We start from the raw sequence: 69,775 nt of genomic DNA, 5'->3' as shown, positions 1-69,775 counted from the left end.
TGATCCCGGTACTTGGAACCATTCTTTTACCTCCTCCGTACCTATCACCTCAGCAGCTACTCCTTGGGGTCCCACAATGATGGCATCATACTGGAGGACTGTCGTATGGTTATTCATTGCTTCAAACCAGCACGTCTCATAGTCATCGTGGTCTTGATCTCCGTCATACAGCATCGTACAATGTAGAGGAAGACTTGGCTCTCGTGCCTTCTCAAACTGATGGATTATCAGCGGCTTCCATGTTTCCCATGCATGTATCAGAAACGCATCTGGTGAGGTTAGCCTGATCCAAAACACTCGTGCTTCTTTCCTTTGGCCTGTATTTTGTGGAGAGTCTATCGCTGCCATTTGGGACATCATGGGGCTTGTGTGAGGGCTGACCTTATTCGGGACATCAAAGTATATGCCATTAGGTGAACACATTATTGTGGCATTTAACTGGCACAGTATATCACGCCCTAGTAAATTGATTGGGGTGTCTGCTGAATACAGCATAGGTGCACATACTACTTTGTCTCCTATTTTCATTGGAACCGGTTCAGTCAGGGGTATTATTTGTGTTTTCCCAGAGAAACCAACTGTTCGTATTTTCGATGCCGAAAGGGGAAGTCCGGCTCCATCTCTGCCTATGCATGAGTATGTGGCACCTGTATCTACCATAAATTTATGCTGCCGATTTTGTATTATAACGTCTATGGTAGGTTCACTTTGTGGCTGTTGCGTGAGTACAGGTGTCATTACTTCCCCCTCTTGTTCCTCTGGGCTCCCCTATTGCCACTGGGCTGCAGGTCCCATCCACAGGCCCTGATTTGATGCTCCAGGCCATGGGTTGGTAGGACAGTCTCTCTGTACGTGTCCTGTCACTCCACATCCCCAGCACTGTAGCTGTTGTCGACCTACCGGTGTTGGTGGACCATTTTGGGAGTATTGTGTCTGCTGTTGGTCGTGCAACGTCTGGTCAGGTCCTCGTTGATATCGTGTTGGCGGAGGTCCTCTCCATCTTCCACGCTGGGGTGGTCCTATATTCTGCATTGGCCTCCCTCTTCCGGGCGGCTGATAGTTGCCTTGTCCCCCCTGATTGAGGTGCACATGAATTGGAGGGGCCTGCTGCATGGGTGCGTGGACAGGCTGTTGTCCTGTAGGATAACCTGCTGGGTTAGTGGGGATCATTTGCTGTCCTTGGGCAGGGGCCGCTGCTGCAGTATACACCGGAGCTTGTGTCACCTGCACTTCCGTTTGTTTTTCCGTGGTCCCCTCAGGCTTGAATTCAGGAGCAGCCACCGTCACTGGCGCCTGGTTTTTCGCCTTTTCACGGTCCTTCTTTTGTTTTGTCAGTTCTCCTATCTGTAGCTGGGTTAGCTTACCAGCCAGCATTCTGTTCTGCTCCTCAGTAGCCCGCTTCTCATTTCTGTAGACATCCACGTAGTGTACGAGGTGTTCAGTGAACACAGGCCAGTCCAACTTCATCAGCCCAACAACTCCATTCAGCTTATGTTGTATCTCCTTTGGCATGGCATTCTTTACATACAACTTAAACAGAGCTTTTGATGATTCATTTACATTCCATTCACTGCCTGTCTCTGTCTTCCATTTCCGTTGGAACTGATGCAGGAACTGTAGAGGGCTGTCCTCATCCTTCAAGCTTTCCCTTTCTAATTTTGAAGGATCCATTTTAGAAGGATATTTGTCTCTCAAGGTTTTCCATACCTGTCCCCGAATAGCGTTAAAAGGGGTGTGGTCATAATTGTGTCTCTTTGTCAGTCCTACCACCCCTGCTTCTTCAAAGATCTCTCCAGACACATGTTGACCCGTGATCTTCATCAGTAGTGCTTTGATGTCTCCAGCAGCCAGTTTTATCCCGCCCGTGTTGTCTTCAAATGCTGCTATCCATCTATCAGCTCCTTCTGTTAGTGCGGGAAGACGGTTTATTAATCCTGTGATGTCCATAAATCCCCATGGCACATACCTCTCTGTGTTACCTGGTCCTTTTACCAGCAGTGGACCCATGGCATGTCCGTGGCTCCCGTCATCATCTCTTGTTCCATCCTTTGATTGGCATTCTGCTGCAGGTGCTTTCCTGTCTGCCCTACTTTGTAGACCGAGTGTTGTTCTTGTGGGCCTTTTGTATGCATAGGGTTTTTTCGTTGTGGTCTGATTGCGCGAATAGGGTATTTTTCCGCTCCTCAGGTCCATTTCCCCTGTACCAGTGGCTTCTTCCGTTAACTCTACATCCACTGTAAACTGGTGTTCAGTTATTTCGCATTCCTCTCTGTTATTATAATCATCAAAACAGTCTATGCGACGTGCTTCGTTGAGCTCACGTTCCCTGTCGAGCTCTTCCCGCAGAAATGATTCGCTTAACTCGCGTGTTCTGTTCATCTGATTCACTACTGTTCGCTCCATCTTGTCTATCAATTCCTGTAATTTTTCCGCCTCTTGTGTCGACTCCCCTGCACATCTCATGTCTTGTGACCCCCAGGCTCTGTAGGGTGACTGTTCCCTTTGTACCTGGCGCGTGTCTTGTTCCACCCTTTCTTGTCCTGATCTGCATCTTTCCGCCTCCTTCCTCAGGCTTGTAGCCTCTCTGACCTTCTGCTGTTCCATACGGCTCCATTCTATTAACAGGTCCCGATTGCATCTGTCTAAATATTCTTGTGGCCTGTCTCCTGTTTCCGGGAGTTGCCTATAGGCTAACTCTTCTGGCAAACTACTCCTTCTAGTGGTCCTATGGTGTATCCCTTGGGGTGTTAGGTATGTTCCTGCCTCTCTATCCCTAGCTCTTCTTGAGGGTGCTCCTCCTCTTGAGCTATCTCTTCCGATTGGCAGCTGTATCTCAGATGTAGCATGACACATGCCACGCGGTATTGGCTCTGGATCTGGTTCTTTACTGGAGTGTATGCCTGCCTTCAGGCTGCTTGCTCCCAACACCTCACTGGACCCGGAATCACTAGAGTCTGAGTTCAGTGATCTGTTGTCTTGCTCCTCTGTTTCTTCATCATACCTTAGTTCCCTTTTTTTCCTGGGGACCTTTCTTTTTTCACCTGAATGTTTTCCTGATTTCATTGTTACCACTAATGTCCCTGTTACTTTACCATCTACTCCGCCAGCCCTTAGTGGGTACTGTCCTGCATGTTCTTTTCCATACGGAGGAGGAGGGGCTGATGCTTCCTGCATTAACATCTGTCTATGTGTACCCTCCATTTTGAAGTACTGCAGAATATCCTTCTGTTCTGCGTTCTTCAGTCTCTCCTTCTGATGTTTTTGGTCGTTTCTTTTATCTTTACGCCTTAGCTCCTCTTCCACATTGTCACAATTTTTTAGATCAAAGGTTCCCTGTACGGGCCACTTATTATGGCCTGCTGTGATCCTGTTCCATCTGCTCATACACTTTTGAATTTTCCTTTTCTGTGTAGGATGACGCAGCATGATAAGCTCAGCGGGTGTCAATTCGTCAGATTGTTTACTCAGCTTGACCCCCATGACCTTGCACTTTGGTTTGTTTACTTTATCTTAAACGCACTCCCTTCTTGTGCCAACTATCCTCCAGCTCCAGCCAATTCCGACTTCACTTTGCTCACCGATTCACCTCTGGGCATTTGTATGTATCCCTACACCACCTTCTATGATGATCTGCCCACTCTACTCTCTCTACTCTGAGTCCGGGGTATTTTGGTCGGTTATCATACAAAATGTCCTGTCCTAATATTATCTTTTGCCATTCAACAAATCCTCTATACTCTGGAAATGGGGAACCTTCTCTGTGTGTTGCGTCCACTGATATACAATCAATCCCACTTACACATGTTATAGCTCCCACGTTTTCTGTGTGTGACTCACTGTTTAGCAGTTGGGTAGGATCTACTCCTTCTTCCCACCACTCTCCGTTTCTCCACCTTTCCCTGTGGTGTTCGTTGGTGCCTACACACACAACTTCAGTGTCCCACAGAGCATTTAAATACTGTAAAGCGGGGTGAGGGGGTGTCTTCGTGAGACGATTACTCTTCCTCAGGTGTTGACATAAATCTTCATATGTTAAAACAAAAGCCCACCACGGAGACAGGCTCGCAGCCCTTATTTTAAACCTATACGCGGAGTAACTTTTGCTAAATGGATCAATTTCTAGATTGGTTACTCATACACTCTTCTAAATATTAAACTACTTGCACACCGTATGCAAGATTGCTATCTAAACTGACCTTCTAAAATCAGGACACAGCGACATTATTCACAATTCCAAACATAGCAACTTATTCAAACTTCATTTCCACTTCTATTTACATTAAAAATAATATGCATGCATAAATGTAGCGTATACTGTTTATAGTTCTATCCACTTTTTCTTTCTCCACTACTCCTTCCTTATCCTCTATTTACACATATATACACAAGGCCTTTTAAAACAAAATGCTCTGGCTTCCTGCCAGTTACTACCCCTGGCTCTCTGCCAGTTATTTCCCTGGGCTCTCTGCCCGGTACTTCTTCTGGCTTCCTGCCAGTTACTTCCCTGGGCTCCCTGCCCGGTACTCTTCTACATCTGAGTCGCCCCGGAGAGGGCACGGCGACTTTCTTCAGATTTCTTTTTTCCCTGCTTGTGTCGCCCCAGAGAGGGCACGGCGACAGACGTCTTCAAGCGGTACTTCTACGTTAAATAACTTATTCTTTTATCTAGCTTTGGTCGTCCCTGAAAGGGCACAGCGACATTGCTTTTTCCCTGCTTGGAGTCGCCCCTGAGAGGGCACGGCGACAGACGTCTTCCAGCGGTACTTTTACTCTTATCTCATACCATCCCTGTGGTATAGATTTTTGCCTTAAATAACTTCACAACAATAAATGCTTTTCTACTTAAATTCCATTCACACTCATATTCATACTCCTTCTTACTGATTCTTTTGAGAGTTTCTCTGCATATTTCACGAACGCATAGATCATACCAGCCCCACAGACCAATGACAAACAAAGCCACATACAGATCAAACAATTAAATATCACTCTTTGACATTTATCCATCATCCCATCGTGTCAGAATCAGTCATTCTTAATCTTGGATCTGACGACAGTTTTCAACTCTTATTTGTTAGTCAATACTTATCTTATTAATTCTAAATCTAGGTCTTTTTGGGAGAGGTGACAATACCTTGTGACCGTGGGATCAGACAAAGGCCAGGGACGCCACCCAATAAATTTGGAAAAAGAAAAAAAGGAATTGTTTCTCACCTTTCTGGTGGATTTTGGGCCCTTGGGTTGGTCCCACCTCCTCTGACGACCCCACTGGTCGTCAGAGGAGACAGGCAGTGAATGGAATGTAAATGAATCATCAAAAGCTCTGTTTAAGTTGTATGTAAAGAATGCCATGCCAAAGGAGATACAACATAAGCTGAATGGAGTTGTTGGGCTGATGAAGTTGGACTGGCCTGTGTTCACTGAACACCTCGTACACTACGTGGATGTCTACAGAAATGAGAAGCGGGCTACTGAGGAGCAGAACAGAATGCTGGCTGGTAAGCTAACCCAGCTACAGATAGGAGAACTGACAAAACAAAAGAAGGACCGTGAAAAGGCGAAAAACCAGGCGCCAGTGACGGTGATAATCATCAAAACAGTCTATGCGACGTGCTTCGTTGAGCTCACGTTCCCTGTCGAGCTCTTCCCGCAGAAATGATTCGCTTAACTCGCGTGTTCTGTTCATCTGATTCACTACTGTTCGCTCCATCTTGTCTATCAATTCCTGTAATTTTTCCGCCTCTTGTGTCGACTCCCCTGCACATCTCATGTCTGGTGACCCCCAGGCTCTGTAGGGTGACTGTTCCCTTTGTACCTGGCGCGTGTCTTGTTCCACCCTTTCTTGTCCTGATCTGCATCTTTCCGCCTCCTTCCTCAGGCTTGTAGCCTCTCTGACCTTCTGCTGTTCCATACGGCTCCATTCTATTAACAGGTCCCGATTGCATCTGTCTAAATATTCTTGTGGCCTGTCTCCTGTTTCCGGGAGTTGCCTATAGGCTAACTCTTCTGGCAAACTACTCCTTCTAGTGGTCCTATGGTGTATCCCTTGGGGTGTTAGGTATGTTCCTGCCTCTCTATCCCTAGCTCTTCTTGAGGGTGCTCCTCCTCTTGAGCTATCTCTTCCGATTGGCAGCTGTATCTCAGATGTAGCATGACACATGCCACGCGGTATTGGCTCTGGATCTGGTTCTTTACTGGAGTGTATGCCTGCCTTCAGGCTGCTTGCTCCCAACACCTCACTGGACCCGGAATCACTAGAGTCTGAGTTCAGTGATCTGTTGTCTTGCTCCTCTGTTTCTTCATCATACCTTAGTTCCCTTTTTTTCCTGGGGACCTTTCTTTTTTCACCTGAATGTTTTCCTGATTTCATTGTTACCACTAATGTCCCTGTTACTTTACCATCTACTCCGCCAGCCCTTAGTGGGTACTGTCCTGCATGTTCTTTTCCATACGGAGGAGGAGGGGCTGATGCTTCCTGCATTAACATCTGTCTATGTGTACCCTCCATTTTGAAGTACTGCAGAATATCCTTCTGTTCTGCGTTCTTCAGTCTCTCCTTCTGATGTTTTTGGTCGTTTCTTTTATCTTTACGCCTTAGCTCCTCTTCCACATTGTCACAATTTTTTAGATCAAAGGTTCCCTGTACGGGCCACTTATTATGGCCTGCTGTGATCCTGTTCCATCTGCTCATACACTTTTGAATTTTCCTTTTCTGTGTAGGATGACGCAGCATGATAAGCTCAGCGGGTGTCAATTCGTCAGATTGTTTACTCAGCTTGACCCCCATGACCTTGCACTTTGGTTTGTTTACTTTATCTTAAACGCACTCCCTTCTTGTGCCAACTATCCTCCAGCTCCAGCCAATTCCGACTTCACTTTGCTCACCGATTCACCTCTGGGCATTTGTATGTATCCCTACACCACCTTCTATGATGATCTGCCCACTCTACTCTCTCTACTCTGAGTCCGGGGTATTTTGGTCGGTTATCATACAAAATGTCCTGTCCTAATATTATCTTTTGCCATTCAACAAATCCTCTATACTCTGGAAATGGGGAACCTTCTCTGTGTGTTGCGTCCACTGATATACAATCAATCCCACTTACACATGTTATAGCTCCCACGTTTTCTGTGTGTGACTCACTGTTTAGCAGTTGGGTAGGATCTACTCCTTCTTCCCACCACTCTCCGTTTCTCCACCTTTCCCTGTGGTGTTCGTTGGTGCCTACACACACAACTTCAGTGTCCCACAGAGCATTTAAATACTGTAAAGCGGGGTGAGGGGGTGTCTTCGTGAGACGATTACTCTTCCTCAGGTGTTGACATAAATCTTCATATGTTAAAACAAAAGCCCACCACGGAGACAGGCTCGCAGCCCTTATTTTAAACCTATACGCGGAGTAACTTTTGCTAAATGGATCAATTTCTAGATTGGTTACTCATACACTCTTCTAAATATTAAACTACTTGCACACCGTATGCAAGATTGCTATCTAAACTGACCTTCTAAAATCAGGACACAGCGACATTATTCACAATTCCAAACATAGCAACTTATTCAAACTTCATTTCCACTTCTATTTACATTAAAAATAATATGCATGCATAAATGTAGCGTATACTGTTTATAGTTCTATCCACTTTTTCTTTCTCCACTACTCCTTCCTTATCCTCTATTTACACATATATACACAAGGCCTTTTAAAACAAAATGCTCTGGCTTCCTGCCAGTTACTACCCCTGGCTCTCTGCCAGTTATTTCCCTGGGCTCTCTGCCCGGTACTTCTTCTGGCTTCCTGCCAGTTACTTCCCTGGGCTCCCTGCCCGGTACTCTTCTACATCTGAGTCGCCCCGGAGAGGGCACGGCGACTTTCTTCAGATTTCTTTTTTCCCTGCTTGTGTCGCCCCAGAGAGGGCACGGCGACAGACGTCTTCAAGCGGTACTTCTACGTTAAATAACTTATTCTTTTATCTAGCTTTGGTCGTCCCTGAAAGGGCACAGCGACATTGCTTTTTCCCTGCTTGGAGTCGCCCCTGAGAGGGCACGGCGACAGACGTCTTCCAGCGGTACTTTTACTCTTATCTCATACCATCCCTGTGGTATAGATTTTTGCCTTAAATAACTTCACAACAATAAATGCTTTTCTACTTAAATTCCATTCACACTCATATTCATACTCCTTCTTACTGATTCTTTTGAGAGTTTCTCTGCATATTTCACGAACGCATAGATCATACCAGCCCCACAGACCAATGACAAACAAAGCCACATACAGATCAAACAATTAAATATCACTCTTTGACATTTATCCATCATCCCATCGTGTCAGAATCAGTCATTCTTAATCTTGGATCTGACGACAGTTTTCAACTCTTATTTGTTAGTCAATACTTATCTTATTAATTCTAAATCTAGGTCTTTTTGGGAGAGGTGACAATACCTTGTGACCGTGGGATCAGACAAAGGCCAGGGACGCCACCCAATAAATTTGGAAAAAGAAAAAAAGGAATTGTTTCTCACCTTTCTGGTGGATTTTGGGCCCTTGGGTTGGTCCCACCTCCTCTGACGACCCCACTGGTCCCTCGGCCACACCGTCCCTCCTGGCTGTTAGCTCGCCAAATGACGTGGCAATAGTACGTCAATAGTTCACTTCTAATCGGTCTTCAAGGTTCTGGCTAGTAAAAAACTTGACTTCAGCTATAGTCTAAGAGAAGTTGAGGAAACCAGTCTTCAGATCCAAGTAAAATGTTTATTTGCAGCAAGGTACAAATGAAACAAGTGAGAGGAAAACCCCGGGGTTGCTCTGGCTTGTGTCTCTTTGTCTTCTTCTTATATACTATTCTGGACCTGGGTTTTCCACGCCCCAGGCCCTTCCCCTTTATCCTAAATTTATAGGTACTTGCCACTATTATGCTTACTCGTCTGATCTTAATCATGTAAAACAGTCTTGCAAACCCTAAAAACAGTAGTGGCACCGCCTTGCCCTGATTCGCCTTTCTTGGGACTCTTCCTATTGGTTGGTCTGGGGCTGAGTTTGTTAGTTATCTTCCCATTACAGTGTTATGTGTCTTCCCATTGCAGTGTTATGTGTGTCCACTGTGTTACACAGCCTTGAGCTAGTCTCAGTGTTATGTGCGCCCACTGCGCTACACAGCCTTGAGCTAGTCTCAGTGTTATGTGCCTCACTGTGCTGCACAACCTTGAGCTATCCGTCAGCACCCATTCATTACACACAACAGGTGCAGCGGCATCTATGAGACATTCAGGCCGGGTACTCCCAACACATGTAGTTACAACCAACACATGTAGTTACAGCTTCACAGTGCTACCCCAACAGGTGCATGCACTGTGCTCAGAGCCATCATTCTCAACAGCCGGAGTCGCTATTTTTGCTAAAGGAGATAAGATCCAAAATGTTAAGGAAATAGTGAAGGATGATGAGGGAAGGGTGATCGGTATTGAATTTATTTACAGGAATGTGCTTTACAAACTTTTGAATATTTATGCACCGAATGAGGACAACAAGCGTGGAATTTTCTTTGATCAACTAAAACCGCATTTGGGAGGGAACATTTGTGTAGTGGGGGATTTTAACTGTGCACTTACGAGGTTGGATATATCAAGCAACAATACATACAAAAGTGATATAAGTAGGAAATCGCTAAATGAGCTTTTTGACTATTTCAACCTGGTAGATCTGTGGAGGGTGCGCAATATGGGAGAAAGGGGCTTTTCCAGACGACAGACGGTTCTGGGGAAACTTAAACAGTCCAGGATTGACTTATGTCTATTAGCATCTGGGCTGGAAAAAAAGATTTCAAAATGCTGGTATGAGTTCACAGGGTTTAGCGATCATGCAAGGTTATGGGTGGAGCTGGGGGAGAAAGAGCACAAAGGTGGAGGGTTATGGTGTTTAAATAACAGTGTTTTGCTGGATGGAAAATATAGGGAGAAAGTTGAAAATCTACTGAAAGAAAGAAAAAGAGAACTGCAGGGTGAGGGTTGTATAAATATGGGGGAGTGGTGGGAGGAGGTGAAATTGCACATCAAAAAAGTGACAATAAACTATTGTAAAAATAAAATGGAGAAGGACTGAGTATAGTTTAAGAGACCAGATTAATAAAGAGCTGGAAAGGTCGATTGCAGAGGAAAACTTCAACAATCTAAAATATCTCATGCTGAGAAAACAATTAGATGAGCTTGAGAAGAAACGGAGCAGAGGGGCAGCTATCAGATCAAGGATGAAGGATATTTTAGAAGGGGAAAAGAATACAAGTTTCTTTTTAGGGCTTGAAAAAAGACAGCAAAAGAAAGCTCATCTGCAAAACCTGAAAAATGAAGAGGGTAAGACAATGGAGAAGACAGGGGAAATGCTGGAGGTGGCTCATAAACATTTTAAAAAACTTTTTTCAAAGATGGAGGTAAACTCTACAGACCACAGTGTTTTTGAAGGGATAGAAAAAAAATTAGGGGAAGAGGACAGAGCAGACTGTGATAAAAACATAACAGAGGAAGAATTGGAAAGAGCAATAAATGGTTTGAATAAGAACAAAAGTCCAGGGCTGGATGGGTTATCGGGGGAATTTTACATCACCTTTAAACAGGTGATAAAGCCAATTCTCCTGAGAATCTTTCAATGCATGGAGCGGGAGGGGAAAGCATCTGGGGACTTCTTCACGGGGCTAATCCGAGTGGTGTATAAGAATAAGGGTGACAAAGGTGATTTGGGGAATTATAGGCCAATTAGTCTGCTAAATACAGATTATAAAATACTGGCTAAAATCCTGGCAAACAGATTGAAGGAGGTGATAGGCACAGTGGTGAATCCCTGTCAGTGTTATGGTGTGGTAGGGAGAGACATTAGTGACATCATCTTATCGATCCAGGACATCTTTGACAAAATGAATCAGAAGGGAGGGCTGTACATAGGGGTTGATTTAGAGAAGGCGTTTGATAGGGTGGATCATGATTTTTTGTTTAAAACACTGGGAAAGATGGGTTTCGGGGAAGGTTTCACTAAATGGATTAGGTTAATATATAGGAATTCCATCAGTAGGGTGAAAATAAACGGGAGGTTAACTGAGAGCTTCGCTCTGGAGAGGTCAATCAGGCAAGGATGCCCGCTTTCAGCTATGTTATACTCCATAGCGGCAGAACCCTTGTCTGCCCTCATTAGGAGGGACCCAGGGATTTTGGGGATTGAAATGGAAGATAAAACGGACACGAAAATCTACCAGTACGCAGATACTGTAAGTATTACGGTTAGGGATGAGAGGAGTGTAGACAGGGTGCTGCAGCATGTAGAGTGCTATGAGAGGGCATCTGGGGCCAAAATCAATGGGGAAAAAACCGAGCTAATGGGCTTTGGTGATGGTTTCGATTGTGTAAATAAATGGAATTTTGTAAAGAGAAATGAAATGGTGAAGGTTTTGGGTGTATACGTAGGTAAGAATCGAGATGCAGCAACAAAACAAATGTGGGGTGAAATAGAGGGAAAAATCAAAATGCGATTGGATTTCTGGTCCGGGAGGAAATTGAATCTAAGGGGTAAAGTGATAGTAACTAACGCCCTCCTCCTGTCCAAGTGTCAGTATGCGCTAAGAGTCTGTGAAATGCCGGACAGGGTAATAGGAAAGCTGAATGACATGATGAGTGCTTTCATCTGGAATAAAAAACAGCATTTGATAGCCAGGAAGGTGCTCATCAATGGGCAGAAGGAGGGCGGTTTGAAATTGGTGGACCTGAAAAGTAAAAAGCTTAGTGCACGGATTCGACTGTTAGGGAAATTTATGGGAAACGCAAAGATTTACGCGTGGCAGAAGTGCCTCGACTCTTGCCTACAGGGGTGGGATAATAGAGGAGTGTTTAATCTATGTAGGGAAACGGAGCAAAGGGAAAGAGCACAGGTTAATGCATTTACAGGGGAAATACTTGAAGCGTGGAATATTTTACTGGGGGATTTAAAGTTTAGATGTGAGACTGCGGAGCAGGTGTTACACCAACCAGTTTTCAGAAATCCGGCAATAAGGTGTCAGGGGAAGGTATTTTCAGGGAGGTACTTGGAGGAACTAGGTTTAAATCAGGTGAAGCACTTTATCCAAAGAGGTGGTGGATTTCTGCAGGAGGAAGTAATCCAGGAGGTCAGGGGAAGATTAGGGAAAGTGAGACCAATAGAGATCAAAAGACTATGCCAGAGAATTTTAGAGGGGTTACCTCGTAGCTGGGTGGCGCTGGTGAAGGGGAGGAGGGCAGAGAAGGCTCTGGAGTTGGTCAGTTTCTCCCTCATCCAAGGAGGGAAAGAGCATGACATACGATCAGTTAACTCCAAGATACTATATAGAGTGTTTTTGGGAAAGGAAAAGAAGAAAGCGGCAGCTGAGGAAGTATGGCTAAGGCAGTTCCATGGGCTTCAGAGGGAGCACATTTGGTCAGATCTAAATGTGAAGTTCATTTCATCAGAGTGCTTTGATACAAATTTCAGGCTCAGACACAATAGAATATTTGTCAATTTGGTGCTAAACCAGATAAATAGACTCAACAGCAAGGTTTGTGATATATGTGAGGTGGAAGTGGAGACATTTAGGCACTTTATTTTTGAATGTAAGGAGTTAAAAGTGTTTTTTGAGAAAATGGACCAATGCTTTCAAAAATGTAGAGTCACAATCACAGAAAAGGAAAAATGGGAGAGGTTTTTTCTATTTGGGTATAAGGAAAGGAAAGCAGGGGTGAACAAATGGCTTATCAATTACATTCTAGGTTATGCCAAACATGTCATCAGACTTCGGAGAAACTATTCACATTTCGAGGACAAAAAAGTGAACATCTGGAGATTTTTCTGTAACTTTATGAAAAGGAATGTGAGTCTGCTGTGGGATGGTGGGGACAAGAATTTCAAACAAAAGGTGCTGGAAGATAACTGTCTATTTGTGTGTGGAAATCAGGGTGGGGTGCAAATGTCAATAGGTCAAGGGTGAGGGGTGATGGGTGAAGGAAAAAAAAAAAAAAAAAAGAAAAAAAAAAGATGTGATGAATGGTGTTATGGATTGTTGGAAATAATTTGATTTGATTTGAAATGACTTGTATTTACTTGTGTAAAATGTATTTGTAAAAATATTTATTTTTTGATAATAAAAGAGGAAAAAAAAAACACGCCCGATCTCGTCCGATCTCGGAAGCTAAGCAGGGTCGGGCCGGGTTAGTACTTGGATGGGAGACCGCCTGGGAATACCCGGTGCCGTAAGCATTTTCGCCCTCTGAGCAGCAGGGGGCGCTGTTTCGCCTTCAGTGTCATTTCGGGAAATAATATTGCCGCATTTTACACTTCACTCAATGCTGCACAGCTGTACAAAAGTACACTAACATTTTAGGAGCTGGAAAATGGGACAGAACTGAGAAACTTCTACAAATTGCTAATTACTGAACATCACAATTATATGAACAAAGATGAACAAAGTTGTACAGCTGTGCAGCATTGAGTGAAGTGTAAAAAGCGGCAATAATATTTCCTAAATGCCACAAGGTGAAAGCATACATTCAGAAAATTTGTTTTGCACATGGCCATGGGTCAGCTGTTATTATTACTAGTCCTGCATTCTTTTCATGACTAATATTTCTACTGGACAAGACAGGAGGAGTTTTATTGTGCGCTACCTTTCACACAAAAGGTGCTTTAGGAATGGACTCCAATTTAATCAAAGGAACCCAGCTGTGCAGTGGAGAAAAACATCTGTGGCTAAAATGTATAAATTGATTTGACATGAATTAAAGTCGGACACAATGAGGTTCCTAAGGAATCTGGGTCCGTCTCACCTATAGAGAGCCTCTGTGTGGCACATTCAATGAACATTAAAGTTACATTAAGAAAGATATATGAAGGCCATATTTAGAAAACGAGTATTGTACATGGTCATAATATATGAAGAATAAATGCACATGAGAAGTGAATGAGTCGAGCCGCTGTGTGATGATAATGATGATGATGAAGATTATCATGATGAGAAACTTCACCAATTTGCTAATTATTGAACATCACAATTATATGAACAAAGATGAACAAAGGTAGGGCTCGACCAGTGTTGTTGATGTCCCCTCTCTCTCTCTCTCTCTCTCTCTCTCTCTCTCTCTCTCTCTCTCTCTCTCTCTCTCTCTCTCTCTCTCTCTCTGACCATTTCATATATTTGCAGATTTTTTTCTATCAGACTTCGTATTTCAGACTACTGTGTTTTACAGGCGCTTCATTGGAATTAATCCAAAAGAGGGGACAAAGTCCAGCCGAGGCAAGATCATCTCCAAGAAACTGAGACTGAGTCGTTCAGAAGAAGTTTCTCACAATCAATCCCCATGTCTCCACTCTTCTGAAGAACCTCATAGACTTTGAGTGGAATTTCATATAGTGAGATCTTTCTCCGAGGCCCATCATATCATCACAGCCAAGGTATAAAAAATATATATATATATCTTTTTTTTTGTCTTAAAGAATTTGATTTGTTTAGTCTTGAATGTTACTGTTGATGGAAAAAGACCTGCGGTCAGCTTTTAGAGCATCAGTCTCCTCTTGATGTTGTGAGAGACCTGTTTAGGTCAATTTAAAACAACTTGTGTTCAAATGCTTGTTTTGAGTTCAACTAAAACGTTTCAGTCACTTCTTGTACAGGGTATTCTCTATTTTGTTCTTTGTTTTCTAATTGTTAGTGTGTAGGGCTCCCTTTGTTCGACACGTCTTTTTAAATTTTTGTGTGATGACTTTGATGTACCTTAAAGTGTTCTAAAATGTATATCCTCAACCACCAGTCTTTGTGTTGCCTTTTTTGTAATAAATGTTGGCTAATCCTATATTTTCTAAGTCTCTTATTTTCCATAAAATAATGTATTGCTGAATTTTAGTGTACTTGACACGACTACTGCAGGTACTGTTAATTGAAATAATATACGACCCTATACTGTTAGTTTACAGTAACTGTACAAATAACGGTAAAGTACTGTTATCCCTGCTGACAGTAATCTACCGTTAATTCAATAAAGTACAGCACTGTACTGTAATTCAGTAGATTTCAGTATTACACTAACATACTGTTATGTTGGTTACAGTATGAGTACTGTACAGGGCAATTTGTTACAGTGTGCATATGAGAAGTGAATGAGCGGAGCCGCTGTGTGATGATAAAGATGATGATGATGATGATGATGATGATGATGATGATGACGATGATGATGATGATGATGATGATGACAATCGTGAGCGTAGGAGATGTTAGTGGTCCCTCTTTATGTTCTACGTGTTGATTATCAGTTTCATGAGGAAATACTTCACTAACCAGAAATGTGTGTTTCTGATGAAGGGATCATGTAAAGTGTGATACTCATGAGCTTTAGCGTAGTCAAGTGTACACAATGACTTGGACCGGCTCTGTCTCACCTATAAAGAGCCTCTGTGTGGCTGCTCTCCTCGTTTACGGCCATACCACTCTGAACACGCCCGATCTCGTCCGATCTCGGAAGCTAAGCAGGGTCGGGCCGGGTTAGTACTTGGATGGGAGACCGCCTGGGAATACCCGGTGCCGTAAGCATTTTCGCCCTCTGAGCAGCGGGTGGCGCTGTTTCGCCTTCAGTGTCATTTCAGGAAATAATATTGCCGCATTTTACACTTCACTCAATGCTGCACAGCTGTACAAAAGTACACTAACATTTTAGGAGCTGGAAAATGGGACAGAACTGAGAAACTTCTACAATTTGCTAATTACTGAACAACACAATTATATGAACAAAGATATATGAAAGCATACATTCAGAAAAATAGTATTGCAAATGGTCGGAGCTCAGCTGTTATTACGACTAGTCCTGCATTCTTTTCATTACTAGTATTTCTGCAAGACAAGACAGGATGAGTTTTATTGTGTGCCGCCTTTCACACACAAGGTGCTTTAGAAGCTGGGGAACAATAGTCTGCTTCAGTTGGGGGGAGAAAGAGCAAGAAGGAAGAAGAAGAAAAGTTAAGAAAAAAGAGAGAAAAGTAGAGGAAAAGAGTAGGAATTGATTTCTCCTGACCTTACCCTCCGTCACCAAAGCTTTAAATGTTGATTTGGATGACAAATTATTTTCAAAAAACGTAGTCTGGTATCATTGCGTACACAGTGACTTGGACCGGCTCTGTCTCACCTATAAAGAGCCTCTGTGTGGCTGATCTCCTCGTTTACGGCCATACCACTCTGAACACGCCCGATCTCGTCCGATCTCGGAAGCTAAGCACGGTCGGGCCGGGTTAGTACTTGGATGGGAGACCGCCTGGGAATACCCGGTGCCGTAAGCATTTTCGCCCTCTGAGCAGCGGGGGGCGCTGTTTCGCCTTCAGTGTCATTTCAGGAAATAATATTGCCGCATTTTACACTTCACTCAATGCTGCACAGCTGTACAAAAGTACACTAACATTTTAGGAGTTGGAAAAGGGAACAGAACTGAGAAACATCTACAAATTGCTAATTACTGAACATCACAATTATATGAACAAAGATGAACAAAGTTGTACAGCTGTGCAGCATTGAGTGAAGTGTAAAAAGCGGCAATAATATTTCCTAAATGCCACAAGGTGAAAGCATACATTCAGAAAATTTGTTTTGCACATGGCCATGGGTCAGCTGTTATTATTACTAGTCCTGCATTCTTTTCATGACTAATATTTCTACTGGACAAGACAGGGGGAGTTTTATTGTGCGCTACCTTTCACACAAAAGGTGCTTTAGGAATGGACTCCAATTTAATCAAAGGAACCCAGCTGTGCAGTGGAGAAAAACATCTGTGGCTAAAATGTATAAATTGATTTGACATGAATTAAAGTCGGACACAATGAGGTTCCTAAGGAATCTGGGTCCGTCTCACCTATAGAGAGCCTCTGTGTGGCACATTCAATGAACATTAAAGTTACATTAAGAAAGATATATGAAGGCCATATTTAGAAAACGAGTATTGTACATGGTCATAATATATGAAGAATAAATGCACATGAGAAGTGAATGAGTCGAGCCGCTGTGTGATGATAATGATGATGATGAAGATTATCATGATGAGAAACTTCACCAATTTGCTAATTATTGAACATCACAATTATATGAACAAAGATGAACAAAGGTAGGGCTCGACCAGTGTTGTTGATGTCCCCTCTCTCTCTCTCTCTCTCTCTCTCTCTCTCTCTCTCTCTCTCTCTCGCTCTCTCTCTCTCTCTGACCATTTCATATATTTGCAGATTTTTTTCTATCAGACTTCGTATTTCAGACTACTGTGTTTTACAGGCGCTTCATTGGAATTAATCCAAAAGAGGGGACAAAGTCCAGCCGAGGCAAGATCATCTCCAAGAAACTGAGACTGAGTCGTTCAGAAGAAGTTTCTCACAATCAATCCCCATGTCTCCACTCTTCTGAAGAACCTCATAGACTTTGAGTGGAATTTCATATAGTGAGATCTTTCTCCGAGGCCCATCATATCATCACAGCCAAGGTATAAAAAATATATATATATATCTTTTTTTTTGTCTTAAAGAATTTGATTTGTTTAGTCTTGAATGTTACTGTTGATGGAAAAAGACCTGCGGTCAGCTTTTAGAGCATCAGTCTCCTCTTGATGTTGTGAGAGACCTGTTTAGGTCAATTTAAAACAACTTGTGTTCAAATGCTTGTTTTGAGTTCAACTAAAACGTTTCAGTCACTTCTTGTACAGGGTATTCTCTATTTTGTTCTTTGTTTTCTAATTGTTAGTGTGTAGGGCTCCCTTTGTTCGACACGTCTTTTTAAATTTTTGTGTGATGACTTTGATGTACCTTAAAGTGTTCTAAAATGTATATCCTCAACCACCAGTCTTTGTGTTGCCTTTTTTGTAATAAATGTTGGCTAATCCTATATTTTCTAAGTCTCTTATTTTCCATAAAATAATGTATTGCTGAATTTTAGTGTACTTGACACGACTACTGCAGGTACTGTTAATTGAAATAATATACGACCCTATACTGTTAGTTTACAGTAACTGTACAAATAACGGTAAAGTACTGTTATCCCTGCTGACAGTAATCTACCGTTAATTCAATAAAGTACAGCACTGTACTGTAATTCAGTAGATTTCAGTATTACACTAACATACTGTTATGTTGGTTACAGTATGAGTACTGTACAGGGCAATTTGTTACAGTGTGCATATGAGAAGTGAATGAGCGGAGCCGCTGTGTGATGATAAAGATGATGATGATGATGATGATGATGATGATGATGATGACGATGATGATGATGATGATGATGATGACAATCGTGAGCGTAGGAGATGTTAGTGGTCCCTCTTTATGTTCTACGTGTTGATTATCAGTTTCATGAGGAAAGACTTCACTAACCAGAAATGTGTGTTTCTGATGAAGGGATCATGTAAAGTGTGATATTCATGAACTTTAGCGTAGTCAAGTGTACACAATGACTTGGACCGGCTCTGTCTCACCTATAAAGAGCCTCTGTGTGGCTGATCTCCTCGTTTACGGCCATACCACTCTGAACACGCCCGATCTCGTCCGATCTCGGAAGCTAAGCAGGGTCGGGCCGGGTTAGTACTTGGATGGGAGACCGCCTGGGAATACCCGGTGCCGTAAGCATTTTCGCCCTCTGAGCAGCGGGGGGCGCTGTTTCGCCTTCAGTGTCATTTCAGGAAATAATATTGCCGCATTTTACACTTCACTCAATGCTGCACAGCTGTACAAAAGTACACTAACATTTTAGGAGCTGGAAAATGGGACAGAACTGAGAAACTTCTACAATTTGCTAATTACTGAACAACACAATTATATGAACAAAGATATATGAAAGCATACATTCAGAAAAATAGTATTGCAAATGGTCGGAGCTCAGCTGTTATTACGACTAGTCCTGCATTCTTTTCATTACTAGTATTTCTGCAAGACAAGACAGGATGAGTTTTATTGTGTGCCGCCTTTCACACACAAGGTGCTTTAGAAGCTGGGGAACAATAGTCTGCTTCAGTTGGGGGGAGAAAGAGCAAGAAGGAAGAAGAAGAAAAGTTAAGAAAAAAGAGAGAAAAGTAGAGGAAAAGAGTAGGAATTGATTTCTCCTGACCTTACCCTCCGTCACCAAAGCTTTAAATGTTGATTTGGATGACAAATTATTTTCAAAAAACGTAGTCTGGTATCATTGCGTACACAGTGACTTGGACCGGCTCTGTCTCACCTATAAAGAGCCTCTGTGTGGCTGATCTCCTCGTTTACGGCCATACCACTCTGAACACGCCCGATCTCGTCCGATCTCGGAAGCTAAGCAGGGTCGGGCCGGGTTAGTACTTGGATGGGAGACCGCCTGGGAATACCCGGTGCCGTAAGCATTTTCGCCCTCTGAGCAGCGGGGGGCGCTGTTTCGCCTTCAGTGTCATTTCAGGAAATAATATTGCCGCATTTTACACTTCACTCAATGCTGCACAGCTGTACAAAAGTACACTAACATTTTAGGAGTTGGAAAAGGGAACAGAACTGAGAAACATCTACAAATTGCTAATTACTGAACATCACAATTATATGAACAAAGATGAACAAAGTTGTACAGCTGTGCAGCATTGAGTGAAGTGTAAAAAGCGGCAATAATATTTCCTAAATGCCACAAGGTGAAAGCATACATTCAGAAAATTTGTTTTGCACATGGCCATGGGTCAGCTGTTATTATTACTAGTCCTGCATTCTTTTCATGACTAATATTTCTACTGGACAAGACAGGAGGAGTTTTATTGTGCGCTACCTTTCACACAAAACGTGCTTTAGGAATGGACTCCAATTTAATCAAAGGAACCCAGCTGTGCAGTGGAGAAAAACATCTGTGGCTAAAATGTATAAATTGATTTGACATGAATTAAAGTCGGACACAATGAGGTTCCTAAGGAATCTGGGTCCGTCTCACCTATAGAGAGCCTCTGTGTGGCACATTCAATGAACATTAAAGTTACATTAAGAAAGATATATGAAGGCCATATTTAGAAAACGAGTATTGTACATGGTCATAATATATGAAGAATAAATGCACATGAGAAGTGAATGAGTCGAGCCGCTGTGTGATGATAATGATGATGATGAAGATTATCATGATGAGAAACTTCACCAATTTGCTAATTATTGAACATCACAATTATATGAACAAAGATGAACAAAGGTAGGGCTCGACCAGTGTTGTTGATGTCCCCTCTCTCTCTCTCTCTCTCTCTCTCTCTCTCTCTCTCTCTCTCTCTCTCTCTCTCTCTCTCTCTCTCTCTCTGACCATTTCATATATTTGCAGATTTTTTTCTATCAGACTTCGTATTTCAGACTACTGTGTTTTACAGGCGCTTCATTGGAATTAATCCAAAAGAGGGGACAAAGTCCAGCCGAGGCAAGATCATCTCCAAGAAACTGAGACTGAGTCGTTCAGAAGAAGTTTCTCACAATCAATCCCCATGTCTCCACTCTTCTGAAGAACCTCATAGACTTTGAGTGGAATTTCATATAGTGAGATCTTTCTCCGAGGCCCATCATATCATCACAGCCAAGGTATAAAATATATATATATATATCTTTTTTTTTGTCTTAAAGAATTTGATTTGTTTAGTCTTGAATGTTACTGTTGATGGAAAAAGACCTGCGGTCAGCTTTTAGAGCATCAGTCTCCTCTTGATGTTGTAAGAGACCTGTTTAGGTCAATTTAAAACAACTTGTGTTCAAATGCTTGTTTTGAGTTCAACTAAAACGTTTCAGTCACTTTTTGTACAGGGTATTCTCTATTTTGTTCTTTGTTTTCTAATTGTTAGTGTGTAGGGCTCCCTTTGTTCGACACGTCTTTTTAAATTTTTGTGTGATGACTTTGATGTACCTTAAAGTGTTCTAAAATGTATATCCTCAACCACCAGTCTTTGTGTTGCCTTTTTTGTAATAAATGTTGGCTAATCCTATATTTTCTAAGTCTCTTATTTTCCATAAAATAATGTATTGCTGAATTTTAGTGTACTTGACACGACTACTGCAGGTACTGTTAATTGAAATAATATACGACCCTATACTGTTAGTTTACAGTAACTGTACAAATAACGGTAAAGTACTGTTATCCCTGCTGACAGTAATCTACCGTTAATTCAATAAAGTACAGCACTGTACTGTAATTCAGTAGATTTCAGTATTACACTAACATACTGTTATGTTGGTTACAGTATGAGTACTGTACAGGGCAATTTGTTACAGTGTGCATATGAGAAGTGAATGAGCGGAGCCGCTGTGTGATGATAAAGATGATGATGATGATGATGATGATGATGATGATGATGACGATGATGATGATGACGATGATGATGACAATCGTGAGCGTAGGAGATGTTAGTGGTCCCTCTTTATGTTCTACGTGTTGATTATCAGTTTCATGAGGAAAGACTTCACTAACCAGAAATGTGTGTTTCTGATGAAGGGATCATGTAAAGTGTGATATTCATGAACTTTAGCGTAGTCAAGTGTACACAATGACTTGGACCGGCTCTGTCTCACCTATAAAGAGCCTCTGTGTGGCTGATCTCCTCGTTTACGGCCATACCACTCTGAACACGCCCGATCTCGTCCGATCTTGGAAGCTAAGCAGGGTCGGGCCGGGTTAGTACTTGGATGGGAGACCGCCTGGGAATACCCGGTGCCGTAAGCATTTTCGCCCTCTGAGCAGCGGGGGGCGCTGTTTCGCCTTCAGTGTCATTTCAGGAAATAATATTGCCGCATTTTACACTTCACTCAATGCTGCACAGCTGTACAAAAGTACACTAACATTTTAGGAGCTGGAAAATGGGACAGAACTGAGAAACTTCTACAATTTGCTAATTACTGAACAACACAATTATATGAACAAAGATATATGAAAGCATACATTCAGAAAAATAGTATTGCAAATGGTCGGAGCTCAGCTGTTATTACGACTAGTCCTGCATTCTTTTCATTACTAGTATTTCTGCAAGACAAGACAGGATGAGTTTTATTGTGTGCCGCCTTTCACACACAAGGTGCTTTAGAAGCTGGGGAACAATAGTCTGCTTCAGTTGGGGGGAGAAAGAGCAAGAAGGAAGAAGAAGAAAAGTTAAGAAAAAAGAGAGAAAAGTAGAGGAAAAGAGTAGGAATTGATTTCTCCTGACCTTACCCTCCGTCACCAAAGCTTTAAATGTTGATTTGGATGACAAATTATTTTCAAAAAACGTAGTCTGGTATCATTGCGTACACAGTGACTTGGACCGGCTCTGTCTCACCTATAAAGAGCCTCTGTGTGGCTGATCTCCTCGTTTACGGCCATACCACTCTGAACACGCCCGATCTCGTCCGATCTCGGAAGCTAAGCAGGGTCGGGCCGGGTTAGTACTTGGATGGGAGACCGCCTGGGAATACCCGGTGCCGTAAGCATTTTCGCCCTCTGAGCAGCGGGGGGCGCTGTTTCGCCTTCAGTGTCATTTCAGGAAATAATATTGCCGCATTTTACACTTCACTCAATGCTGCACAGCTGTACAAAAGTACACTAACATTTTAGGAGTTGGAAAAGGGAACAGAACTGAGAAACATCTACAAATTGCTAATTACTGAACATCACAATTATATGAACAAAGATGAACAAAGTTGTACAGCTGTGCAGCATTGAGTGAAGTGTAAAAAGCGGCAATAATATTTCCTAAATGCCACAAGGTGAAAGCATACATTCAGAAAATTTGTTTTGCACATGGCCATGGGTCAGCTGTTATTATTACTAGTCCTGCATTCTTTTCATGACTAATATTTCTACTGGACAAGACAGGAGGAGTTTTATTGTGCGCTACCTTTCACACAAAACGTGCTTTAGGAATGGACTCCAATTTAATCAAAGGAACCCAGCTGTGCAGTGGAGAAAAACATCTGTGGCTAAAATGTATAAATTGATTTGACATGAATTAAAGTCGGACACAATGAGGTTCCTAAGGAATCTGGGTCCGTCTCACCTATAGAGAGCCTCTGTGTGGCACATTCAATGAACATTAAAGTTACATTAAGAAAGATATATGAAGGCCATATTTAGAAAACGAGTATTGTACATGGTCATAATATATGAAGAATAAATGCACATGAGAAGTGAATGAGTCGAGCCGCTGTGTGATGATAATGATGATGATGAAGATTATCATGATGAGAAACTTCACCAATTTGCTAATTATTGAACATCACAATTATATGAACAAAGATGAACAAAGGTAGGGCTCGACCAGTGTTGTTGATGTCCCCTCTCTCTCTCTCTCTCTCTCTCTCTCTCTCTCTCTCTCTCTCTCTCTCTCTCTCTCTCTCTCTCTCTCTCTCTCTCTGACCATTTCATATATTTGCAGATTTTTTTCTATCAGACTTCGTATTTCAGACTACTGTGTTTTACAGGCGCTTCATTGGAATTAATCCAAAAGAGGGGACAAAGTCCAGCCGAGGCAAGATCATCTCCAAGAAACTGAGACTGAGTCGTTCAGAAGAAGTTTCTCACAATCAATCCCCATGTCTCCACTCTTCTGAAGAACCTCATAGACTTTGAGTGGAATTTCATATAGTGAGATCTTTCTCCGAGGCCCATCATATCATCACAGCCAAGGTATAAAATATATATATATATATCTTTTTTTTTGTCTTAAAGAATTTGATTTGTTTAGTCTTGAATGTTACTGTTGATGGAAAAAGACCTGCGGTCAGCTTTTAGAGCATCAGTCTCCTCTTGATGTTGTAAGAGACCTGTTTAGGTCAATTTAAAACAACTTGTGTTCAAATGCTTGTTTTGAGTTCAACTAAAACGTTTCAGTCACTTTTTGTACAGGGTATTCTCTATTTTGTTCTTTGTTTTCTAATTGTTAGTGTGTAGGGCTCCCTTTGTTCGACACGTCTTTTTAAATTTTTGTGTGATGACTTTGATGTACCTTAAAGTGTTCTAAAATGTATATCCTCAACCACCAGTCTTTGTGTTGCCTTTTTTGTAATAAATGTTGGCTAATCCTATATTTTCTAAGTCTCTTATTTTCCATAAAATAATGTATTGCTGAATTTTAGTGTACTTGACACGACTACTGCAGGTACTGTTAATTGAAATAATATACGACCCTATACTGTTAGTTTACAGTAACTGTACAAATAACGGTAAAGTACTGTTATCCCTGCTGACAGTAATCTACCGTTAATTCAATAAAGTACAGCACTGTACTGTAATTCAGTAGATTTCAGTATTACACTAACATACTGTTATGTTGGTTACAGTATGAGTACTGTACAGGGCAATTTGTTACAGTGTGCATATGAGAAGTGAATGAGCGGAGCCGCTGTGTGATGATAAAGATGATGATGATGATGATGATGATGATGATGATGATGACGATGATGATGATGATGATGATGATGATGATGATGATGACAATCGTGAGCGTAGGAGATGTTAGTGGTCCCTCTTTATGTTCTACGTGTTGATTATCAGTTTCATGAGGAAAGACTTCACTAACCAGAAATGTGTGTTTCTGATGAAGGGATCATGTAAAGTGTGATATTCATGAACTTTAGCGTAGTCAAGTGTACACAATGACTTGGACCGGCTCTGTCTCACCTATAAAGAGCCTCTGTGTGGCTGATCTCCTCGTTTACGGCCATACCACTCTGAACACGCCCGATCTCGTCCGATCTCGGAAGCTAAGCAGGGTCGGGCCGGGTTAGTACTTGGATGGGAGACCGCCTGGGAATACCCGGTGCCGTAAGCATTTTCGCCCTCTGAGCAGCGGGGGGCGCTGTTTCGCCTTCAGTGTCATTTCAGGAAATAATATTGCCGCATTTTACACTTCACTCAATGCTGCACAGCTGTACAAAAGTACACTAACATTTTAGGAGCTGGAAAATGGGACAGAACTGAGAAACTTCTACAATTTGCTAATTACTGAACAACACAATTATATGAACAAAGATATATGAAAGCATACATTCAGAAAAATAGTATTGCAAATGGTCGGAGCTCAGCTGTTATTACGACTAGTCCTGCATTCTTTTCATTACTAGTATTTCTGCAAGACAAGACAGGATGAGTTTTATTGTGTGCCGCCTTTCACACACAAGGTGCTTTAGAAGCTGGGGAACAATAGTCTGCTTCAGTTGGGGGGAGAAAGAGCAAGAAGGAAGAAGAAGAAAAGTTAAGAAAAAAGAGAGAAAAGTAGAGGAAAAGAGTAGGAATTGATTTCTCCTGACCTTACCCTCCGTCACCAAAGCTTTAAATGTTGATTTGGATGACAAATTATTTTCAAAAAACGTAGTCTGGTATCATTGCGTACACAGTGACTTGGACCGGCTCTGTCTCACCTATAAAGAGCCTCTGTGTGGCTGATCTCCTCGTTTACGGCCATACCACTCTGAACACGCCCGATCTCGTCCGATCTCGGAAGCTAAGCAGGGTCGGGCCGGGTTAGTACTTGGATGGGAGACCGCCTGGGAATACCCGGTGCCGTAAGCATTTTCGCCCTCTGAGCAGCGGGGGGCGCTGTTTCGCCTTCAGTGTCATTTCAGGAAATAATATTGCCGCATTTTACACTTCACTCAATGCTGCACAGCTGTACAAAAGTACACTAACATTTTAGGAGTTGGAAAAGGGAACAGAACTGAGAAACATCTACAAATTGCTAATTACTGAACATCACAATTATATGAACAAAGATGAACAAAGTTGTACAGCTGTGCAGCATTGAGTGAAGTGTAAAAAGCGGCAATAATATTTCCTAAATGCCACAAGGTGAAAGCATACATTCAGAAAATTTGTTTTGCACATGGCCATGGGTCAGCTGTTATTATTACTAGTCCTGCATTCTTTTCATGACTAATATTTCTACTGGACAAGACAGGAGGAGTTTTATTGTGCGCTACCTTTCACACAAAAGGTGCTTTAGGAATGGACTCCAATTTAATCAAAGGAACCCAGCTGTGCAGTGGAGAAAAACATCTGTGGCTAAAATGTATAAATTGATTTGACATGAATTAAAGTCGGACACAATGAGGTTCCTAAGGAATCTGGGTCCGTCTCACCTATAGAGAGCCTCTGTGTGGCACATTCAATGAACATTAAAGTTACATTAAGAAAGATATATGAAGGCCATATTTAGAAAACGAGTATTGTACATGGTCATAATATATGAAGAATAAATGCACATGAGAAGTGAATGAGTCGAGCCGCTGTGTGATGATAATGATGATGATGAAGATTATCATGATGAGAAACTTCACCAATTTGCTAATTATTGAACATCACAATTATATGAACAAAGATGAACAAAGGTAGGGCTCGACCAGTGTTGTTGATGTCCCCTCTCTCTCTCTCTCTCTCTCTCTCTCTCTCTCTCTCTCTCTCTCTCTCTCTCTCTCTCTCTCTCTCTCTCTCTCTGACCATTTCATATATTTGCAGATTTTTTTCTATCAGACTTCGTATTTCAGACTACTGTGTTTTACAGGCGCTTCATTGGAATTAATCCAAAAGAGGGGACAAAGTCCAGCCGAGGCAAGATCATCTCCAAGAAACTGAGACTGAGTCGTTCAGAAGAAGTTTCTCACAATCAATCCCCATGTCTCCACTCTTCTGAAGAACCTCATAGACTTTGAGTGGAATTTCATATAGTGAGATCTTTCTCCGAGGCCCATCATATCATCACAGCCAAGGTATAAAAAATATATATATATATCTTTTTTTTTGTCTTAAAGAATTTGATTTGTTTAGTCTTGAATGTTACTGTTGATGGAAAAAGACCTGCGGTCAGCTTTGAGAGCATCAGTCTCCTCTTGATGTTGTGAGAGACCTGTTTAGGTCAATTTAAAACAACTTGTGTTCAAATGCTTGTTTTGAGTTCAACTAAAATGTTTCAGTCACTTTTTGTACAGGGTATTCTCTATTTTGTTCTTTGTTTTCTAATTGTTAGTGTGTAGGGCTCCCTTTGTTCGACACGTCTTTTTAAATTTTTGTGTGATGACTTTGATGTACCTTAAAGTGTTCTAAAATGTATATCCTCAACCACCAGTCTTTGTGTTGCCTTTTTTGTAATAAATGTTGGCTAATCCTATATTTTCTAAGTCTCTTATTTTCCATAAAATAATGTATTGCTGAATTTTAGTGTACTTGACACGACTACTGCAGGTACTGTTAATTGAAATAATATGCGACCCTATACTGTTAGTTTACAGTAACTGTACAAATAACGGTAAAGTACTGTTATCCCTGCTGACAGTAATCTACCGTTAATTCAATAAAGTACAGCACTGTACTGTAATTCAGTAGATTTCAGTATTACACTAACATACTGTTATGTTGGTTACAGTATGGGTACTGTACAGGGCAATTTGTTACAGTGTGCATATGAGAAGTGAATGAGCGGAGCCGCTGTGTGATGATAAAGATGATGATGATGATGATGATGATGATGATGATGATGATGATGATGATGACAATCGTGAGCGTAGGAGATGTTAGTGGTCCCTCTTTATGTTCTACGTGTTGATTATCAGTTTCATGAGGAAATACTTCACTAACCAGAAATGTGTGTTTCTGATGAAGGGATCATGTAAAGTGTGATACTCATGAGCTTTAGCGTAGTCAAGTGTACACAATGACTTGGACCGGCTCTGTCTCACCTATAAAGAGCCTCTGTGTGGCTGCTCTCCTCGTTTACGGCCATACCACTCTGAACACGCCCGATCTCGTCCGATCTCGGAAGCTAAGCAGGGTTGGGCCGGGTTAGTACTTGGATGGGAGACCGCCTGGGAATACCCGGTGCCGTAAGCATTTTCGCCCTCTGAGCAGCGGGTGGCGCTGTTTCGCCTTCAGTGTCATTTCAGGAAATAATATTGCCGCATTTTACACTTCACTCAATGCTGCACAGCTGTACAAAAGTACACTAACATTTTAGGAGCTGGAAAATGGGACAGAACTGAGAAACTTCTACAATTTGCTAATTACTGAACAACACAATTATATGAACAAAGATATATGAAAGCATACATTCAGAAAAATAGTATTGCAAATGGTCGGAGCTCAGCTGTTATTACGACTAGTCCTGCATTCTTTTCATTACTAGTATTTCTGCAAGACAAGACAGGATGAGTTTTATTGTGTGCCGCCTTTCACACACAAGGTGCTTTAGAAGCTGGGGAACAATAGTCTGCTTCAGTTGGGGGGAGAAAGAGCAAGAAGGAAGAAGAAGAAAAGTTAAGAAAAAAGAGAGAAAAGTAGAGGAAAAGAGTAGGAATTGATTTCTCCTGACCTTACCCTCCGTCACCAAAGCTTTAAATGTTGATTTGGATGACAAATTATTTTCAAAAAACGTAGTCTGGTATCATTGCGTACACAGTGACTTGGACCGGCTCTGTCTCACCTATAAAGAGCCTCTGTGTGGCTGCTCTCCTCGTTTACGGCCATACCACTCTGAACACGCCCGATCTCGTCCGATCTCGGAAGCTTAGCAGGGTCGGGCTGGGTTAGTACTTGGATGGGAGACCGCCTGGGAATACCTGGTGCCGTAAGCATTTTCGCCCTCTGGGCAGCGGGGGGCGCTGTTTCGCCTTCAGTGTCATTTCAGGAAATAATATTGCCGCATTTTACACTTCACTCAATGCTGCACAGCTGTACAAAAGTACACTAACATTTTAGGAGTTGGAAAAGGGAACAGAACTGAGAAACATCTACAAATTGCTAATTACTGAACATCACAATTATATGAACAAAGATGAACAAAGTTGTACAGCTGTGCAGCATTGAGTGAAGTGTAAAAAGCGGCAATAATATTTCCTAAATGCCACAAGGTGAAAGCATACATTCAGAAAATTTGTTTTGCACATGGCCATGGGTCAGCTGTTATTATTACTAGTCCTGCATTCTTTTCATGACTAATATTTCTACTGGACAAGACAGGAGGAGTTTTATTGTGCGCTACCTTTCACACAAAAGGTGCTTTAGGAATGGACTCCAATTTAATCAAAGGAACCCAGCTGTGCAGTGGAGAAAAACATCTGTGGCTAAAATGTATAAATTGATTTGACATGAATTAAAGTTGGACACAATGAGGTTCCTAAGGAATCTGGGTCTGTCTCACCTATAGAGAGCCTCTGTGTGGCACATTCAATGAACATTAAAGTTACATTAAGAAAGATATATGAAGGCCATATTTAGAAAACGAGTATTGTACATGGTCATAATATATGAAGAATAAATGCACATGAGAAGTGAATGAGTCGAGCCGCTGTGTGATGATAATGATGATGATGAAGATTATCATGATGAGAAACTTCACCAATTTGCTAATTATTGAACATCACAATTATATGAACAAAGATGAACAAAGGTAGGGCTCGACCAGTGTTGTTGATGTCCCCTCTCTCTCTCTCTCTCTCTCTCTCTCTCTCTCTCTCTCTCTCTCTCTCTCTCGCTCTCTCTCTCTCTCTGACCATTTCATATATTTGCAGATTTTTTTCTATCAGACTTCGTATTTCAGACTACTGTGTTTTACAGGCGCTTCATTGGAATTAATCCAAAAGAGGGGACAAAGTCCAGCCGAGGCAAGATCATCTCCAAGAAACTGAGACTGAGTCGTTCAGAAGAAGTTTCTCACAATCAATCCCCATGTCTCCACTCTTCTGAAGAACCTCATAGACTTTGAGTGGAATTTCATATAGTGAGATCTTTCTCCGAGGCCCATCATATCATCACAGCCAAGGTATAAAAAAATATATATATCTTTTTTTTTGTCTTAAAGAATTTGATTTGTTTAGTCTTGAATGTTACTGTTGATGGAAAAAGACCTGCGGTCAGCTTTGAGAGCATCAGTCTCCTCTTGATGTTGTAAGAGACCTGTTTAGGTCAATTTAAAACAACTTGTGTTCAAATGCTTGTTTTGAGTTCAACTAAAACGTTTCAGTCACTTTTTGTACAGGGTATTCTCTATTTTGTTCTTTGTTTTCTAATTGTTAGTGTGTAGGGCTCCCTTTGTTCGACACGTCTTTTTAAATTTTTGTGTGATGACTTTGATGTACCTTAAAGTGTTCTAAAATGTATATCCTCAACCACCAGTCTTTGTGTTGCCTTTTTTGTAATAAATGTTGGCTAAGCCTATATTTTCTAAGTCTCTTATTTTCCATAAAATAATGTATTGCTGAATTTTAGTGTACTTGACACGACTACTGCAGGTACTGTTAATTGAAATAATATACGACCCTATACTGTTAGTTTACAGTAACTGTACAAATAACGGTAAAGTACTGTTATCCCTGCTGACAGTAATCTACCGTTAATTCAATAAAGTACAGCACTGTACTGTAATTCAGTAGATTTCAGTATTACACTAACATACTGTTATGTTGGTTACAGTATGAGTACTGTACAGGGCAATTTGTTACAGTGTGCATATGAGAAGTGAATGAGCGGAGCCGCTGTGTGATGATAAAGATGATGATGATGATGATGATGATGATGATGATGATGATGATGATGATGATGATGATGATGACAATCGTGAGCGTAGGAGATGTTAGTGGTCCCTCTTTATGTTCTACGTGTTGATTATCAGTTTCATGAGGAAAGACTTCACTAACCAGAAATGTGTGTTTCTGATGAAGGGATCATGTAAAGTGTGATATTCATGAACTTTAGCGTAGTCAAGTGTACACAATGACTTGGACCGGCTCTGTCTCACCTATAAAGAGCCTCTGTGTGGCTGCTCTCCTCGTTTACGGCCATACCACTCTGAACACGCCCGATCTCGTCCGATCTCGGAAGCTTAGCAGGGTCGGGCCGGGTTAGTACTTGGATGGGAGACCGCCTGGGAATACCCGGTGCCGTAAGCATTTTCGCCCTCTGAGCAGCGGGGGGCGCTGTTTCGCCTTCAGTGTCATTTCAGGAAATAATATTGCCGCATTTTACACTTCACTCAATGCTGCACAGCTGTACAAAAGTACACTAACATTTTAGGAGTTGGAAAAGGGAACAGAACTGAGAAACATCTACAAATTGCTAATTACTGAACATCACAATTATATGAACAAAGATGAACAAAGTTGTACAGCTGTGCAGCATTGAGTGAAGTGTAAAAAGCGGCAATAATATTTCCTAAATGCCACAAGGTGAAAGCATACATTCAGAAAATTTGTTTTGCACATGGCCATGGGTCAGCTGTTATTATTACTAGTCCTGCATTCTTTTCATGACTAATATTTCTACTGGACAAGACAGGAGGAGTTTTATTGTGCGCTACCTTTCACACAAAAGGTGCTTTAGGAATGGACTCCAATTTAATCAAAGGAACCCAGCTGTGCAGTGGAGAAAAACATCTGTGGCTAAAATGTATAAATTGATTTGACATGAATTAAAGTCGGACACAATGAGGTTCCTAAGGAATCTGGGTCCGTCTCACCTATAGAGAGCCTCTGTGTGGCACATTCAATGAACATTAAAGTTACATTAAGAAAGATATATGAAGGCCATATTTAGAAAACGAGTATTGTACATGGTCATAATATATGAAGAATAAATGCACATGAGAAGTGAATGAGTCGAGCCGCTGTGTGATGATAATGATGATGATGAAGATTATCATGATGAGAAACTTCACCAATTTGCTAATTATTGAACATCACAATTATATGAACAAAGATGAACAAAGGTAGGGCTCGACCAGTGTTGTTGATGTCCCCTCTCTCTCTCTCTCTCTCTCTCTCTCTCTCTCTCTCTCTCTCTCTCTCTCTCTCTCTCTCTCTCTCTCTCTCTCTCTGACCATTTCATATATTTGCAGATTTTTTTCTATCAGACTTCGTATTTCAGACTACTGTGTTTTACAGGCGCTTCATTGGAATTAATCCAAAAGAGGGGACAAAGTCCAGCCGAGGCAAGATCATCTCCAAGAAACTGAGACTGAGTCGTTCAGAAGAAGTTTCTCACAATCAATCCCCATGTCTCCACTCTTCTGAAGAACCTCATAGACTTTGAGTGGAATTTCATATAGTGAGATCTTTCTCCGAGGCCCATCATATCATCACAGCCAAGGTATAAAAAATATATATATATATCTTTTTTTTTGTCTTAAAGAATTTGATTTGTTTAGTCTTGAATGTTACTGTTGATGGAAAAAGACCTGCGGTCAGCTTTGAGAGCATCAGTCTCCTCTTGATGTTGTAAGAGACCTGTTTAGGTCAATTTAAAACAACTTGTGTTCAAATGCTTGTTTTGAGTTCAACTAAAATGTTTCAGTCACTTTTTGTACAGGGTATTCTCTATTTTGTTCTTTGTTTTCTAATTGTTAGTGTGTAGGGCTCCCTTTGTTCGACACGTCTTTTTAAATTTTTGTGTGATGACTTTGATGTACCTTAAAGTGTTCTAAAATGTATATCCTCAACCACCAGTCTTTGTGTTGCCTTTTTTGTAATAAATGTTGGCTAATCCTATATTTTCTAAGTCTCTTATTTTCCATAAAATAATGTATTGCTGAATTTTAGTGTACTTGACACGACTACTGCAGGTACTGTTAATTGAAATAATATACGACCCTATACTGTTAGTTTACAGTAACTGTACAAATAACGGTAAAGTACTGTTATCCCTGCTGACAGTAATCTACCGTTAATTCAATAAAGTACAGCACTGTACTGTAATTCAGTAGATTTCAGTATTACACTAACATACTGTTATGTTGGTTACAGTATGGGTACTGTACAGGGCAATTTGTTACAGTGTGCATATGAGAAGTGAATGAGCGGAGCCGCTGTGTGATGATAAAGATGATGATGATGATGATGATGATGATGATGATGATGATGATGATGATGATGATGATGACAATCGTGAGCGTAGGAGATGTTAGTGGTCCCTCTTTATGTTCTACGTGTTGATTATCAGTTTCATGAGGAAAGACTTCACTAACCAGAAATGTGTGTTTCTGATGAAGGGATCATGTACAGTGTGATATTCATGAACTTTAGCGTAGTCAAGTGTACACAATGACTTGGACCGGCTCTGTCTCACCTATAAAGAGCCTCTGTGTGGCTGCTCTCCTCGTTTACGGCCATACCACTCTGAACACGCCCGATCTCGTCCGATCTCGGAAGCTAAGCAGGGTCGGGCCGGGTTAGTACTTGGATGGGAGACCGCCTGGGAATACCCGGTGCCGTAAGCATTTTCGCCCTCTGAGCAGCGGGTGGCGCTGTTTCGCCTTCAGTGTCATTTCAGGAACTAATATTGCCGCATTTTACACTTCACTCAATGCTGCACAGCTGTACAAAAGTACACTAACATTTTAGGAGCTGGAAAATGGGACAGAACTGAGAAACTTCTACAATTTGCTAATTACTGAACAACACAATTATATGAACAAAGATATATGAAAGCATACATTCAGAAAAATAGTATTGCAAATGGTCGGAGCTCAGCTGTTATTACGACTAGTCCTGCATTCTTTTCATTACTAGTATTTCTGCAAGACAAGACAGGATGAGTTTTATTGTGTGCCGCCTTTCACACACAAGGTGCTTTAGAAGCTGGGGAACAATAGTCTGCTTCAGTTGGGGGGAGAAAGAGCAAGAAGGAAGAAGAAGAAAAGTTAAGAAAAAAGAGAGAAAATTAGAGGAAAAGAGTAGGAATTGATTTCTCCTGACCTTACCCTCCGTCACCAAAGCTTTAAATGTTGATTTGGATGACAAATTATTTTCAAAAAACGTAGTCTGGTATCATTGCGTACACAGTGACTTGGACCGGCTCTGTCTCACCTATAAAGAGCCTCTGTGTGGCTGCTCTCCTCGTTTACGGCCATACCACTCTGAACACGCTCGATCTCGTCCGATCTCGGAAGCTAAGCAGGGTCGGGCCGGGTTAGTACTTGGATGGGAGACCGCCTGGGAATACCCGGTGCCGTAAGCATTTTCGCCCTCTGAGCAGCGGGTGGCGCTGTTTCGCCTTCAGTGTCATTTCAGGAAATAATATTGCCGCATTTTACACTTCACTCAATGCTGCACAGCTGTACAAAAGTACACTAACATTTTAGGAGTTGGAAAAGGGAACAGAACTGAGAAACATCTACAAATTGCTAATTACTGAACATCACAATTATATGAACAAAGATGAACAAAGTTGTACAGCTGTGCAGCATTGAGTGAAGTGTAAAAAGCGGCAATAATATTTCCTAAATGCCACAAGGTGAAAGCATACATTCAGAAAATTTGTTTTGCACATGGCCATGGGTCAGCTGTTATTATTACTAGTCCTGCATTCTTTTCATGACTAATATTTCTACTGGACAAGACAGGAGGAGTTTTATTGTGCGCTACCTTTCACACAAAACTTGCTTTAGGAATGGACTCCAATTTAATCAAAGGAACCCAGACTTACATTACATTACCACCTTTCGCAGAGGGGGGAGCAATTGAGGGTTCGGTGCCTTGCACAGGGGTGCCTCGGCAGGGGCTCAAACTGGCAACCCTCCGGTTCCCAAGTGGAAGCTCTACCCACTGAGCCACTGCCTCCCTGTGACATGAATTAAAGTTGGACACAATGAGGTTCCTAAGGAATCTGGGTCTGTCTCACCTATAGAGAGCCTCTGTGTGGCACATTCGATGAACATTAAAGTTACATTAAGAAAGATATATGAAGGCCATATTCAGAAAACGAGTATTGTACATGGTCATAATATATGAAGAATAAATGCACCTATAAAGTGCCTCTGTGTGGCCATTCAGTAATATAAGGTTCAAAACAGCAAATGTTTGTCTGCTCTTCTTTGAAAGAAGACAAGATGAGAGGAAATAACCAATATCTGTGACACAGTGTGTGACTGGGTGATTAGCCATGATGTAAGAAGGTCTACTAGTACATTTAATCTCAAGAGAACAAGATATGTATGATAACATGACTGTAGTGTGTCTGTTCATGGAGAAATATAACCCTCTCATAAAATCTCAGTTTTCTTTGAGGTACTCAGGCCTGACTGGAGTAGGAGGCTATTGCTCTCTCCTTGAGCCTCGTCATTGCTCGTACTAAAGGCCTGTGATAGACGTAGATATGTGAAGTGGCTGAAGCTTTATCGTATATCTATATATTTAGAAATACATTAAAATTCCAAAGTCAACTCAGTGCAGTATTTTAAATGTATTTAATTGGTTTTAATTAAACAGAATAATAAATTGTTTTAAGTGAATTACGTCACAGTGGTTCAGGAAACACGACATAAGTCCACGGAACTAAAATTGGATTTATATCAAATAATTGGAGAGACGTTATGTTGAACTACTTTCTGAAAAAAAAGGGAATGTCAAAAATCCCAAGTGTACATTTATTATTGAAATTGGAGCGAATCCAGTCTGAACTGTCCATAGGCTGACGTCACAGACCGTGTTACCTGGTCGTGATTGGCTCGTCGGTGGTCACGTGATAACCGGAAAGACAACAACGCTGCCGCTGCCGCTTTCATTTTCACTGACGTGAAATCAACAAGTGGCGCGTGAGATGCCATCAAGAGCGCGTTTGTAGGATTAATCCGGGTACTTTACAGCTGGTGTTTGGCTGTCTCTGTGTGTGTGTGTGTGTGTGTGTGTTGTCTGGATGTACTATGCTCTCCCACAGCCACGTGTGTGTGTGTGTGGTGCTGCTCCTGCTCTCATGTGGATCCCTCACTCATGTTGGTGCCGACAGACAAGAGCCAGTAACTCCAGACTGGCGAATGACTCTGAAAACGATTCGAAACGGAATACACAAGATCAACACGTACCTGGACGTAGCACTGGACTTAATAGGTGGTAACGATGGCCTGTGTCATTATAAATGTGGCGATGGTAAGATCTAGTTCCACTATTTCTATACTGACGCTTACCACTCTTCTGTACTTTTTTCTGTACTCTAATAAATGTACTTTTATTAGAAGTAAAGTTACCCAATTATTTAGGTAGCAGGGAGGCAAAGTTTCGTATTATAAACGTTGACTTAGCAAAGCTGGTCATTACATCATCTGTCCTGTTGTTTTTTTTTTTTTTATCTCTGACTGAGATAACTGAACGTAACAGGACTCAAATCCTCTTCACCTTTGCTCTTCAGATTATGAAGCAGTTCCCCGGCCTGGATACAAACCACCGCCCCCTAACGGCTGCGGCTCTCCGCTGTTCGGCTTTAAGGTAGGCTTCCCTTACTACCATGATCCTGCACACACACACACACACACACACACACACACACACACACACACACACACACACACACACACACACACACACACACACACACACACACACACACACACACAGAGATACATTACATGCAAACTACAGTACAATTTATTATAAGGACTCAAGGTGGAGGACAATAATTGGCTTTATGTGATGGCTTTATGCTTTATGTGATTGGGGCGGCAATAGCTCAGTGGACCAAATAGCTTGGACTGGCAGCCGAAGAGTTGCCAGTTTGCCGCCAGGGCACTGCCAAGGTGTCCTTGAGCAAGGGACCGAACCCCAACCTCCTCTTTAAATTTTTCAATGCCGGGATTAATTAAAAAGCGTGTTCCTCTGTTCACTACATTTTGCATGATGACAGATGGAGTGTCCATATACTTTTGATCATTTGATTCCTAAACTGACTGATGTTTTAACTAATTCAGACAATCTCTCGTTTCCAGTTTGACATCGGCATCCCGTCCATGACTAAATGCTGCAACCAACATGACCGCTGTTATGACACGTGCGGCCGTGAGAAACATGACTGTGACGAGCGGTTCCAAGACTGTCTGGAGACCATCTGCAAAAATGTGCAAAGTACTCTGGGATTGGCCCAGAGTGTTCAAGGTAAAATGGATTTAATTGCTCAGTCTAGATGATTATGAGGGGCAGCTGGATGCTGCAGCTGTTGTGGGTCTGTACATTACTGTACTGTAAACCGGGCTAAACACCCATGTGGGAACATTGGGTGAAAATTAGTTTAATCCATTCTGCGCTTAGAACAATTCTGGATAAACTACCGCGTATACTCTATAAAGTGTATCATTCGGTTATATAAAGTTCAAAACAGCAAATGTTTGTCTGCTCTTCTTTGGAAAGAAGACAAGATGAGAAGAAAAAACAATAATCTGTGACAGAGTGTGTGACTGGGTGATGAGCCATGATGCAAGAAGGTCTACCAGTACATTTAATCTCAAGAGAACAAGATATGCTGAGTGTCAAACAAGTGGCTGTAGTGTGTCTGATCATGGAGAAAGTATAACCCTCTTATAACATCTCAGTTTTCTTTGAGGTACTCAGGCCTGATTGAAGTAGGAGGCTATTGCTCTCTCCTTGAGCCCCGTCATTGCTCGTACTAAAGGCCTGTGATAGACGTAGACATGTGAAGTGGCTGAAGCTTTATCAGGAGCTACAGAGAGGCACCTCCTGAGAAAGTGTGGGTGCTTTGGTATAAGTAGGACAGCAGTTGTTCTGTATGAGATCGACTCACGATAGACTGCTACAAGCTCATAAAAGGTGATGGGGAAATTTGGAAATCTAATGACAGATTAACACAACCATGAAAGCTACATGAACTACACCTAAGTGTTCTGGAGTCAGTTTAATGGAGCGCTGCCTAATGATGTCCTCTGAGTTCAGTTACAAACAACAGCACAACAAAGAAAGTATGCATAAGAGCGTGGTTGCTATGACTCCACGCGGCTTGGGCCAGGATTCCCCAGCAGTAGAAAAATGCGATATAACATTATACTCTATGTCCAACAGAGGGCAAGTTAGAGCTTTATTTTTAACTGCAACTGGATCACTGATATCAGCTAAATCAGGCCAATCCTGTCCAAAGGGCAAAGTAATTCTGCTAATGTTTCTAATGAATCTAATGTTTCTCTTTCTGTTCCCCACATGTTTTCCAGCGTGCGAGTCGACGGTGACCCTGCTGTTCGACGCAGTGATGCACTTGGGGTGTAAGCCGTACCTGGACAGCCAGAGAGACTCCTGTGTGTGCCAGTATGAAGTGAAGAAGGAGCTGTGACACAGCATCAGCTACAAGAATGTGAATAACTGAACTTAACTGATTTTGCACACAAAACCAAGCAAATCCTCCTTTCTCAGGCGTAAAACTTCAGCGCTGCTGTGTGTGTGTGTGTGTGTGTGTGTGTGTGTGTGTGTGTGTGTGTGTGTGTGTGTGTGTGTGTGTGTGTTGCATACTGAATTCATCGCATACAGATTTAGTGGAAAAGCAAATGTGAACTTTTTTATTTTGGACAATGATTAATAATATATATTTAGCTAATATTTAAATGATATCTGTCTTCACCATGTGATGGAGCTGGAACAGGGTTTTTGGGGTTTGTATTCTGGGGTCGTATCCAGTCTCATGACCCGAAATAGGAAGATAAAAAATAAAGTAAATTATGCGTGTTTCTATCCCTTTTATACTGAATTTATATATTTTTCCTGCACAAAACACCTCCTAGTTACGTCACAGGAGCACAGATAAGACTTTTCATAATTGAATTGTAAGTTTCTTTTCAAATTGTCCCTTCATGCAAAAGGCAGTAAACTTAAATCAGAATATTCAAACATAAATCTGTAGATCAGACTATTTCCCTGATTGCTAAACTACAATCTTCCACTAAACAATGAGCGGCTGGACAGCTGTTCATGCTGTCGATGGTGCAGATGCCTCACCAGGAGGATGATTGAAATTTTGATTTGGGAGGAGGACTGTGTCACTTTGATCCATCTATCCACTTATCTGTCTGTCTGTGCATCCTGCAGACATCCATCACTCTCAATGGATCTCACTCAATTTAAGCTAAAATTTGGATTGTGATTTGTATTTCATTACAAAAAATGTTTGTACAGAGTTCATCTCAGTCATACAAAGTTGAAGCTGTGCAGTAGACAGGTTGGGCACTGTAACTAAACAAGTTTGAGCTGCGCAGCCAATTGGAGGGCAGGGATGAAGGTATATGCATTTATTATAATATAATAATACATTACAAATTCTGGTAATTCCCAGTAGAAAACTCTTCTCTTAGTAAAGATGCAGTAGTTAATGCTGCCTAAAGAAAACAATCTTTACACACACGGAGAGATCAAAGACTAGGAGCATTACAGTATTCTCTCAGATGGTTAAAGAACTTTTGCAGCGTTGTGATACTTGAGGATCAGCATTGAAAACCCCTGAGTTAATTAGATCGGTAGTTCTCAGTCACAACACTACTTAATTTGCATCTTTATCACTCGAAAGCTGCCAAATGGAAGTTAATATAGTTTTATGTATGGTTTTATCCCCCCCTAAAATAAATAATAACATAGTTTGCTACGGTACATTTGCCCGTTATCTCCATCTTAACCCGCAGCTCTTCCAGCCAAAGTATCACCTTTGATTGAACTATTAAATCTGTTGTCTATGTAAATAAACTTAGTTGTCACATCTCGGTGTTGAAATGTGGCAAACACGGAAGTTCTGTCGGTCGATCTTTGACGGGCATATGCGGTAACCAATCACGCTCTTGCTTGCTCACATTAGCCAATGAGCGTGCAGGGGAGGAGTCACCGATGGCTCGGCAGTATTGGTTTACGAAGCAAATTCAGAGTTTGATTTGTTTCATTTGGAGCAAAGCCGCGGTGTAAACATGTCCCGAACGCCAGAACACAACCACGGAGGTAATGACCTTATATATATAATCTATAGAGTAAAGTGAAAATAGACATAAACATTGTTGACAGCTCTCCGTGGTGTTTTAACTGACTCAACAGCGAGGGAATGATTGAAACCTTCTATTTTCGTTGTAACGTCTCTTTACTACCTTCTCCTATCAAGACACTCGTGTCTTTATTGGGACACTTGTGATGCTTTATTCAGTCTACGGGTTTCAAAATGCAAAGTTAGTGAGTTAGTGACTTTGGTGTTGAATTTCCTTTGTTTCCGTGTCAGATCGCATTGTTTATTCTTCTTCATTGTCAGGAAGTGTTGCTAAAGACAGCGGCACAGCGGGTGAGTCGTCACACACACACGCACCAGCAAGTTTTATAAAAAATCATTAAGTAGTGGGAATGGAAAGTGTTATTGCAATGAAGCGAAAGTGAAACAGTAGATGGAGTTCTAAGGAAATCAGATTGTATTATATGTCAGGTATAAAGTCCAAAGTGCTCCGCTTGCCTCCTTGTCCTGCTCCACGCCCTCTGTTTACTACAAAGCAACCACGGAAAACGTGTAATAATAAGAGAAGCTACTGAAAGACAGCATAATCTCACATTAACTGTCCTTAAAATCTATCCTGAGGTTGATAACGTTTGTTATTTTTTTAAAAAGTGAACTGATATAGGTCAGTATAACAATGGATTGGAGTTAGAAACAAACAATATATCAAGGCAAACTTGTTGTGATAATACTTGACTTACATCTGACATTCACTGTTCAGGCTCCACTTCAGGCAACCAACTTTTATTGTATATTTGTGTAATCTTCTTTCATATTGTTAAAGGTTAGAACTTGATATTTGCGCTCAAACGTCCTCTCTCTACTGGTGGAGCGTACCAAAGGCGACCTCACCCATGCAGGGTGTCACGTTTGGCCTCTGTTCTTTTTGCAGCCTTTTGCCATCTTTCTCCAGCTGTCAGCCACCTATTGAAGGCCGTGATGGTTCTATGCTAAGGGAACAATGGCTGCTTGACCCCCATACCAGCGGCGGAGCAATTCATGCACCTGTAGTTGTGCTGCTTAACAAAAAAAGTCAACACCCCAAAAAAAAGCTCCATCCTGCCTTGTATTTCTGGCAATTTCAGTCCGATTCATTCAGAGTTGACACATCTAAATGTAAAAGACTCATATATGCAGATTTATGGTCTAATAGCAGTTTGTAGATTGTTGTTTATGTATGTGTTGTGTTCTTTAGGAGGTATGGAGAACCTGACAGAGACGGATGCTGTCAGCGGAAGGTAAACATTCATTTATTGTTAATCCTTTGCAAACATGACCTCATTAAGTTGATGTTGTTTTTTTCCTCCACTGCCCTTCTCTGCTAATCTTTGAGTATCTGTTATGATTTGAGTAGGCTGTCTCTGGATCCGGCAGAGGAGTACAAAATGAGCAATACGATGCGAGGCATGGCGCTCATCTTCAATCAGGAGCGATTCTACTGGCGCCTGGGGATGAACGACAGACACGGAACAAACGCTGATTGCTACAACCTGCAGAAAAGGTTTGACTGGGAGCTTGCCAGCTATTTGCATAGCTCAGCGTGTAAGAACATGTCCGGGTCCACGCTCATTTTGCTGTCTGTTTTAGATTTAATGATCTGGACTTCGATGTGAGTGTCTGTGAAAACTACAAACAGGTGGAAATCTTAGACAAAATCAGCGAAGGTGAGCTCCAAATATGCAGGATCTCCTCCTTTCACTCGCTGTCTGAGTCATTCAGCGCTCTGTAACATGACTAATCTCTCTCCAGCTGCCGAGGCCAACCATGCTGACGCTGACTGCTTTGTGTGCGTCTTCCTGAGCCACGGTGAGAACGATCACATTTACGCCTACGACGGAAAGATCAGCATCCAGGATATCACAGCCAAGTTCAAAGGAGACCGCTGCAAGAGTCTCGTAGGAAAGCCAAAGATCTTTATATTGCAGGTAGACTAACATTCATTTCACTTCGCAAAGCTCCTGCAAACGTTGTTTTTTGTCAAATTGAACTGGTTACGTCTGATGATCAGGCGTGCCGCGGAGACAAACACGACGATCCCGTGACCCCCGGGGACGACGTGGACAGCGAGCTGAAGATCAACGAGGTGCTTGTGGATGCCGGGGCCGTTTACACACTCCCCGCCGGGGCCGATTACATCATGTGCTACTCTGTGGCTCAAGGTGAGTCCCGGTCAAGATGTTATTCCAGGTGAATTATGTCATTTTACCCCCGAGTATTGATCATTCTTCGCCTGTCCAGGTTACTACTCCCACCGCGAGACCATGAACGGCTCCTGGTACATACAGGACCTGTGTGAGCTGCTGCGAAGGTACGGCGACTCCCTGGAGTTCACAGAGTTGCTCACGCTGGTCAACAGGAAAGTGTCCATGAGGAGCGTCGGATGTAGTTCCGACCCGAAAGCCATCGGGAAGAAGCAAGTGCCTTGTTTCGCTTCGATGCTCACCAAGAAACTATACTTCAGAGCAAAGAAGTAATAGTTTCACACGTCGCTCTCTGAATAAGCAGGTTTTAGATCACGTCTAGGTGAAGGGGGTTTCATAACTATAGATTTTAAAATGATTATTGTTGGTTTTCTGCTGTATGTTGCTCAGCACTCATTCATGAATGGATTGAATATGCAGCCATAATCAGTGCAGACAAGCACAGGAGGACAGAATAAGAGGACCAGCGAACACCAGGACACGATTCAATGTTAAAGCCAGCCATCAAGTCAGAGCTAGATGAGGCCCATGCTGACTCACTTCACAGCCATATGTACTGTAGCTGGATAGAAGCTTGACATTTAGAAACACTACTTAGCTGGCACATTGTTGCATCACTCACACTAAGATACACACACCTCCAGCACATTTCACAGGACTGTCACTCACATCTGGAAAGTCTCACTATAGGCCATTCAGGTCTCCATTCAGCTCTATGAAGACTTTGGAGAGCAAGATGCTTTATGTTGAGAAGTGTTTGTGTTATTATGTCCACACTTTTTTACAAGTGCTTTAAACTGTAGACTTCACATCAAAGCTTTTGGATTTGAGCAATTTTTATCGTCCTACAACTTACTGTGAATACTGTGGCTCTGTAGGAAGCTCTGTTGCCTCGTCACAGGGAGAACGTTCAGGTTAGTCTTGTTTTGAAGGCATGAGATCAGACGGACAAATATTGTCCCAACGTCTCAGCGTCAGTCCACACACACTACATCAGCTGTTTGTTGTTCGTCTGCAAACTTTCTTCATCAAAAAAAAAAGGGAATTTGTGTATTGCAGTTTACATTACAGACAACCTCCAGTGAGGCGTTCAGGGAGTGCAGGCCAGATCGCTGCTCGCTGTCGCATGATCTTTGAGCACCGTGTCCTGCGTGTCCTTTTTGTCTGCGATCGCAATGCTGCAAAATTGATTCATAGCTTAACTGTTATTGTTTTGGTCTTCAGGAGGTATTTAGTTTGATCACTCTTGTCTGTGGCATCTATCGATGTGATGTTTTCAATCCACTTTTATACAAACCTTCTTCTCAATCCACCTCTGGCCTCTTAAACTCAGGATCTATCCATTTCCCAGCAGTGTTTACAAATACTCCTTCAAATTGTCAATTGTGGCTACATTATCTCGAAGGAAACAAGTACTTTACATTTGCTATTTCTGAGTTTTTACTACTGTGGTAGAGAAATGGGGACCAATATAAACTATACGAATCATTTAATTACTGTGTGATACGTTTGACATTTTGTGTTCCGTCTTGAAATAATCGATCACCAATTCTTGATTGATGTGCAATAAATTGTTGAGCATTTCTCTCCGTGTTCCTCTTGGTTTACAAACGGGGACACATCTATATTTGTAATGATCATGAAGAATGTTAAATGAGACAACAGAAGGACAGAAGACTGACCCAATGTCCAGGATTGACTTTTTATTTCAACAGTCTCAGTATTGGTACTTTACCCAAGATACTCTTGGCATGATTATTAAGATTGTAAACAAAACATGGTATAATATGGATTTCTAATAAAAAGGCACCATTAATCAAACTCAAATGGAAGAAGTAGTGAGAAGGTGTTTTTGCTCTTGTCGTGTCTGTCCTTCATGGCTTGGGTTTGTTCATGGCTTTAGCTGGATCTGGTCCAGTGGGAGCTGAAGCTGAGTCGGATTCCTCAGACGTCTCAGGTCGTCCTCAACCTGACACAGTGGACGGAGACAAAAGCACTAAGGGAGGGTGCAGGAACTTTTTCATTCAGGATTCCTAGTAGGCAGTGATCATAACCGAGTAAACCTCTTTAAAAAGGAACAGATGTCAACATTCTCGCTCAAGTTCTAACATGCCCTGTGCAGTTACATTGTTCCTTCCGTGGTTGCAATCGGAGGATGTGGATTCAAAAAAATAGGTACAAAGGTCGAAGAGGACACACCTGTGACAGCTCCTCCTTCAGCTCGTTGTATTTTGCCACACTGAAATGCTTCTTGCTGGCCCCTTTGTGAAAGTAATGCAGGAACTGTCTGTCCTGGGCCTCTGCATACACATAATCCTAAAGGAAGGAGACACATCATCACTGTTACTGAGGAATTAGAAGTTAGTTAGTTAGTTAGTTTTGTTTGTTTAGTATATTTTTTCTCAAATTAAAATGAATATCAAGGTCCTTAAGACGTGCCTGCTTGGTGAGGACGTAATAGGAGAAGGCCCCCATGCTGGTAGCGTAGGTGATGAAGTAAGTGACGGGTTCCATGACGTCCCATGAAAACACCCACCAGGTGAGCCAAGCCAACATGCCGCCCTGCACGGACAACAGCGCCAAGCCGGCATACAGGACCTGGGAGGTCTGGAAGTTTGCTTTGTGGGCCAGCTGGGCCTTCATCTAGCAAAAAAAGAGACCAAGACAAAGGACGCATTAAGGGGACTGTCCAGACAGCACTAAAAAGGAAAGAGGAGGACCACAGCCGCTACCTTCTCCAGAGGCGACAGCTCTTGTTTGAGGGCGTCCATCCTTTCCAGCAGCTGCCGCTCTGTCAGCATGTGGTGTTCGGGCATTTGGAGCGCCGTGTGCAGCAGGTGCACCATGTGCTTCATGTCAGTCAGACCCATGGCGTGCTCGTGTGACGTGCCCACTGAAACAAGACGGGCGGCGAAACAACGGTGAAGCCAACCGGGTCGGATATTTGATACTGATAACTTTGATGATGTGTTTTTAACATGTTTGTACCCTTTTCGGGAGAGCGGACATCATACACTGCGTCATTGATGGTGAGCTTGAAGTCCTTGTCCAGCAGAGCGTCTATCAGTGTGGTGTTTGCTATCCGCTCTCCATCTGCCGGAGGAGGAGAGCAAGTTAGCACACGCAGGGTAAACCGGATATTTATGCTGCTGAGAAATGTTTTGTAATGATTTCACCATTAAAAAAAAGCAATATAACTGTCTGGTGCGGTAACAAAAATACAACATTAAATCATTAAATGGCCTGCGTGTTACTCTACTCTGCAAACCCGGCAGGGAGAGTTATGGAACAAATAAAGCCAACAGCAGAGCACAAAAGAAATCTCATCCTTCTTACTTTCTTTTGTGAACTAAGACGGATTCCACCTTCAGACTACACTGCCATACATCCATCCATCTGCAAAGCTCTGTTCCCGCTTTGAAGATGTACTGTAGTTATGAGCCACCGCTTTTTCAGCTTTATGTCACTGTTACGCAATATGCCTGTTGGGTTACATTCAGGCGGTGTAGATTGAGACAGAGTTATAGAAATAAAGCAGGTTTTTCCAGTCACACACACACACACACACACACACACACACACACACACACACACACACACACACACACACACACACACACACACACACACACACACACACACACACACACACACACACACACACACACACACACACACACACACACCTTGATGTCATAGTGGGCTTAAGCTCTACTTGAGTTTGCCCCTTTTCTTTTTTTTTTCTGTACAAAGCTGTGTGTGTTTTTTGTGACATGTACATCGGCTCGCCAAATGCACGAGTGATGAATGAGCCACGCGGCGAACCCATCATTGGAATGCAGTAAGGAATGTTGAGAAACAAAGACAGAACTCGGTCCAGACTTTCTAGATGTCTACAAGTTTAACGATCCACTAAGCTGTGTGTGTCTCCATGCAACCCTGTTGAGACTTCTATAATCCAACCTGTGGAACCAGACGGCCACAGAAAAGGTCAAACGCAAACTAACTTAACCTCAAGTATGCAAATGATGTGTGTGTGTGTGTGTGTGTGTGGATCAGCGTGTGTCCCACCCTTGGAGAGCAGGGAGGCCGTGACTCCAGGATCCTCTCTCTGCAGGTCGGCAATCAGCTCTCCCACGCTCATCAGCATGGGCCGGAGGAAGAAGCGGCACGTCTCCGCCCTGGACGGCAGCGGCACCTCCAGCACCAGGCGGCCATATTTGTAGCTCAACGACACGTCTGCGATCACACGGAGAGGGAATGGGCTTAGGGAGCGCACAAGCTTTTTGGGAGTTAAAAGTTTTACACGTCAAATCTCATTACTTATTTTGATAGTTAATATTTCACAATTTCACAAAACACCAAATTGCAATAAAGTCAATTCTGATTCTGATGATCGAAACTGGATCTTAAGTAGTAATAGTAATTATTCTGGGATAAATCAGTGTGTAAAAAGTCTTTAACCAATACACACACACACGTTTGTCATCCTGTAAAACTCATTTGTCATGAACTGTAAACTTCACACTGCAGGTTGAAACGATTCCTGTCATATGACACCGTTTTGTGTCAAGTGGATGCAGTGACGGTACATTACCACTGGAGGGCGGGAGTGTGCTGTAGAAAAGAGCTTGGCAATGTCTCAGGAGAGGCCACTTCTGATGAACCTAGGGGAGGGGGCAGAGAGAGAGAGAGAGAGGGAGAGGGAGAGAGAGGGAGGGAGAGAGAGCAAGAGCTTATCAATCTATCAGTGCTCAGAAACCTTCCCTCCCTTGGTAAACTACCACTGTCTTATAATGTCACAGTTTGTGTGTGTGTGTGTGTGTGTGTGTGTGTGCTGAGTAAACTGGTTTCTTTATTGCTGATGAATGAAAGGGAGAAACCTACAGCAATTTCAAATGTGCGACGCAGCCAAGAGTTTCACAATAAGTTGAAGCACAAACACTCTGCAGGGGCCTGATCTCTCTGCACATACCGACAATACTGAACACACCCAGAGGCTGCAGCTCAGTGTGTCAGGCAGCAGGGAGAGACGGCTCTGTGCTTTAGTGGACATTCCTTTGTAGTCGTCCTTTCAGCGGACTCACATTTCTTGCTGTCGGTCGGCTATTTTAGCACACACACACGCCAGACACACACACACACACACACACACACACTATATGAATTCAATAAGTGGGGACAGTAGGTTTTCCTCCATTTGGTTGTCAGGATAAGCTTTGACATTACTTCTACTGTTTCAGGTGATTTGAAAGTATCCGTGTCAGGCAGCGATGACGTGCGGCTCCGTCTTATGTAATTCTATCTTACTCTCGTCTTTCCCATCTGCAGCCTGGCAGCCCAGAGGCGCATTCATCTACAGTACTGCTTTGTCGTTTAGCAGGAAGCCAGCGGCGGACATGACAGCCATTCCTTCCCTTCTCTTTGTGTCTCAGCTGGGAGCATTACTCAGTCGATATCACATTAAAGAGGAGCGGGAGGCCGGTCCATGTGTGTGTGTGTGTGTGTGTGTGTGTGTGTGTGTGTGAGGGCAGACCTACGCCTCCTCACACTTCACTGATCTGTAGACGTGGGGGGGGGGGGGGGGGGGGGGGGGGGGGGGCATAGCTGGAAAAGCAGCATTCCCGCCGAGCTGCGACGTTCCTAGCGCCTTGAAGCCTCTCACCATTGTGATGCCAGCAAAGACTGTAAAAAAACTCTACTTAAGGGGATGGAACACAATTCTTCCTCTTGTGTGGCGTTGATGATGATGATGATGACGGAGTGCTATAGAATTGCACGTGGACGCCGCCTCGCGCTCATTAGCAAACACTTCATATCAGAAAGTAGTTTGGCTATGAGGTGAGTTTGATTGGGCTCACTACTGCAGAGCTCATTTGAAAGGTGCACTGATGTGTAACCAAGCATCAAGGGCAACCATCTCATCACTGACAACACAACAGAAGTCTGTGTGTGCGTGTGTGGGATGTGTTGACCGGATTTAATTCAACACCTGACTTGATGCAGCTAATGTGCTATTAAGCGCAGCAGTTCCATTAAATATGAACGGAACATAACCGCTTTGGCAGGTGTGATGAGTGTTGACGGCGTTGTTCCCAGAGCGGCACTCCTCCCTAACGTGTCTCGCGTGCACCATCACCCTGCCTCGCTGGGCGGGACGCAATCATGAGATCCTGCAAGAGCAAGAAGAAGAGCAGCGACGACAACTATTCCGTGGAAAACTTTGAGTCATTTGAATGGGAAAGTGAAAACCGTGCCGACGTCCGATTGTGTCAAACAGGCAGAAAGTCTGCCTGTTTGACACAACTACATTTCATTATGAGGTCACTATTTTCCGTCAATTTCGTCTCGTTCATCATTGCACTCTTGTTTCATTGTTTACATTAAGTCTAGAAAAGAATGGATTTGGAAAAAGGCCTAATGTTGCTGACCTACATACAGCGCAAGTGAATTCCCAGTGTTCCATTTGTGTGTCTCATCCTGACCTTTATGTCATTACCTCATCGGTGAAAAACGTCTCAAAGTAGAAACTGTAAGTCAATAAAAGGATATTGAAGGAAACAGGATGACAGATTGCTGCTATGAACACGTAATGAAACAACCTGAATGACGCCCGGCTGTCGCGTTATCAACAACTTCTCCAATATTGACTCGTCCGCTTCCTGTGAGAGCCCCTGACGGTGTGTGTGTGTGTGTGTGTGTGTGTGAGAGAGAGTGTAATGAACTGCCTTTTATAAACACGCATCAGACAACCTCACGTACGCCGCTGGGCAAAACGCCGGTGCGGCTCTCGGTCGGGTCGGACATCTGCACACCTGCCGATTAAGCATGCTAATCGAGATTCGGAGGGCGAGACGGTTGCCTGGCTGACTTTGGCACGTTTGAGTGAGGAGAAGGGGGCAGAAAAATACTCTCACAACAACTGCTCTCACCCCTTATTTACCCCTCCAGCTTCACTTTTCTTATTACTGCCGTGGCCGGGGGGGGGGGGGTGATAAATGAGCGGACGACATCGTGACAAATGGCCGACTTCCTCCCCTTGGCGGAGGCGGTAATCGGGGGGGGTGGAGGGGTTATCGCGGTGACAGGCAGCCTCATACTCCCTGCAGTTTGTTAGCGGGTCGCTCAGTTATGGATCCTGTCACAGGCTAAGCTACGTCCCCGGTGCAGCACGTCCACACTCCTCCAAGGTACCTGGCCTTCGCTCGCACCCCAATTAAGGGTTTGGTACCACTGAGCACAAAAGCAAAATGGCCACAAACACACACACACACACACGACTCGGCGATGATAAACGGCCGAGGGTGCTGGGGTGACAAATGAAGGCTGCGGGGGGAAAAGAGTGTGAATGGCTGCCTGCACTCTACCATGAAAGTGAATTGCAATGAAGCATTCATCTCCTCATCACAGTCACGTTGACATCAGGTTAGGGCAAAAGAAAACACAGAGGGGAGGAAGATGACGGAGGAAGGTGCCAGAAGGGGGAGAGGTTACGTAACAGAATCCGTGATGGAGCATCTTTAATGGCGTAACATCAAAACCTTAGTGACTAGATGCGTACAAATATGGAGAATGTGCGGACGGAGGGGACAGACTGCGTCCCCTACAGAGCAACTGGAATAAGAATAAAAGGACACCGTGTGCATATTTCAGCGTAGGCTGTGCGGGGCAGGATGATGAGCACAGACGGGAGACGTTCTCATGCTGTAATGTTTCCACCCGAGGGAGCAACATCTGCTCTTAGATCACAGCTGCACCCAGAGCGTTGGTAAGTCTTCATATCTCCAAACAGGGGAAATGGCGTCTTTAGCGTGGCAGTTAGACACGTGGCGGCGTTTTAATAAAAACAGCACTCGGGTCTTTATAGGCCCGGAATCGTGCTGAGGTAATAAATAGCGAGGTTGTTGGGTTTTTGCGATTGGTGTGCTTGGTGTTAATGACTGGAACAACCAATCTAACTGCACTGCCACGGAAATGTGTTTCCTCTCAACTTGTGCAAATCGCTCGTCTCTCTTCTAACAATACAACAGCCGCGCGTGAGTCATTCGCCGAATCCCAGTCGAGGACAGAACTCGTATTAGTCGAACAACGCCAGCCTGTAACAGATGTAGCACCGTTTGCTGAATATGCAAAAATGCAAAACCCTGCCTTCACAATTCTATAATAACTCAATTTAAGGGACTCTTGCCCAAATCGCCACATGCTGCGTTTAAAAACAACAACAAAGCCCATATATTCATGTTAACTCTCAGCTATTAATATCAGCATGTCTCCCTTCCAAAGCTGTGTAATGACTGCTCCAGCAGCCTGCAGTGTATCTGCTTGTTATGACAGTTTGACTCAGCTTTCCTCACACTGGAGCTCCTCCTGTCTAAATTGTCCTCAGAGTGCACAGATTCGCTCCACAGGCTTTGATATCTGCTGAGTGTACCACAACTCTGAGAGCGTCCCTGAGGAGGACGTCCACACGCTTGTTGTGGAGGACTTCATGTCTGTTCTATTTGTGTGGACGGCAGCCTGATGAGGAGCAGTTGTCAGAGACCCAAACACCCAAACCCTGCCTGTGATCAACCACACTTTACCTGATGTTTTACCAAATGAGCCATAAAGCAGAATCCCTCTCACAGCTCCTTTCATAAAGCTAAAAGCATTTGTCTTGATAAACTTCCCCCGCGGGGAAACTTTTGCTGAAGGCAGCAGAAGTTTAAATGCTTTAGCGCCTACAGACGTGTGGGAAGAGGCCGCTTTTACTATTTCATAAAAGTGATGTGGCGTGAATGACAATGTCCCAGGGTCCCAGGCTCCCTGTCACGGAACATTATGGGAACAGCATGTTAACAGCAGCTTCAAGTAGCCGCCGCTGCTGCAGCACTCTGCGCTGCATTAGTGTGCTCATGGTTTCAGACAATTCTTCCGTCTGCTCTGCGAACAGCCGTCAGTGAGCAGACAGTCCTCTGAACAGAATGGAGTTGTTTAATATGCGAGTATATTAACGAGATGGATTAATATGTTAAGGAGTGACGTGGACGAGCGTGGCGGAGGAGGTTGCGGTGGCGTAACAGCTGACAGGAGGAATACTGCTGTCCACCAGGGCCGGCGTCCAATTATTAATGATATTATCGATCAGCTGCTTTATTTGTACAAAAACAACAGCTGCCAATGTCACCGGAACGATGATGCGCTGCTCCTATTCTTGGCCATCGTGTCACAGCCGTTTGTATTCGTCCTTCAACGTCTCTGTGCCGCACAGATAACCCTGGGGCACAGAACTATTTAGGTCACATATGAATCCATACTGACTCATGTTTACGCAGTTGTTGGCTTTAATAACACAATCATGATGTAGCTGGGAAGCTTTTTAACACGTGTCCAGTTCTCTGAGACAAACTGCGCTTTCATTTCAATATGGAAGCGGTTGTAAAGATCCCTTTCCTGATAACACTTGACTTTGAGAGCAGGAAGGAAGGAAGGAAGAACAGAAGGGAATTGGAGGAAGTAGAGCAATTTTGTGCTAGAACTGTCTCTTCATTTCTCTACAGAACGTCAATGTTATGGTTCCACCGGCACTGAAGACCGTCCTCCATCAACAAGACACAATTAAGCATAACACACTCCTGCCGAGATCAATAAATCTAAATGTAATTTAGTAAATGGCATCGTTTGGCTGATTCCTTCTTTAAAAGGTAAGATGGCAGTGCTCAGTGGAAGCACACACACACACACACACACACACACACACACACACACACACACACACACACACACACACACACACACACACACACACACACACACACACACACACACACACACACACACACACACACACACACACACACACACACACACACACACACACACACACTTCAATTTAGAGAAACATTGCTCCAGGAAAATGTTGCTTATTTTGAAGCTCAAACTCTGTGTGACTCACTGTGGCGTGCAGCAGTGACTCATGAAACACAGCAAGTCTGACAAGCTCAACTCAGTGTTTTGGTCCTAATCCCTCCGCCTATAAGTGGATATTCAGTGGCGGTATCTGGTGTCTAACGTGGAGCAGCCTGCACTACATTTAGCCGACCTTGGGAATTTCTTGCTAAGGATAATAAAACGGATAATAAAAGCTGGTTGATTGAACATGTCTCATACATAAGCTCCGCCCACCTCATGTGCATGTTCAACTGGAGAGTATCCTTCTGTTTTACAGGGAGTTCAGTCATCTTACAAACAGCCCTGCATTCATGAACCTCAATGGAGATGTTTCCAATTTTCTGAGAGACATTTCATTTAAAAAGGAAACACACCAAAATAGCAAATAAACCTTTCCTAAGGATGCTCCACCCAAATGCATTCCCTGGCAAACGATGCGTTAACTTAATGTACCTCTATGCTGAACAGGGTGATAGTCAGGATTCTCAGAAATGCGGTCTTAAAATCTGGCCAAAGAATAATAAGAGAGCAGCTCCTGCACAGCGCTGACACTGGCAGGCAGGCAGGCGCTGTGTGAGTTAGGCCTGATTAAAAGCCTGCTTTGGCAGCCAACATTCATTTTCAAGCCAGATTTTAGCCCGATGAGCTGTAGTTTGATGTGCAATGTGAGGAGAGGGCTTATATCCCAAACTGTGTGCGACTGACATGGAGCTGGAGTTTGCTGGTCCCTCTCTTTCTCTCTCTCTCTCTCTCTTTCTCCCCGTTACAGTTTGAGAAGTCTTACCGTCACGCCCTGACTTCCTGAAGTTCATAGCAAATGCTTGATGCCTCTGTATGTGCCAACATTTGGTGGATGCAGCCATATTGTTTTGGATTGTTATTGCAAAATTGTTAGTAGACAAACCCGTCCAAAGGTTTGTGTGCACAGTACTGTGTGTGTATCTACAGTGTGAAGGAGCCGATTTCTGATGAATCCTTTACTCACAGGACACACACATTTTAAATTACTGGGCATGAGTCTGAGGAGATAATGCTTTGAATTGAAGACGTTAAACACCACTGCATGATTCTAGAAACCCATAATCCACCAGAAACGACCGGCTTGTAGGCCATCGGCTGCTACAGCCCTGATGCTGATCATTGCAGGCTGCAGACTTTTACAGAGAAGGTGATCCTTCTTTAGATTGTGTGGGACAAGGCCAAGGCTCCACTTTAAGTTTCTAATTTAATCATGGCTCGTCTCTCACTAGCTGACTGTCTGTACTACAGCTCCTACAGAGACATGATTGAAAGAGCATTACTTTATGGTCAGTTAACGTGAAGATAAACGTGAGGATGATCAGTCATTTAGTCATGCAGACTTTGCACTGCAAAGAGGCTTGATCGGTCATGCAGACATCATGTTTTTGGCACAGACGCTCACTAAATCTCTTTACAGCAAGGTAATGCACATGAATAATTCATTTGTTGTTCTGTTAGTCCTGAATGAAGGTTAAAGTTATTGGAGAAATGCAGTCTGTGCAACGCTTTCCGCTGTAATAGACGCATCTCTTTAGTGTTGACATATTCCCACAACACCAAAATGGATCACATTACAGGAAAATAATGTTTCCTGTTGTCTGGCTGAAGAGTGAAGTGGTGAAAGTGTTGGTAGACAGTATTATGCCCTCCCTCCATCAGCAGCTACTCAACTACAAGCGATTTAACCAAAGTACTAACCGCGTTGCGTTCAAAGACCACGAAAGTGACCAAAACACTGGCACTGAGGTTAGAAGAAGTTTGGAATCATTTACCTGCTGCAGTGTCGGGACCGGACGAGCCGCTTTGAAGGCGCAGTAAACAGGCTGAACACTTCCAAAAAGTCTCGCCGTAACTTTACCGACCATCCGCACCGAAGCCATCCTGAGTTATCCGAGTCGTCTGGGCATAATACCGGGGGAAGGCACCGCCAAAATGTGAGCTACGGAGCCCAGTGTTCCGTTCAAAAGCGGCTTGTTTTCCGTGTATGTGTGAGCGGTTGGGATGGTACCGGACAGAGAGGCGCAGCCCGGGCGGAGCTGCGGACCATTTCCTCCTCGGAACACCCTACGCTTCCTTTGTCTCCGTGTTTTTCCGCCGTAGGTTTGTTTTCACGGGCGAGTCAGCAGACAGCGGTGCGTGTTGGAGCAGCTCTGCTATGTGCCGTCACCACACACACACAGGACAGGACGCGCCTCCCTCCTTCTCTTCTTCCGCCTCCTCTTCTTAGAACCCGTCTAACACACGGTAAGTGGGAACAAAATGAGGTGTGGAGACCCCGGGAAAGTACTAACACGGGGTCTGGATGGTCTATCACCCATCATCTGTCTTTGTTTGGCCATTTGTCACAAAATAATGGCTGCAAATACGACATAGTTTAGCACTTAGTTACTTACTAAAAGTGTGACGCTCCCTGGAGGCCATACTGGACATGACACCTCTGCGTTCCATCACAGGTTTATTGTCCTAGTGCACTGTGACATAATTGTCCTGTTTATCACAGTCTAATTGGATGTTTTGGCTCATTGCCCCTTCCAATCAGAGACTCCAGGTGGTTCCTTAATCCCTCCTTGGGAAACACTAATTGAATCGACAGTGTGCATTTATAAAAAGGTTATTCTCATAAGCCCACCAGTACTTGACTGTCATAGTTCTGTCATCATTTCAAAAGACAAGCGCTTAAAGTGTAACTCTTAATGAAGCACAGTTTAGATTTGTAGGGTGGGGTTCAAAATTTATGGAGTCATACTTTACTTATTAGTAATATTTTTTTATTTTTTTATTTATTATTTTTTTATTTGACTGGAAAATCTATGCAATCTGAATTTACAGAATGTGTGTGTGGTTTGTGTGACAAAATGTCTCCGCATAGATGGCTGGATATATGGAGTCAAATTGGATTTTTGTTTTTCCAACTAAATCCTTCCTTGATTGATGCACCAGTGGGTCTTTACCTCCACACAAATCGATGAAGCTCAGCTGTGTGGTCAGTGAGGGAGTGATTTGCTCTTGGCTCTCATTCCAAATGAGGAGCAGCCATCACGGGATGGACAAAATGCCACTCCGGCAATTCCCATTTATGGTGCCATTGATTCTGATTACTGCAGTTGAGTCATGAATTTTTACAACATGTTATAGAAAAACTAAACATGTGTCCTTGTTAAGAAGATTTGTAAAATAAAAAGGCGTGTTACTTTCTGCACACCAGTAGCTACGTCTACCATGGGGGAATTTGTGGAACCATTATATATGTTCTTAATAAAGTCTACTGCAATGGAAGGTGACAGATAGTGTGGCCCTGTGGCAATAACGTGAATCCCCACAGGTGTCTTAAACACACCATTTATTTGTCTGCACCCATGCAGCACACTAATGCAATGTAGGACATTTTAATCTTAAAATGCAAATCTACACAACAGATTACAGATCAACGCCCTGAAAGATCTATTACTACCTGAAAGAAGAGAGAGTGGCGTGTAGTGAGGACTGATGTACACACTATTGTTGGTACACTGACCTTCCCCTTTCAGGTTCAACCAACCACATTCAGCATCACTGATCTGATCTCAAGCTTGCCGGTGTAACTTTTCAATGATAGGAACACAATCTAATGAATGGCAGACACATCTTTGCTTTGTTGCTGTTTTCTTTTCTGCCATTATCCATTACCCAAGATAGATTTATTCTCTCATAGTGGCTGCAGGCAGGGTGAGCAAGACTGCGTTCTGCTGTACTGCAGAATGGAGATTTATTTATGGAGACCTCTGTCAAGTTCATGCCAGAGTGCTTGAGGTCAGTGATGAGAGCTGCATTTTGTTACAAAACCTGCCAATGCAAAGCTCAATTGTCTGAAAATGCACTTTTTAATGGATGTGTGGTTCATTATCCATTCTGTTTTTGGATAGGAAAGACTACATTATATCGCAATATACAGTTTGTTGGCTTTTCGCTTGCAGACTGTAATTCTATTTGTTGTGCATATTACATTCCTACAGTAAACAAGAAACAAAGATAACAAAAATACTGATTTAAATAATACATGTACAATATGCAGCTATAGCTACAATATGAATACAGTAATTTCAGTGATTATGCTAAATATCTTTATGTGACATATTTCTTTCATGAATCTTCAATGAGGTTGTTGTATTATTGAAACGGCCCCATGCTGCAGCTAGATGTTGTAGGTTTGTTTCTCTTAGCAGCAGTAATATGGCCTGATCGAGAAGCGGCTTGCCTACAGGGTAACAGAACCCGTCAGCAGCAACTATGAGTTCTCAAAGTGTTGTGTATATTATTATACTGATGCTTTTAGATTCTACAGGGTTCAACAATCAACCCTTAATCTGCTTAATTAATAAACCAATTCATCTTATACAAGCCCTATGCGTGGTTCTGTCACCTTGTGCACCTGATTACCACACAAGCTCATTACATAACAACACACAGTAACACACAGTAACACTCTGTAGACGGGAACAGAACTCTCACAGGTTAAACAAGTGTTGGCCCCAATGAGCAAGATAATCAAAATGATGATGACAATGATGATGATGGTTATTATGGGAAAGATGTACAGTACATCTTTCACACAGAAGGAACCAGCGCTTTGCACAGTTTATGGATATTTGGCGCCATCGTGTGGTAGAAAATATGTTCTGATTTTCTTTAAACAGTCAACGCAAGCGAAAGCGAACACACACACACACACAAACATAATAAAACACATTCTGTCTTGAAGGAGACAAAGGGAGCTCCAGATCGATCATATCAAAGTGACGTTTACGTGTAATTTAAATACACTGCTCAAAAAAATTAAAGGAACAGTTTTTTATCAGGGTATGGCATGAATTCAATTGCACTTTTCTGATAATGATTTGGTCAGTTAAGTGGCAGAGGGGGTTGTTAATCAGTTTCAGCTGCATTGGTGTTGATGGAATTATCAACAGGTGCACTAGAGGGGCAACAATGAGACGACCCCCAAAACAGGACTGGTTTTGCATGTGGAGGCCATTTCAAGTTTCTCCCTCTTGATCTTTTTGAACTGGTTTTCCACTAGTGTTGGCTTTAGCTAGAGTCATTATCACGACTGGGAGCATGAGGCGATTTCTTAACCCTACAGAAGTTGCACAGATTGTCCAACTCCGCCAGGATGGCACATCCACGCGTGCCGTTGCAAGGAGATTTGATGCGTCTCCCAGCACAATCTCCAGAACATGGAGGAGATTCCAGGAGACAGGCAGTTACTCTAGGAGAGCTGGACAGGGCCGTAGACGGTCCTCAACCCATCAGCAGGACCGATATCTGCTGCTTTGTGCAAGGAGGAACAGGTTGAGCACTGCCCGAGCCCTACAGAATGACCTGCAGCAGGCCACTGGTGTGAATGTTTCTGCCCAAACAGTTCGAAACAGACTTCATGAGGGTGGCCTCAGGGCGCGACGTCCTGTAATGTGCCCTGTGCTCACTGCCCAGCACCGCGGAGCTCGATTGGCATTTGCCATAGAACACCAGAATTGGCATGTCCGCCACTGGCGCCCCGTGCTTTTCACAGATGAGAGCAGGTTCACCATGAGCACCTGTGATAGACGTGAAAGGGTCTGGAGAAGCCAAGGAGAACGCTATGCTGCCTGCAACATCGTTCAGCATGACCGATTCGGTGGTGGGTCAGTGATGGTCTGGGGAGGCATATCCATGGAGGGACGCACGGACCTCTACAGGCTAGAGAACGGCAGTCTTACTGCCATTAGGTATCGGGATAAAATCCTTGAACCCATGGTCAGACCCTACGCTGGTGCTGTAGGTCCTGGGTTCCTCCTGATGCACGACAATGCCCGGCCTCATGTGGCAAGTGTGTGCAGGCAGTATCTGGAGGATGAAGGAATTGATACAATCGAATGGCCCTCACGATCACCTGACCTAAACCCGATAGAACACCTCTGGGACATAATGTTTCGGTCCATCAGACGTCGTCAGGTTGCTCCTCAGACTTTACAGGAGCTCACTGATGCCCTTAGACAGATCTGGGAGGACATCCCACAAGACACCATCCGTCGTCTCATTAGGAGCATGCCGCGACGTTGTCAAGCATGCATACAAGCACGTGGGGGCCACACAAGATATTGAGAAGCATTTTGAGTTGCAGAAATTGAATTTTGGCAAAATGGACTAACCTGCCACATCATTTTTTCACTTTGATTTTTGGGGTGTCTATATATTGAGCCTTCCGTAGGCTGAAAACTTTTATTTCCATCAAAAGATGTGCCATCCTTTTGTTCCTAAGACATTAAACTGTCCATATCAGTATAGATATCCAACATATTTCTTTTTCACATTGAAATCTGATGTGTTTTCAAAGTGTTCCTTTAATTTTTTTGAGCAGTGTATATTCTGTATTGATTATATATTAAACTAATATAAACTTCTCTCTGACTCTCCTGGTAGCTCCATCAGCATGTGGCAGAGGCCCCTGACGTCCACTCTCAGCCCCAGAGACGACACACTGACTTCTGTCCTGCACACAGAGTTGAGCACACAATGAGCAAAACCAGAATTTCAATATGCAGCCTCGACTTCAAAGGCCCCTGGAAAAATATAGATGAACGTTGATGTGTGACATCTATCATCACACATAAAGGAAGACACAGAGAAGAAACTAAAAAACGATTTTAAGCACTTTTTACTTATAGAAAATCAATTGATCTCAATGTTATTTCTTATGATTTGCCTGCATCACTCGAAGACCTCTGTGATCGTTTGAAATCATAAGTAAGTGATAATGGAGTCTTATTGTCTTGGTTCAGTTCGGGATCAGTAACACTTAAGTGATTCAAATCAAATGTATCTCTCAGCATCACTCAATGTAATACAGAGAGAGTGACGTCTCAAGAAAACCGTTCACGTTGCTTCATGCGGCTCAAAATGCTTCAATTGTTTTTAACTTTCAAGCGCCTCAGCTTTAATTTTTCAGTTATTCAAAGATCCTTAGGTATGTCAGAGTTGAGATGAAAATGAAACGGACTTTAATTTAAACTTTTCATGCAACAGGATATTAAAATGGCATGGAACATATACAGTATGTGCAATTAATATAGTAGGCCTGTGATATAGTCATTAAATGTGCGCCTGTGTGTGTGTGTGTGTGTGTGTGTGTGTGTGTGTGTGTGTGTGTGTGTGTGTGTGTGTGTGTGTGCGTGCGTGCGCGTGCGTGTGCATTAGCACAGAGTGAACGGCTGGCTGTCAGACGGTCGGGCGCTTGTTTGAAGTGCTGAGGAGTGCAGTGCTGAGGTAATTGTGTCTGACGGGCAGTGATAATGATGATGCACAGATCAAGATCAGCTCGGCACATCCCTGCCTCCAAACTGCAGCCCCCTGCTGCTCGCCTTCACTTTTCCCTTCTCTCTCCTAATTGACCCGGCTGTGTCTCCCCCGAGCCCCTTTGTTATTATTTATTAATAATTCATCGCTAAATAATTCACACCCTTGGATCCGCAGTGTTAATTGAGCTGGATGGCAGCCACAGCAGCAGCATCCGTGTGTGTGTGTGTGTGTGTGTGTGTGTGTGTGTGTGTGTGTGTGTGTGTGTGTGTGTGTGTGTGTGTGTGTGTGTGTGTGTGTGTGTGTGTGTGTGTGTGTGTGTGTGTGTGTGTGTGTGTGTGTGTGTGTGTGTGTGTGTGTGTGTGTGTGTGTGTGTGAGGCAGTAGCTCAGTGGGTAGAGCTTGCGTTTGGGAACCGGAGGTTTGCCGGTTCGAGTCCCTGCCGAGGTGCCCCTGAGCAAGGCACCGAACCCTCAATTGCTCCCCCCTCTGCGAAGGGTGGTAATGTCATGTAAGTCGCTTTGGATAAAAGCGTCTGCCAAATGATCGTAATGTAATGTGTGTGTGTGTGTGTGTGTGTGTGTGTGTGTGTGTGTGTGTGTGTGTGTGTGTGTGTGTGTGTGTGTGTGTGTGTGTGTGTGTGTGTGTGTGTGTGTGTGTGTGTGTGTGTGTGTGTGTGTGTGTGTGTGTGTGTGTGTGTGTGTGTGTGTGTGGCTCAGTGGGTAGTGCTTCCGCTTGGGAACCGGAGAGTCGCTGGTTCGAGCCCCTGCCCAGGTGCCCCTGAGCAAGGCACCAAACCCTCAATTGCTCCCCCCTCTGCGAAGGGTGGTAATGTAATGTAAGTCGCTTTGGATAAAAGCGTCCGCCAAATCATCGTAATGTAATGTAATGTTGTGTGTGTCTGTGTCTGTGTGTGTGTGGGTGGATTAGGTAAACTTTGTGATGTGGTGACAGAAATCTGCTCACTGGTCTGCATTCACTGGTTAACCATCAACCAGTCTTCATAATGTGACCTTTTATTTTAGTTTGGTGAGTTGAGGTTAATATTGAACTACAAAAGCTCTAAAGAAATATGGAAAGAATAAGATAGTTGATAGATAATTACTAAAAATAAAGAGTTGAATTAAAAGCTCAAGTTCAAATGTAACTTGATTTGGAGGAAGGTAGTTGTTTACACCATAATAATAGGACGTAACTAAGGCCGAGTAGTCCTCCAATCGCAACTATCAAACATCAATAATCACTTCCAGTGCCACAACACAGTCAGACCCGAACCAAGGTGGAAAAAACAATTGACAAAATTAAATAGAAAATATCACAATAAAACTGTTTGAAAAAGTTCAGTGTTTGAGCTCAACATTGGAAACTGATGACAATCCTGTGTGCAGGTGTAAAAGCCAACAGTAGAGGGCAGCATCGGCTCACTACAATCCCACATGCTGTGTGTTTGCAGAGCTGTTTGTAATTTAGAATCACATGCTTTGTTTATGTTAAATAATTCATGCAACCTTTCATTAACACGCTAAACAAATACAAATTGAACAGCAGAGTGGGAATCATAGCAGTCACATTGTGCCGTTGAACGCTTCTCTGCTTGCCGGCTGAGTTGAGGATCACATGTTCTCGCCAAACCTGCTGCTTATCACTCTGTTTACTAACTAGGTTTCAAGTCATTAGACAACACAACATCTGTATCACACACGGATGTGGTTAGAGCTCAGGCCTTTTTTTCGCCTCTGGGTTTGAGTAGCTCTTCACACTGAGACCTGTGCTTAAAAGTTAAGATAGTGTTTAAAGTTGAATGTGCTGACTCTTTCATAACAAGTTACAGAACTCTCTCTCTCTCTCTCTCTCTCTCTCTCTCTCTCTCTCTCTCTCTCTCTCTCTCTCTCTCTCTCGCTCTCTCTCCCTCTCCCTCTCTTTTTCTGGCTAACAGTGGCACTGTGTCGAGTCACTTGGGCAATCTTGGTCCTCTGAGCGTTGCCTCGTTGCCAAATCTCTTTTAAGCAGAGCAAAATACATCAAAAATCAAAGCAAATCTGAGCCCCGGCTTTTAAAAGTTTTGATTTTTTTTTTGTCGGGTGAAATATCTCAGTTGGGTTAAAAAAAAAAAAAAAACAGGCGTGGAAAAATATCTCCCCACTTTGTGTTTCTTTTGGGAATGGTTTATCCGAAGCTGTCGACAAGGCCCGTACAAGTCTCCCGCTACCATGGAGCGTACAGACATGTCTTTCATGCTGCGGTGGCTTGGGAGCGGAGAAGAAGGGCCAGTGGAGAGGGATCTGTCTGGCCATGCTCACTGCATGTATTTTTGTAGACATCGCAGTCGACTTCACTTAATCTAAGAGTACATCAAAGCATCCTCTGCTCCTCTTCCTCAGCTAAATCCTTCTCTGGTCCTTATTACCAAAGTGCTGGTAAATGCCTTTAGGGAGTTGAGTTGAGGGAAAAAAAACACAAACAAAAAACAAACATGTTTGCTTTTATCTTTCAAATAACTATTTATGCTGGTACAAATGAGCATTCCGAGAGAGGATGTCATTGTATCAGCAGCGGGTGAAGATGTAAAGAGTCTCCATGAGTGAAAAGAACAAATGCAAGACGAGTAAATTACAAGGGTAAACAGTTTGGCAGAATGTCATCGTCGCTGCTAAACTGAAGAGAGCTGCCACTCATAGAAACAACACTTTTTGATCCAGTGAGCCGGTTTAGCACAGCAAACATCACATTAACAAATGGCTTGCACCAGTTTGTTTTTGATTTATTTTTGATGGTGGTGTTATGAGTGTGGAAGTGAGGGGACTGCTTGTATACTCCGGTGGACGGCAGGGGCCGGGGAGTAAACAGACGACGGTCGGAAAGGCACTGGAGTCTCTGCATCAGGGTAGAGAGTGTAACCCCATAGAGATCCTGGAGAGTTCTGAAGCCAGAGATGGTGAATAATAGAACAAAGTGAGGACGAGTCTTCTGAGGCTCCACAGCCCTTCAATATTGCTCTATCGCAGGGAGAAAGGGTGTGTGTTTGCGTGCAAGCGAGTGGGATGCGGAGAGAACTGATCATCGTAACTCCTCCGATAACAATTAAACAGAAGGGAACTGAAGTGACCTGACTACAATGCTCTCTCATCAAGTGAAACGCACCGTTACGTCAACAAAACCTCACTCTGAAACCAGTGCAGAGTGACTTGGCAGCTTGACGCGACAGCCGCTGCTCTCCACAATGCCAAAGTCTGATCCAGATGACAGAATCCAAACCTAATCCTGTGGGACTGTGGCTCCTCTCCCTATTTTCTTTTCTCTTTCTGAAAAATTCACCCCCCCTCACCTCCCCACGTCTCTCTTCTGTGCGTCTCCAACACTGAGAACTGACATGCGGTAAACGGAGGCATATTCAAAGGCGAGCTGGGCCGGCACGAATCCCACAGGGGCCTCGTCTTTTTCTCCCCCCCTCTCCTGTGCTGAGAAATCAAAACTCTTTGGACGTCATACAGGCCCATTGAATTTTTGGTGCTTGCTCTGGAGCGGTCCCTTGCCCGAAGATGGCAAGCTTCATTAGAGCTGTCAGTCAGGCCCTGGCTATGGGGTGACGCCGCGGGGCACCCTCAGGGCCCAATCAATGTAGGGGTCCCCAGGAACGGGCCATCAAAGGACCCTATAAGACTGTGCTGTAACCCCGCATAGCTGAGCTGCGCGCTCATCTCCCATTGATCACATGATTAAGAGCACAGCTCCACACTTTCAGTTGTCTGTTTTTGAACTCGGTGCAAAGCTGCGGTCTTGTATTTTTAATCAGTGACTTCCCACTTGCTCGGGTATGGAAATGTGCACCCTGGAATTCTATATGAGGACAATCTTACTGGAGACTGAAGCTTCTCTCGACAGCGGCAGTGGAAACAGGAGCTTGTTGTTATTTTTGCATCACTCCAGCCTCCTTTCCCAGTGTGTTGCAATCACAATGAATCACGTGACGCAATGAAAATAAATGAGCCAGTGGGTGCTTCTCTGTCCAACAATCTCAAATCCTGGAACAATGAGATATCCACGAAATCACAGTACACAATTCAAATACAGGAGCAAACAAAACCCAAACAAAACAAAGAAACCGTCTTTGAAGAGCCAAAAACTCAGACTGCCTGAGTTCCTTTCAACAATATACAGAGTGCAATATTCTCAGTACCAGTATGTTGTTCAGAGCGTTCTTCCAAATATTTGGAGAGAAGGAGGAGAGATGAAACAGCGATAGAACAATGGGACTTTGGCTGTGTTATGGCGTGCGTGCACCTCGCCCCGTCAGGCCTTTGTAGTGTGTGTGTGTGTGTGTGAGAGAGTGTGTGTGTGTGTGTGTGTGTGTTGAGCAGTGTCCCCATTCCCAGTCAGTCCCCTGCTTGTTCTCAGTCCAGGTGGGGTCTCAGTCCCCTTGCTGCCGCCCCCCCCCCCCCCCCCCCCCCCCCCCCCCCCCCCTCCCCCGATCGGCCTATCTCACACACACCTGCTCCACCACACACACACATAACGCACACATGCATCCAAACAAAGATGAACGACAATCACTTTCTAGCAATAATACAGTGACTGAAGGCATTTAAACATTATTTCTGGAACATCAATCATATGGATGCACCAAGTTTGGGCCTGTAATCCAAAATTTGGTTAATTTATATGACATACAGATTAACAATGTGTTTTTGAGCCATTGCACAAAGATTATTATCAACAAACATGATCACAGAAAACAGAAGCTGTATACGTAGATTTTAGATTTTCTGTATTTCGAATTGATGTTGATTTGGATTACTTCCTGAAATATACAAATGTCTCTGTCACAAAGGTTTTGCAAATATACACCTTGATTAAACTCATATATTATTGATCATAGACATTGGAGCTTTTGTCAAGAGCTGTAGAGAGAGAAATGCAGGATAAAGGATGCTGCTTATGAATCCAGACTCTCTTCTAAAGGAATTTGCCCAAACATATCACTTGAAAACCTAAACTTTTTTTCCCATTGAAATAACCGGAAGCTATTTTTCAATTTTAGCATCAAATCCATGAGAAAACCCTTGAATGTGAATGCAAGTGCAGTGCAGTTCCAAAGCTGACCACTGGATGCTGCTGAGACGCACGCGCACCACTCTGGAGATGAAGTTGTTGGCGTATGGAACAAAGAAAATAATGATTCCCTGTCAGATATTTGGCTGTGTGTGCTGGGTGCGCCCTGTGTGCTCAGCAAAGGGTGATCCTAAGCAATTAACGGGGGAGCGTAGACGTCTTTTATCTCGCAGTCAAAGGCAAAAGGCACCATTTGACCTATATCCAGACTGGGGCTGCGTCCCAAACAACGACAGGTACCTGGGCATCAGCGCCCTCTCATCCGCCTCAGAGAACCCAAGACACATATGAGCATCATGGGACTTTCATTTTACTCCTTTAAGTGTGGATTAATGAGAAGAACGCGCGATTCCTGCATTAATCTGTAATACCTTCAATGCCCACAGATTTAAGAGAGTTCATTCGGCCTCCCCCCCACCCCCTCTTCCTCTCTCTCTCTCTCTCTGTATGGGGGGTGTCTATGGTCAGTGTGTAGCAGGCTGTGTCTGCTGGAGGTAATCCTTAGTGATCTGCCCTAATCTGTCACAGATACGCGGCTGAAGCGCAGAGGAGCTGTTAGAGCAGAAGAGGAGAGGGGGGAAACTGGATTAAGGCAGTACGTCTGCATTAACTCACTGGCCTTATCTCTTAAATGCTCTGGCAAAAAAAAATGCGAAACAAAAAAATATCCGCCAACCCCAGCTGAAGCCGGTGTGTATGTGTGTGTGTGTGTATGTGTGCGTGTACTGTACGTAGGCGTGTGTGCCTGTGAGTGGAGTGTATTGCGTCGTCGTTCCCAGGTGATCCCGGCTCCGTTTCTCTCTCTTTGATTGGTGCCCTGACCAATTTATTTTTTGTTCCTTCCATTTGCCAACCACACATATTAAACCTCTCTCTCTCTCTCTCTCTCTCTCTCTCTCTCTCTCTCTCTCTCTCTCTCTCTCTCTCTCTCTCCCTCTCTCTCTCTGTGTCTCCATATCTCAGAATTATGTGCCTTTGACATAATTTTTCCTGTTGAAACCGCATGCAATTATGGTTTACACTGTTACTGTGGAAAAATAACTAATTGTCAGTTGTTGCGGATGAAACAGTCTCACATGTTGAGTCGCGCCCTGGTTTCGAGCCTGAACTACCCAGCAGCACAGGAACACACACATCCTTTGCAGTCATAAACATGTACTCTCTCTCTCCCTCTCTCTGTCCCTCTCTCTCACACACACACACACACAGCCACTGCCGCAAATGCTACACTCCCACACACACACACACACTCTCGAAATGTGTTCACAAATGTGTAATAAAAGTGATACGTTGATTGATACAGTCGATGTGACTCTCCCCAACACAAACACCCAGACAGCCAGCGGCACGTACAGTCCTGCGCTCATGCAGTGGCTCCTCTCCAGTCATGGGAAGGTCACCCTGTGGCCCTGAGAGAGAGAGAGACTGTGTGGATGCTCTCATGTTTATGTTTGGGAGATTAGCAACGATGAAAGAATGCCTTTTCAAGTCTGGGCTAGAGGGACCTCTGTTCAATGCCCCACCCTTTCACCATACGCACGCACCCTCTCACTCTCACGCACACGCACACACACACACACACACACACACACGCACACACACGCACACACACGCACACACAGTCGCGCGCATGTCTGCACATATATGCAGTAAGTGAATGAAGTCACTTTTCTTCATCAATCCTTGCAAGTTTCTTCTGTTTCTCCACCATGTGTTCTCCACATTTGGAGTTTTGCATGATTCCACAGATACGTCGTCTTGGAATCTGCGTTCGGCAGTGAGTCACTCGTCTCATGGGACGCACACACCACACTGCTGTATGTGGAAGCCTTGCTGACACTTCACCCTCATCCATCCTTTCCTCTCTCATCTTCTTCTCATCAGCGAGTCCCAGTGAAAGAGCCTCATTGTCTCTCTCTGTCTGTATGTGGTCTCCCGGCCTCTCCTCTCTGGTTCTGCTCCTCTTTGCTCCGCGGTCTCTCTTGCAGCCATATGCTTGGCTCTCGTTGGTGTTTCTTCATCTCATCCCCCTGTGGTGACAAGGATTAGAAAGTGACTTATTCATTTTCGGGTTCCCATGCCCAAAGCAGGACCCAGGCCCGCCGCTGTCTATCTTCCTTGTCATTTCTCCCTTATTCATCTAAGCCAAATCAAACAGAAGAAGTTATGAGGCTGGAAGTTTTTTCGCATTCTCTCTGTATCAGTTGTGGATTTGGATTAGGGAATCCCTCAGTTGGAGACGACAACATGTTTGGGCAATTTGTTTCCCATTAGCAATAATATAAGGCAGAGTTTTCCAAACAAAACATTATTACCACTGGGCAAAGACCTGACCGCATGCAGGCCTCTCCCAGAGAAATGATCTAAAGGCTTTTTGGTCCCAGACTCTGGATCCTATTCATTCTTGAAATATTCCATTGTCTGTTACACAGCAATCAGAGGTTTTGTTTAACCAGGTATCGCAGGCTCCATTGTGCAACATTTCTCCATTATGCAAAGCAGATTGTTTACTTTGGCAGCTTGTCAAGGCCCCACACGGCAGTTTCATTCCAGCTCATACAGCACATCGGAGTCACGCTTGCCTTTAAAACTGACTCAACACTTTAATATTCCCATTTTTATCGCCCGGCGTGCTGACTCTACCCTGCCGCCTCCTTTGTTGTCTCAGCGAGTAAACCATTCATTCATCAAATAGGGGGAACCGCCGATGTCATTGAAGTTTTGAGTGCCATCTCTTTTCCTCCTGATTCTGGGGGGCCCTGCCTGTGGAGAGGCAGACCCCCTCAGGTCTTACCTACCCAAAAGTGGAAAGCACCTATTCAGGTAGAGTCACGAGAGAGCAGTTTTTATAGTGTCTGACTGAAGATGGGAGAAGGAGAGGTGAGTGGTTAGAAGCTCCTGGAGACTACTTAATTTAACATCCATCTCAATGACAGTTATTATCTCCAGATTGTCTTGATAATGCCTATTTACGATATGGGAAAAAGCAAGGGAGAGCAAATGCTAATGGAGCTAGAGAGAAGCAGACATATGCGTGAGGTAACAGGGACAGACAGATTAGGTTGATTTAAAAGAAAGAGGAAGAAGATGAAACGCTGTTGTAAAAGCGTCCTCAGTGAGCTGTGAACCTGGAGGCAGTGGCCTGGCTGCCTGCGTGCAACACGATACAGCCTCTGTGACAGGTGCTGACACTGCCTGATGTGTCGACTCAGAGGTTGTGGAACCAGTCAGGACCCGTGTGTGTGTGTGTGTATAGTCCATGTGTATCCAAAAATGCCACAAGGCAAATGATAAGGCAAATGATACATCATATGCCATTTTTAGAATTGTTACTGTTGGATTAAATGGCATTCCAGCGTGTTCTCCAATGCAACAAAGAGGCGGCTTGTGTTGTGTGTATCCCTCCACCCTCCTTCCTGTCAATCACCGTTGCAGCACTCACAGTTAGCGACACACAGGAATGCCATGTCACGGGTGGATGACCTTTACCAGCATGCCATTAATACAGAGCGTTAACACTGGCAGTAAACACTTATTTTGTTTGGATGATCCGGACGCTCCGCATGCCTCTGACCGGCCTTTGAAACCAAATACACGTCTGCTCTAGTACTCCACTCTGTTTGTAGTCGGCTTGTGGTTTATTTCCACTTCGTGTCACTTTGTCCTCATACTCCACTCCATTTCAAAGGGAAATGTAGTTTGTACTCCACTGCTTTTATCTGTTTACTACTTACTTTGCAGATTAAGGCTTTCCATTCAGCATGACATAATATCTTCTATCTCTTCTTGTTTAAGGCTGGAAGGAGATCCATGATCCCTCAACTTAAACCTCCTCAATTTGGGGATGATGTAACATCTTGGTCACGTATAAGTGAAATGTTTTAATGCAGGATTGTCGCATTTCTGCTTTTATTTAACATCCTGAATGTATCGCATATAAATAGCTATAGACTGGTCAAAGCTATATATGCAGTACTGGGTATCTTCTCTGGTCAGAGGCGTGGTTTGTTGATGCAGACAGTATTGGTTGTACGCGGCGCAGCAGATGGTACTACGGTTGACCCCTTCGCGTGTCTTCCTGTCCCCTAGCTGAACCACGGCGTGAGGGGGTCCTTATCTGGTCAAACTGGGCGGTGGGGAGGGGAAGGCTTTGAAGGCACGCTTGTATGGCGATGCAATCAGGCAGACTGCTGTAGGGCCGAAAAAACACCTCCCCCCCCCTGCCCCCCGAATCCAATACCCATCTACCCCCTTCTTGTGAGATCCTTCCAGAACAATCGCAGGCTCGCTGGTTGTTGTTTGAGCAGTGGAGGATCCTGGACGGGGCCTCGGTAGTGGATGTGGACGATATCACAGAGTTCATCTCAGTCAAACACCAGGAACATCTTGAGGAGAATCTCTAAGTGATAAAACACACATGGAACCCCAAAGGATTTTCCCAACCTGGACTGGGAAATAAATAGAGATTATCTCAGAGACAGGGATGTCCCCCGTGGTCCCCACTTATGCTCCAGTCTGCATGGAGGACACAAGATGAATTTGTCACAACCAAGCAAAAAAAAAAAAAAGGCTGATAAATTAAATTGGATGATCTGGACAAACTTCAGAGCATTGTATAGATATGTGGGTGTGTCTTCACATGGAGCAAAGTCATTGATGTTATTGCACAAAACGTCTGTTTATTTTGGCCTGGAAAGAGGAAAAACAATCCACTTTAGCTGCCAGTCACTTACAACTGAGACTGTGTCTGTTGTGCCAAAGAAAGCTACTGTTTCCAGCTCAGATGTCCATGTTTCATATAAGAATGTTTGTAAGAAAAACCGAACGCCAGCTCCAACAGCTTTTTCCAATTATTTCTCCTCGTATAAAAGACATAATTTCATCTATAGCTAACCACTGTGAGGCTTTCATCTTCAGCTAATATGTTCCACACCAGCATTGAAACAACACTCTACCACTCACAGATATTGATTTGGATTAGGCTCTGTCACGTTCAGGGATTGCGTAAATGAGACTCCCTTTTTCCCCTTTATCCTCCCTTCACTCATTTTCGTTCCCCCTCTGCCTGTCACATCTCCATGCTGCCTCCTCACAGGCCCTTTGATGTGCCTGCTTTAATTTGGAGCTTAATGGAATCTGTGGCACTGCTGTGCCTATCGGTGGCAGGATCACAGATCCCAGGGTTCATTGCGGCATGCCTCCATTCTGGTGAGTGGGTGTCAAGATAGCCGTGAAACAATGCAGGAGGGCCTGTAGCCGTAGGAGAGAAACTGCATTTCCAATGCAGATCCCGGAGTGTCGGGAGCTCCAGCCGGAGATTCTGCTAGTCTGCAGCTCTGTGTTACACTGCAGTTGACCTAAAAAACGCAAAAGAGTTTATTTCATTCATTTAATCTGCAATTTTACTGATTATATTCTTCACATGTGGCAATTTAACTTTCCATTACGTCTTGATGTGTTAAACAGAAAGAGGATAAACATTTGCAATCAAAAGAGAGATGGAGCTGGAAC

At 43.3% G+C, this 69,775-nt stretch overlaps 3 protein-coding genes and 13 non-coding genes across 18 annotated transcripts; 15 read left to right on the top strand and 1 right to left on the bottom strand.

Moving 5' to 3' along the window:
• Positions 1-15,448: 15,448 nt before the first annotated feature.
• Positions 15,449-15,567, top strand: LOC142998618 (5S ribosomal RNA). Its single transcript, XR_012962920.1, has one exon. It is a non-coding gene; the product is annotated as a 5S ribosomal RNA (ribosomal RNA).
• Positions 15,568-16,188: 621 nt separating this feature from the next.
• LOC142998732 (5S ribosomal RNA) lies at positions 16,189-16,307 on the top strand. Its single transcript, XR_012963029.1, has one exon. It is a non-coding gene; the product is annotated as a 5S ribosomal RNA (ribosomal RNA).
• Positions 16,308-18,501: 2,194 nt separating this feature from the next.
• LOC142998617 (5S ribosomal RNA) lies at positions 18,502-18,620 on the top strand. Its single transcript, XR_012962919.1, has one exon. It is a non-coding gene; the product is annotated as a 5S ribosomal RNA (ribosomal RNA).
• A 621-nt stretch (positions 18,621-19,241) lies between these two features.
• On the top strand, positions 19,242-19,360 carry LOC142998616 (5S ribosomal RNA). Its single transcript, XR_012962918.1, has one exon. It is a non-coding gene; the product is annotated as a 5S ribosomal RNA (ribosomal RNA).
• Positions 19,361-21,562: 2,202 nt separating this feature from the next.
• LOC142998726 (5S ribosomal RNA) lies at positions 21,563-21,681 on the top strand. Its single transcript, XR_012963023.1, has one exon. It is a non-coding gene; the product is annotated as a 5S ribosomal RNA (ribosomal RNA).
• A 621-nt stretch (positions 21,682-22,302) lies between these two features.
• On the top strand, positions 22,303-22,421 carry LOC142998614 (5S ribosomal RNA). The gene has a single exon (XR_012962916.1). It is a non-coding gene; the product is annotated as a 5S ribosomal RNA (ribosomal RNA).
• A 2,220-nt stretch (positions 22,422-24,641) lies between these two features.
• On the top strand, positions 24,642-24,760 carry LOC142998613 (5S ribosomal RNA). The gene has a single exon (XR_012962915.1). It is a non-coding gene; the product is annotated as a 5S ribosomal RNA (ribosomal RNA).
• A 621-nt stretch (positions 24,761-25,381) lies between these two features.
• On the top strand, positions 25,382-25,500 carry LOC142998612 (5S ribosomal RNA). Its single transcript, XR_012962914.1, has one exon. It is a non-coding gene; the product is annotated as a 5S ribosomal RNA (ribosomal RNA).
• A 2,191-nt stretch (positions 25,501-27,691) lies between these two features.
• Positions 27,692-27,810, top strand: LOC142997467 (5S ribosomal RNA). Its single transcript, XR_012962191.1, has one exon. It is a non-coding gene; the product is annotated as a 5S ribosomal RNA (ribosomal RNA).
• Positions 27,811-28,431: 621 nt separating this feature from the next.
• On the top strand, positions 28,432-28,550 carry LOC142997119 (5S ribosomal RNA). The gene has a single exon (XR_012961857.1). It is a non-coding gene; the product is annotated as a 5S ribosomal RNA (ribosomal RNA).
• Positions 28,551-30,744: 2,194 nt separating this feature from the next.
• LOC142998834 (5S ribosomal RNA) lies at positions 30,745-30,863 on the top strand. The gene has a single exon (XR_012963124.1). It is a non-coding gene; the product is annotated as a 5S ribosomal RNA (ribosomal RNA).
• Positions 30,864-33,065: 2,202 nt separating this feature from the next.
• On the top strand, positions 33,066-33,184 carry LOC142998611 (5S ribosomal RNA). The gene has a single exon (XR_012962913.1). It is a non-coding gene; the product is annotated as a 5S ribosomal RNA (ribosomal RNA).
• A 621-nt stretch (positions 33,185-33,805) lies between these two features.
• On the top strand, positions 33,806-33,924 carry LOC142998651 (5S ribosomal RNA). The gene has a single exon (XR_012962951.1). It is a non-coding gene; the product is annotated as a 5S ribosomal RNA (ribosomal RNA).
• Positions 33,925-35,439: 1,515 nt separating this feature from the next.
• Positions 35,440-38,649, top strand: pla2g12a (phospholipase A2, group XIIA). The gene is made up of 4 exons (XM_076147658.1): positions 35,440-35,831; positions 36,091-36,167; positions 36,665-36,830; positions 37,895-38,649. The coding sequence occupies exons 1-4, from the start codon at positions 35,609-35,611 to the stop codon at positions 38,011-38,013; spliced, it is 585 nt and encodes a 194-aa protein (XP_076003773.1). The 5' UTR covers positions 35,440-35,608; the 3' UTR covers positions 38,014-38,649.
• An 882-nt stretch (positions 38,650-39,531) lies between these two features.
• Positions 39,532-43,479, top strand: LOC142996657 (caspase-6-like). Of its 3 annotated transcripts, none has more exons than XM_076147654.1 (8): positions 39,532-39,656; positions 39,928-39,987; positions 40,889-40,931; positions 41,048-41,194; positions 41,281-41,357; positions 41,443-41,618; positions 41,702-41,852; positions 41,932-43,479. In XM_076147654.1, exons 1-8 carry the CDS (start codon positions 39,626-39,628, stop codon positions 42,165-42,167), a joined length of 921 nt encoding a protein of 306 aa, XP_076003769.1. In that variant the 5' UTR covers positions 39,532-39,625; the 3' UTR covers positions 42,168-43,479. The 3 variants fall into 3 exon arrangements, with proteins under 3 accessions (XP_076003769.1, XP_076003772.1, XP_076003771.1); XM_076147656.1 differs by having other exon boundaries at positions 39,538-39,656; positions 39,958-39,987; XM_076147657.1 differs by lacking the exon at positions 39,928-39,987 and having other exon boundaries at positions 39,534-39,656.
• A 105-nt stretch (positions 43,480-43,584) lies between these two features.
• On the bottom strand, positions 43,585-54,162 carry LOC142996656 (calcium uniporter protein, mitochondrial-like). The gene is made up of 8 exons (XM_076147653.1): positions 53,618-54,162; positions 46,492-46,561; positions 45,966-46,133; positions 44,883-44,987; positions 44,627-44,787; positions 44,334-44,537; positions 44,094-44,210; positions 43,585-43,863 (listed from the first exon to the last, which is right to left on the bottom strand). The coding sequence occupies exons 1-8, from the start codon at positions 53,723-53,725 to the stop codon at positions 43,786-43,788; spliced, it is 1,011 nt and encodes a 336-aa protein (XP_076003768.1). The 5' UTR covers positions 53,726-54,162; the 3' UTR covers positions 43,585-43,785.
• Positions 54,163-69,775: the final 15,613 nt, after the last annotated feature.

This window comes from Genypterus blacodes, unplaced genomic scaffold, assembly GCF_046128005.1.
Source record: "Genypterus blacodes isolate CSIRO-AG114 ecotype Tasmania unplaced genomic scaffold, CSIRO-AGI_Gbla_v1 ptg000039l_1, whole genome shotgun sequence".
NCBI classification, from domain to species: Eukaryota; Metazoa; Chordata; class Actinopteri; order Ophidiiformes; family Ophidiidae; genus Genypterus; species Genypterus blacodes.
This window is presented reverse-complemented; position numbering and strand designations above follow the sequence as displayed.

Coding starts and splice junctions, on each gene's coding strand:
- pla2g12a (XM_076147658.1), top strand. CDS start 35,609: ATGCTCTCCCACAGCCACGTGTGTGTGTGTGTGGTGCTGCTCCTGCTC. Junction 36,168..36,664: donor CTCCGCTGTTCGGCTTTAAG/GTAGGCTTCCCT, acceptor TCTCGTTTCCAG/TTTGACATCGGCATCCCGTC. Junction 36,831..37,894: donor ATTGGCCCAGAGTGTTCAAG/GTAAAATGGATT, acceptor CATGTTTTCCAG/CGTGCGAGTCGACGGTGACC.
- LOC142996656 (XM_076147653.1), bottom strand. CDS start 53,725: ATGGCTTCGGTGCGGATGGTCGGTAAAGTTACGGCGAGACTTTTTGGA. Junction 44,538..44,626: donor AGCTGTCGCCTCTGGAGAAG/GTAGCGGCTGTG, acceptor TTTTTTTGCTAG/ATGAAGGCCCAGCTGGCCCA. Junction 44,211..44,333: donor ATTACGTCCTCACCAAGCAG/GCACGTCTTAAG, acceptor TCCTTCCTTTAG/GATTATGTGTATGCAGAGGC.
- LOC142996657 (XM_076147654.1), top strand. CDS start 39,626: ATGTCCCGAACGCCAGAACACAACCACGGAG. Junction 39,657..39,927: donor GCCAGAACACAACCACGGAG/GTAATGACCTTA, acceptor TTTCCGTGTCAG/ATCGCATTGTTTATTCTTCT. Junction 41,358..41,442: donor CTTAGACAAAATCAGCGAAG/GTGAGCTCCAAA, acceptor ATCTCTCTCCAG/CTGCCGAGGCCAACCATGCT.